Source organism: Carassius auratus, unplaced genomic scaffold (assembly GCF_003368295.1).
Source record: "Carassius auratus strain Wakin unplaced genomic scaffold, ASM336829v1 scaf_tig00008356, whole genome shotgun sequence".
NCBI classification, from domain to species: Eukaryota; Metazoa; Chordata; class Actinopteri; order Cypriniformes; family Cyprinidae; genus Carassius; species Carassius auratus.
The window spans coordinates 439-72527 of record NW_020523936.1 but is presented as its reverse complement, the minus strand read 5'-3'; the positions used below and the strand labels follow the sequence as shown (position 1 = coordinate 72527).

At 36.9% G+C, this 72089-nt stretch overlaps 1 long non-coding RNA gene and 1 pseudogene across 1 annotated transcript; one reads left to right on the top strand and one right to left on the bottom strand.

Moving 5' to 3' along the window:
• The first annotated feature begins 46160 nt into the window (after nucleotides 1–46160).
• LOC113071867 (uncharacterized) lies at nucleotides 46161–61212 on the top strand. Its single transcript, XR_003280254.1, has 3 exons — nucleotides 46161–46214; nucleotides 58197–58808; nucleotides 61176–61212. It is a non-coding gene; the product is annotated as an uncharacterized LOC113071867 (long non-coding RNA).
• A 3196-nt stretch (nucleotides 61213–64408) lies between these two features.
• Nucleotides 64409–66343, bottom strand: LOC113071871 (alpha-2 adrenergic receptor-like; annotated as a pseudogene).
• Nucleotides 66344–72089: the final 5746 nt, after the last annotated feature.

Sequence of the window (72089 nt, the reverse complement as noted above, 5' to 3'; positions counted from 1 at the left end):
ACGATGCCCAATTGGCACAAAGGGGCCTAAAGTGTGCCAAGAAATCATCCCCAACACCATTACACCACCAGCAGCCTGCACAGTGGTAACAAGGCTGGATCCATGTTCTCATTCTGTTTACGCCAAATTCTGACTCTACCATCTGAATGTCTCAACAGAAATCGAGGCTCGATATTTTTTCAGACTTCAACTGTCCAATTTTGGTGATCTTGTACAAATTGTAGCCTCTTTTTCCTCTTTGTAGTGGAGATGAGTGGTACCCGGTGGGGTCTTCTGGTGTTGAAGCCCATCCGCCTCAAGGTTGTGCGTGTTGTGGCTTCACAAATCCTTTGCTGCATACCTCGGTTGTAACAAGTGCTTATTTCAAAGTTGCTCTTCTATCAGCTTGAATCAGTCGGCCCATTCTCCTCTGACATCTAGCATTAACAAGGCATTTTCGCCCACAGGACTGCCGCATACTGGATGTTTTTCCCTTTTCATACTATTCTTTGTAAACCCTAGAAATGGATGTGCGTGAAAATCCCAGTAACTGAGCCGATTGTGAAATACTCAGACCGGCCAGTCTGGCACCAACAACCATGCCGCGCTCAAAATTGCTTAAATCACCTTTCTTTCCCATTCTGACATTCAGTTTGGAGTTCAGGAGATTGTCTTGCCCAGGACCACACCCCTAAATGCATTGAAGCAACGTTACAATGTTATTGGTTGATTAGATAATTGCATTAATGAGAAATTGAACAGGTGTACCTAATAATCCTTTAGGTGAGTGTACATACAGTTGAAGTGGTAAAAAAAAAATATATATTCCACATTTGATTTAATGTTACTTGTTTTTTCTTTGTATTTACTTCTTAAGATTTTTTTTCTAAATGAAAACTCTTTCTAAATCCTAGAAAGAAAAATACAGAAATATTTTTTTTTTCTGCTCATTCTTTTGAAAATTACTACATTAATTACATAATTTAATGTGATCTCGTCAGCACAGCATCATCTAGCAAAACATAAATGTAATGTTAAATTAACATTATGTGGCTTTTTAATTCTGTACCAGCTGGTTCACATTAAACAATGATATTTCCTAAACCTACAGGTGAAACTCATCTGGTTTCTCTCAGGGTCATAAAAACAATGAATTCCTGAATAAACATACTTTAAATTCCAAACTGCAGCACCAACTTTAAGTTCTTTTCTAAAAACATGCCGGGGTCAGGTTAAAGGTTAATGCTCATATGGATGTGTGCAAAATTCCAGGAGGGCAGATGGTATAAATTAAAAAAAGACATTTCATGGAGGATTTCCTTGAAAATGTAAATTCTGTGAGGGAAAACATAAAGGTCAGTGAATGTCTTTAACTATGAGCATGTGTGAATGTGTGCCAAGCTGTTTGCTGCATTCAAGATTTGGGGAAATTTAGCATTACATCACTTTTCATCAATGGATCCTCTGCAGTGAATGGGTGCCGTCAGAATGAGAGTCCAAACAGCTGATATAAACATCATAATAATCCACATGACTTCAGTCCATCCATGGATTTGTTTTAATGAAACAAATCCATCATTAAAATGTTTCAACTTTAAACCATTGCTACAGTTCAAAGTACACAATCCATAACAAGGACTCCTCCAGTGAAAATCTAAATCCATCAAATGTGTTGGACTGTTTTCACTTTTCATTTCGCAAGCCATATTCATTATGAATTTGTCATGTAGATCACTTGTCGACTACTGCCATGTTTTTATCAGCTGATTGGACTCTCATTCTGATGGCACCCATTCACTGCAGAAGATCCATTGGTGAGCAAGTGATGTAATGCTCAATTTCTCCAAATCCGTTCAGAAGAAGGAACATTTTGGATTGTCTGATTTTTCAATAACAACAACAACTTTTGAGTGAACCATTCTTTTTAAGTATTACAGTTCTCCTGTCTTCTGTTTGTTCTAAATAATTTACATTAGCACCTGGAGAAACAGACACGGAGAGAGAATGAGAGAGAGACAGACAGAGACAGAGCATGGATGATGATGTTTAAAGGTATAACTCACTGTTACGTCCCTCGTTATTTAGATGTTATTTGTCTAGGAATATTATTAGACGTAACAAAAGTTTTGCATGTGTGTCAATATAGTGACGAGAATCTGTTATTGGAAAGGAACAGACAACCAGCCATAACTGAGTTGAAAGGTTTTAATTCTTCAACTACAATAAAGTGAAGTAGTAACAAAGGAGAAAATAATAATGAAGAATAATAAAGTAATAACTATTTATAATTTATACAACGTAACAAGAATAACCAGAGCAACAGACAATCTGAGGAAGAGGAAGGAGCAAACGAGTGGTGCTTAAATCAAAAAACTGAATATAACAAAAAAAAACCTTTAACTAAAGTTAAAGAACTAAACTAACTATCAAAAAAAAAAGGTAGAAAGAAACATCTTCAGCGTACAAGACGCTATAACTAAACTATACTAACTAAAACAAAAACATACATAATTAGCACCACTCCTAACACTAGTGCATCTAATACATCTCCGTAACTATGTGTGCAAATGTAAGTCGCGACCTGCTTACCTGGCTCACAACCTCTCCCATCAGTCTACACAATGTTAAACGATGAACTGAGATGAAGATTTCATGACAGCAACAAACATTTAGCAGGCACTGCAAACACGTAAGCTACCAAGGGCAACACAGTGTGCCTTCAAGAGCAAACAAAGAGAACTGATATAACTGCAAGATCACAAAAGCAGCGAGCCCCAAACAATAGTCAGTCGCTCAGACTGGTCTCTCAAACAAGAGAACCGTCTTCACAGCGTGTGCCAACTCTTTTCCCAACCCAGAGTCTGTTTTCATTCCCCCCGCCATTGAAGTTAGAGCCATTCATAAACCACCCGGCGACAGGCGATTGGCGGCGCGATCCCAGACGTCAGCATCCTACGTCAGCTGATTGACAGGCGGACGCTCCAATCGAGCTTCACACCTGAAACAAACAAAATACACAAACACACACGCCAAGCATATGCAACAACATACGCACAAACAAAAATTACGAAGCGCGGCGTACGTAACACTCACCCCCTTAAAACTCAACCAATACTGAAGCAGTATTTAAGCTCTAGAAAAGGTGTCAGCAATGATATTCTCTGAACCCTTTTTATGCTTTATGATCAAGTTATAATTTTGCACAATCAACGACCAACGCATAAGACGTTGATTGTGATTGTACATTCTGGACAAGAACACTAACGGATTGTGATCCGTGTACACAGTAACAGGCAGAACAGATGAACCCACATAAACCTCAAAGAATTGCAAAGCCAGAATTAGACCCAAAGCTTCCTTCTCAATGGTAGAATAATTTTGCTGATGTCGGTTGAATTTTCGAGAAAAGTAACAAATTGGATGCTCAAAACCGACATCATCCTCTTGAATAAGAACAGCTCCCATGCCTAAAGCACTAGCATCAACTTCCAATTTAAAACAACGTGTACAATCCGGAGCAGCAAGAACAGGTGCACTAGTCAACAACAACTTTGCACCTTCAAAAGCTTGTTGACACGCATCAGTCCAAATAAAAGCATTCGCTGGACTTAACAAACTGTTTAAAGGATGTACTACAGTGGAGAAATTTCGGCAGAAACTTCTGTAGTAACCAGCCATGCCTAAAAAACGACGTAACTCTCGTCTTGTCGTTGGAATAGGAAAGTCAGCAATAGCAGATATTTTGGCACTAACAGGGCGAACTTGACCTTGACCTACTTCTTTGCCCAAATAGGTGATCGTTGCTTTACCAAATTCGCACTTAGCCAGATTAATTGTCAGGGAAGCATCAGCCAATCTTTCAAAAACTGTCCGAAGAACAGTCAAATGCTCAGACCAATCAACAGAATAGATTACTAAATCATCAAGGTAGGCATTACAATTTCTCACTCCTGACAACACAATGTTTACAAGGCGCTGAAAAGTTGCTGGGGCGTTTCGCAGCCCAAATGCCATAACCCGGTACTGTAGGAAGTTATCCGGAGTAACGAAAGCTGAAATATCCGCAGCTCGAGCGGTCAATGGCACTTGCCAGTACCCTTTCAGCAAATCTAATTTCGTCACAAACCTAGCAGAACCCAAGTTATCGATGCAGTCTTCCATCCTGGGAAGAGGATAGCTATCCGGTACAGTCACAGAATTTACTTTTCGATAATCTGTGCAAAACCTGAATGTACCGTCAGATTTTGGAACAAGAAGACAAGGAGAACTCCACGGACTATAGCTAGGTTCAGCTAGGTCATTCCTCAACAAATAATCAACCTCAGTCCTCATCACAGAACGTTTCAAACTATTCACACGATAAGCATGTTGCTTGATGGGAGAATTACACGTCACTTGAATATCATGCTGCAATACATGCGTTTGAGTCGGCACATCACTAAACAGCATGGGAAATTCTTGAATTAGCCTCATAACGTCCCGTTTCTGTGACTCAAGCAAATTCTCAAGGTTTTCAGACAATTTTTTTAAAATCTCAGAATTCGAAAGTCTACCACACATTGATAAATCATTACGAAGTGTAACACCATCATCAGGATCACACTCACCAAGAGAAAGCCGCGACACCTCGTCCTTCACCATCGTAGGATCAGACACCGCAACAACAGCAGCAGCTAGAACATCAATAGGAACAGCAACAAGCTTTTTTTTCTCTTCCACAGATTTCTCAGACACCTTTCGAGAACAATATAATTTCAACATGTTAATGTGGCATGTACGAAACTTCCGTTTGCGGTCAGGCGTGTGGATTACAAAATCAGTCTCACTCAATCTCTTTGATACCTTGTACGGACCAGAGAAACGAGCAGTCAAAACTGAACCTGGTACTGGTAACAGTACCAAAACTTCGTCACCAGGTTGAATTTCACGCACAACAGCTTTCCTGTCATACCATTTCTTCATGCCCTCCTGAGCAGTGGATAACGATTTTCGTGCAAATGAGCACGCATTATGTAGTCGTTCTCGGAACCGACTGACGTAATCTAGCACATTTTGTTGAGATGACTTAGTGTCATTCAACATTCCGTCTTTCAACACCTTCAGCGGCCCTCGTACGGTGTGACCAAAGACTAAATCTGCAGGACTAAACCCCAGAGATTCTTGAGTTGCTTCACGAACTGCAAACAACACTAATGGTACTCCATCGTCCCATTCTTTACCAGAGCTTAGACAGTACTTTTTCAACATTGACTTCAGCGTCTGGTGAAATCGTTCAATAGCACCCTGGCTTTCAGGATGATACGGGCTCGAGATCCGATGTGAGATACCCAAAGTTTTCAACACTTGTCTAAAAACATTAGAAAGAAAATTCGTACCCTGGTCTGTCTGCACGATTTTTGGCAATCCGAACGTGGAAAAAAACTTTATCAAAGCTTTAATAATGACAGGCGCAATTATTCTTCTCAAGGGAACAGCCTCCGGAAATCGTGTCGCAGAACACATAATAGTTAACAAAAATTGATTTCCTGCTTTTGATTTCGGCAAGGGACCAACGCAATCCAAAATTATATGCTCAAACGGTTCGCAAATGACAGGGATCGGAATTAATGGAGCTGGTGGAATCTTTTGGTTGGGCTTGCCCATCACTTGACACTCATGACATGTGCGGCAATACTTAGACACGTCGCTCTTCAAGCCAGGCCAAAAAAAATGTTTGAGAATGCGGTTGTAAGTTTTTGTCACCCCCAAATGACCTGCTAAATCATGATCATGTGCCAAGCTCAACACTTGTTTTCGATAGACAGTAGGTACAACAATTTGACATACAACATCCCACTCATTCTCCCCATCTCTGTGAGGATGCCATTTCCTTAACATCAACCCATTTTCGATCACGTATTCAGCCGCGTTGACTTTATTAGGTTGAGGACTTTCCACAGCAGAAAAACATTTAGTTAACGACAGATCTTCTCTTTGTGCAGTCTTAATTCCTTCATGAGAAATAGGTTCAGCTAACAATTCAGACTCAGCTATTGCCGTATCAGAATGTCTGTCATGTCTAACATTTTCAGATTCTTTTTGACCTGACCCAAAATGTTCCTCGGTGAACACAGGTGACAAAAACGTGTCAGCCAAAACAATGTCATCTCCAATTCTGCGTTTTTGAGCACGCGTAACTACATTAGCAGCAAATACCTCCGGAAAATTATCAGATATATCACCAACAGGAATAAAACAGTCAGGTTTATCAACGACTTCGAGCACAGGTGACACTTTACCTCCCGCCAAATCGTTCCCGAGAATGAATGCAACCCCTTTCACAGGAAAGGAAGAACGTATCCCCACCTTAACAAAACCTGAGACCAGGTCACATTGCAAGTGTATCCGGTGCAGCGGTACCTTTACAACACCCATCTCAATCCCTTGAACTAACACACTTGACCCACAAAACGTTTGCTCCGACAAAGGAAGTGCATCAGAGACTACAAAAGATTGAATCGATCCTGTATCCCTCAAGATTTGTACCTCTTTCTGCTCTCCAGGTTTACCATTTACGGAGATTAACCCCTTCAACAAAAATGGTTTAAACCCTGAGTCAATCGCATCTTTCTCTAAAACCGCTTTAGGACGCACAGTCTTCACAAAAGTAACAGGCTTTAACTGTCCTTGCTGAGCCTGAGTCTTACGTCTCAGCATTAAACAATCAGAAATAAGGTGTCCCGTCTTGTGGCAATAAAAACATTCTCGTGTTTCTTTATTCTGTGGTGAACTGTTTTTAGCACGGGTACTTGAATTTTGAGTTGAAAACGAACTCACCATTCTCTCTGGTCGGGGTAAAGTGAACACACTCTTATGCGTTAACACATACTCATCTGCAAGAATCGCAGCTTGTGATAACATGGTGACCTTTTGCTCATTCAGGTACGTAACTACTCTTTCCGATAGACAATTCTTAAAATCTTCTAAAAGCATTAACTCTCTCAACAAACTCAAATCTTGCACGTTGTTAGAAGACAACCATTTATCAAATAGAATTCCCTTCTCACGGGCAAACTCCACAAATGTCTGAGCTGACTTCTTATGGTTCCTGAAACGTTGCCGATATGCCTCAGGCACCAATTCATATGCACGAAGAACAGCGTTCTTTACGGTATCGTATTGCATGCTTTCTTCTAAAGTTAGTGCAGAACAGACTTCCTGTGCTTTTCCAACTAATCGACATTGTAGTAACAGACACCAAACCTCTTTTGGCCAACGAAGTGCAGCAGCCACACGCTCAAAAGCAGCGAAATACGCATCCACTTCGGATTCTCTAAAGTGAGGCACTAAAGCGATCTGTTTACTAACATCAAATGTAGTGGTCGAAACATCACTCACAGAATTTTCCCGGACGAGCCCCCAAATATGTTACGTCCCTCGTTATTTAGATGTTATTTGTCTAGGAATATTATTAGACGTAACAAAAGTTTTGCATGTGTGTCAATATAGTGACGAGAATCTGTTATTGGAAAGGAACAGACAACCAGCCATAACTGAGTTGAAAGGTTTTAATTCTTCAACTACAATAAAGTGAAGTAGTAACAAAGGAGAAAATAATAATGAAGAATAATAAAGTAATAACTATTTATAATTTATACAACGTAACAAGAATAACCAGAGCAACAGACAATCTGAGGAAGAGGAAGGAGCAAAAGAGTGGTGCTTAAATCAAAAAACTGAATATAACAAAAAAAAACCCTTTAACTAAAGTTAAAGAACTAAACTAACTATCAAAAAAAAAAGGTAGAAAGAAACATCTTCAGCGTACAAGACGCTATAACTAAACTATACTAACTAAAACAAAAACATACATAATTAGCACCACTCCTAACACTAGTGCATCTAATACATCTCCGTAACTACGTGTGCAAATGTAAGTCGCGACCTGCTTACCTGGCTCACAACCTCTCCCATCAGTCTACACAATGTTAAACGATGAACTGAGATGAAGATTTCATGACAGCAACAAACATTTAGCAGGCACTGCAAACACGTAAGCTACCAAGGGCAACACAGTGCGCCTTCAAGCGCAAACAAAGAGAACTGATATAACTGCAAGATCACAAAAGCAGCGAGCCCCAAACAATAGTCAGTCGCTCAGACTGGTCTCTCAAACAAGAGAACCGTCTTCACAGTGTGTGCCAACTCTTTTCCCAACCCAGAGTCTGTTTTCATTCCCCCCGCCATTGAAGTTAGAGCCATTCATAAACTACCCGGCGACAGGCGATTGGCGGCGCGATCCCAGACGTCAGCATCCTACGTCAGCTGATTGACAGGCGGACGCTCCAATCGAGCTTCACACCTGAAACAAACAAAATACACAAACACACACGCCAAGCATATGCAACAACATACGCACAAACAAAAATTACGAAGCGCGGCGTACGTAACACTCACCCTAAAATATATATATTTTTTCATGAGACAATATTTTATATAACACTTATTGCAGTGAATTGTAGTTTACTATTAATTTAGTCTCCTTAAGTCTCATTTCTGCTTCAGCATATTCAGATTATTGTGCCTTATTTTGTTACAACATGCCAGAATCAATAGCATTTTCCATCAGTAACATTACATTTGAATGCAAATTAGATTTAGGTGCTTCAGTGGAGAGGAAGATTTACATTTCATTCCGTTCCTTACATAAAGGTATCACATGACTTCATAAAAGAGTCATGTAGGAGATTATGGGGTTTTGACCTTGTTGGAGTTTGATAGGTTACAACAAATGGTCCTTCTATACAATGTAAAAAATAAATAAATAAAAAATTCACTGTCAAAAAGCTACAGTAAAAACCTGTTTATTGTTTAACAGTAAGTTATATACATATTATATACAGTAAATAACTGTAATTAAATTTAATTTAATTTTGCATTAAATTACGGGTTTTGGAACAAGTCATTGTATAATTTACAGTGAAAAAAAAATGTTGTAAACTGAAATTGCAAGAATTCCCTGCATGACACTTTACATTTTATGTTTTTTTTTTTCATTTTTTCTTCTTACCAGTTGTGTAGATTAGGGTTTTATCTTACATCTAATTCATGTTCAGTTCATCTTTATTGCAATATACAGTGTATCAGTATCATGTGGATTGATGGTGTTTGTGTGAATAACACTGTGCAACTTCTATATATTAGTATTTCCCTTCCCAGCTTGTGTTGTGATGAGATTTGATTTATCATGTGACTTATTCACACCTGCTTTTGGTGGTCATCAGTGCATTACAATGGTACAATGCATATAGTAGTACTTTAGTATGTCGTGATTGAATAATTCTTAAAAGTCTGTAAAAACGTCTTATATAAAATACATTTCAATGTTTTGATTTGCTGGGGGCCAATTCTGTGATTGAGATATTGAAATGAATGGGCTAATGGAGATGAGGGTGTCTCTAAACATCCCATTTCTGGGACACAGCTGCCCTTTAGGAATGCAGCAATTCTCTGACCTCTGACATATAGTGTGATATGTGATGGCCATTTCCCTGGTGGACAGTCTGACCCGCAGTAGCAATGTGCTATAACGTGCTGATGAAGCCTACAGAGAGAGGAGTTTTGGAATCAAGACCATTAAAGATATGCATAATTTAGGCTCATTGTGTTTACAATTGGTATATATATATATATATATATATATATATATATATATATATATATATATATATATATATATATATATATATATATATATATATACCAACTTCATCTGTGTGCATAAAGCATATGCACATAATACATTATATTATATATAGCAAATCTCAATTGCTGATTTATTTTGTTGTGAAATGTAACTACAGTCATGTCCAGCTTTATAAAGTTAGATATACCTGCACAAGTATGTCAAAGTTAATTTGCATACATACAGGACACTCACAAAAGGAGATATCAGAGTCGACCCAAAGCATAGGCCTTGGCAGTTGCCAAGGGTGCAAAACGACTGGGGGGTGCCACAGGAAAGTTTTATTTTTTTTATTTTTTTGGAAGTGAACCTTGTGACCATGGTGCACTCCTACACCCATATATTATGAATTAATCATAAGATGTGACAACATGTCATGTTGAACTAGTTTAAACACTTTCTGCCTCATGACATAATACATCATCATAACGCAATAATTATGCATGGCGCATGCAGTTAAAATAGTTTTGCCATGTATTTGCCATGTTTGTTCAAGTAAATATTACACTGAAAGGTATGGGTATGCTAATTAAATTAACTAGCTAGCTGGCTAACATGTACAAATAAATTATAAAATGTAGCCTTTATTTTGTTGCCTTTGTTGACTGTTAGACTATCTTAGGAATTTCATATTTCCCTTTGTTGTAATAAGTACTTGTCACTGTAGACAATTGGCTAGTTTGACAGATTCACTCCAAAAAAAAAAAAAATATATATATATATAATAATTCACTACAAGACGCTCAAACATATCCATTTATGTATCACAATTTACTTATTACTTATTTATGTTAATACTTATCGGTACTATGTAATGTTATAATATAGTAAAATCTGTATTTTCAGAATTTTTTAGTTGGGGAATCTAAAATCTTGCCTGGGCACCAACAGAGCCTAGGCCAGCCCTGGTTGACATATACTACTGTCTATATAGCACATCTCACCTCAGTGATGATATAGCAAATATTATTGTATATGCATATTATTGTTTCAGGTTTAATCTGCTGAATGGGACTATAAGGCATGAATCGATTAAAAATAAGTAGCACTAGGCAAGTTAACGCATTATTATCGCATTAAAGCATGAATTGATACTCATTTTATCATGTGTTAACACAGTTATTATGAAAGTCTGTTGCTCACTGTATCTGAATACACATACAGACAAATCAAATTATTTAGGCTAAGCATCAGCCTTCAGAAACCACTGTCCAATGTTATTTTTAACAGATAAGAATGCAACAAGCTCTTAATCATGACTTTATAAGTTGGAAATAGGAAGTCTCCGATAGCACGTGAAGAAAGTAGAGAAATGCTCGCTCAACACAGAGTAGTGCATTCTTTTGTAACTTTGTGGTTAATTATTTTGAGTTGTATGGGACGTGGTAACACGGCCCTCTCACAATATATTGCTTTGCACATCTATCGCTTTTGCCGCTCAGAAATATTCACGCAATCATGTAGCACATATTAGAAGATCTGCACTCCATCGCGGTCAGTGCTCACTCACTGATCTATATATAACTGAATCGCACTCTGGCCCACATCTTCCAATTGAGCCAGGGACTGCTAAACGGAGTGATCACAATAGTCAAACGAACCAGGCTTTGGGGGTTAATATTGCCTAGTGTGATCACACCTTAAAGGGGGGGTGAAATGCTATTTCATGCATACTGAGTTTTTTACACTGTTAAAGAGTTGGATTCCCATGCTAAACATGGACAAAGTTTACAAAAATTAAGTTGTACGTTTGAAGGAGTATTTTTGTTCCAAAAATACCTCTTCCGGTTGTCACAAGTTTCGGAAAGTTTTTTTCGAGTATGGGTCTGTGTGACGTTAGATGGAGCGGAATTTCCTTATATGGGTCCTACGGCACGTCTGCCGGAAGAGCGCGTGCTCCCATGGAGCAGAGACGAGACATTCACTGATCAGAGCGAGAGACCGAATTGTCACAAAAGAAGTGTGTTTTTGGTTGCCAGGGCAAGACAACCCTGCACAGATTACAAAAAAAAAAAAAACAGCATTAAGGGACCAGTGGATGGAGTTTATTTTTACAGAGCATCGACGGAGTTGTGCAAGTGTTTGTGTTTGTTCCCTGCATTTTGAAGATGCCTGTTTTACAAACAAGGCCCAGTTTGACGCCGGATTTGCACATCGTTTATTTCTTAATGATAATGCAGTCCCAACGAAAAAGGGTCACGATCGTGTGTTGGAACCGCAGTCAGTGAGTAAAACTGTTTCAAATATCTCTGTGTTGTTAACTTAGCTATCAGCGTGTAAGCACATCAAGTAAAGAACATGCGATGTTGTCATCAAACTGCACTTTCCACATGTACAGCTTAAAAAAAAAAAAAAAAAAAAAAAAAAAAAAAAAAAAAGACGACATAAAGTGGAACTTAGTCATTTTCCAAAACCGCTTAGCAAATATATACAGTACCAGTACAATACATGCCAAATAGAGACGTCGTTGCTGATGCTGCTCTTGTTAAATTTCAGCCTTTGGATCTGATTCTGGATCATAAATATACGCTGAATCTGACTGTTAGCCATGTTTTGTTTTGTATTTTTATTTTTTTTTCACGGTAATGTCACAGACGCTCTCAACGCACAAGCCTACTGGCGCTCGTGATTCTTTAGCTCCGCCCACATGTCACGCCTCCAGCCGGTCGTGTTTTTCCGGGAAAAATCGGTACAGACTATCTTTCTCTTATAAATATAATAAAACTAAAGACTTTTTGGAGTTATGAAGGATGCATTACTACTCTATACTCAAGATTAACAGGATACTGAGTGAAAACGAGCATTTCACCCCCCTCCCTTTAATAATTCTCCCACATCCTGCACACACAAAGTGTTGTCCCATGCCTCACTCTGCTGCAATGGGTCCAAGTGCAAGTCTCTAAACCCTATTCGCATGGGATTAGTATTACCTGGTGACCTCCAGTCATTTGTAATAATTGCGGAGGTTGTCTGTGATCTTAATCCTGTGCAAATCGGCGTAATTTGTAAAGTAAAAATTCCCTCGCAAATGACCTACCATATTTAGCCGAACACAGAGGTCCTGTGATAATATTAGTCCCGTGCGAATCAACGTCTAGGTTTTTTGGTCAGCATTTGGCTGGTTGTATATATTTTTTTAAGGTTTTTGTTTCCTGTGTGCCTTTTTATTCATTTTTCTTGAAGAATGGAGTTGTGTTGGAGTGTTTGATAGTAGGCCATTTTGGGTGCTGCCATATCACTACTAGCCTGGTAATACCAGACTCTGCTACTTCACTAAGCGAAATGAAATTGAGCGGAAGTAGGAAGTCTGACGTAGTCAGGCTATATCGCTACACCATACAATTTCAAAATCACACAAGGTCCCAAGATAATACTTGTCCTATGCGAGAAGGGTTTAATAGGAAGATGGCTGTTATAATGTTATGATTGAGGCTCTGGACTCATAATTTGTTTTTCTATAACAAACTATAAAATATTTTCTATGAAACATTAATGTCCTGGCAGTGACAAATGGCTTGTTTTATATTTAATTTAATTACATTAATGTTATAAGTTAAGATTTACCAGAAATATTTTAACTGCTAATATGAAAAAGGAATACTGCTGTAAAAAAGCACCTTATTTGTTTAGTGTTTGCAAACAAAATATTATTGCACTTTTGTTCATATAGCAGTACTTTTAAATGGAAAAGTGCACAATAAACAAATTTTTAATGCATTATAGTTTCGTGCATAACAATGCAATTAATTGCAATTAATCACAGATGATCATGTCATTAATCGCAAAAAAAAAAAAATGTAATAGATTCCCAGCACTAAAAATAAGATATTATAAACATTAACATTGAAACTTATCACTTATTTCACTTATTGTGAAAATTGCTATACAAATAAATTGGACTTGACCACCAAGTTGCTAGGGTGTTGTGGGTGGTTGCCAGGTGTTTGCTATGTGGTTGCTAAGGTCAGTCAAAAGTCTCAAGTTATGCACCGAATCTTTTAAAATGTAAAGGGGTATGTTTGGATCATTAACCCAGCATCTGAGCAACAGTAATAATGATGCTTGCCTCTGCTAACTATTAATAAGATCTGGCATATGGAGGAATAGAGCATGAGTTATTGAAGTGACTCGTTCTCTTTCAAAAAAATAAATAAAAAAAAAGGTGCAAAACTATCACTGTACCTTTTCGAAACGTTCAATATGAATTTCAAAATTATTTTATCAAGTGTTTGAATACAGACATGTACAGACTTTGTGTTCTAAAACCTATTCTCCATTTATGTGAAAAAATCGAAAAGGGCTGATCTTGATCTGAGGTTGAATACAGCTTCAGGCCAATGAAAAGCCTTTCTGACGATTATTTAGTTTGTCTAAAACTCAGTGTTCTTTGCAGTTCTCTTATATTTTTTTTTCAGGCTTAATTTGTTGTCTTGATCTTGCTTGATCTAAACTAAGCTGTAGATGCAAAACCGCAATATTTAACACAATTAGTTTAGCATTGTTTGAGGCAAGCTTCACTATCACTACTGCATACTCGGCAATAAAAACAGTTTTATTACCAGAATTTAGATTAACCAGATTACCAGATACCACAATATCAAGGGCAATTCAGGAATTTGGGGGAAAATATGTAAACACCTAGAAACCACATAGCAACCTGCATAAAAAAAAATATTTGTCAATATCTTTTTAACTGCATAGTAATGCTTGGCACCACATATTGTACCACCTTCGTAACTGCATATCAACACAGTGGCAACTAACACCTTCTTAACTGCATAGAAATGCTGTGCCAACTGCATACAACCTACACAAATGCATAGAAACTCCGTGGCAACTATATACCACCTACACAAATCTGTAGCAATGCTGTGGGAACCACATACTACCTTCTCAAATGAATAGCAGCGCAGTGGCAACCACATTTGTAACTTTATTGTAATGGTGTGGCAACCACTCTAGCATGCTGGAGGTGCTGTAAGCATGACTTTCATTTTCCGGAGACATAATTGATTGAAATGCATGCAGTATAAGAGCACATGAATATCAGCAGCTGGGGCTCTAGATGAGGCTCTAGGCAAGGCAAGGCAAGTTTATTTATATAGCACATTTTGTACACAATGGAAATTCAAAGTGCTTTACATAAAATAAAGTAAAATAATCATGAAGAAAAATAATAACAAAAATAAAACAAGCAATTTTAAAACTTTTAAAATGATTTTAAAACGTTTTAAATTTAATTTAAAAACAGTTCGAAAATGATTTTACATTAAAAAAAACAACAACAACAACAAAAACAATAAAAATACAATGAAAATGCACAGCTAAACAGATGAGTTTTAAGTCTAGATCACTAGTGTTTTGGCACATCTGATCTCTTCTGGAAACTGGTTCCTACTGCGGGCAGCATACTGGGGAAGTCGTGGCCTAATGGTTAGAGAGTTGGACTCCCAATCGAAAGGTAGTGAGTTCGAGTCCCAGGCCGGCAGGAATTGTGGGTGGGGGGAGTGCATGTACAGTTCTCTCTCCACCTTCAATACCACGACTTAGGTGACCTTGAGCAAGGCATCAAACCCCCAACTGCTCCACGGGTGCCGCAGCATAAAAATGGCTGCCCACTGTGTGTGTTCACAGTGTGTGTGTGTTCACAGTGTGTGTGTGTTCACTGCTCTGTGTGTGTGCACTTCGGATGGGTTAAATGCAGAGCACAAATTCTGAGTATGGGTCACCATACTTGGCTGAATGTCAAGTCACTTTCACTTAATAACTAAAGGCGGACTCCCCTTGTTTTGTGTGAACTCTGGGTATTTCTAACTCCCATTTCTAACTCGATCCTAGTGATCTGAGTGCTCTGTTAGGTTTATATTCAGTGATCATATCAGTAATATATTTCGGTCTTAGGTCATTTAGTGACTTCAAAGTGAGTAAAAGTACTTTAAAATCAATCCTAAATGTAACTGGAAGCCAGTGTAAGGATCTGAGGACTGGTGTGATATGCTCAGATTTTCTGGTTCTAGTCAGAATCCTGGCAGCAGCGTTCTGGATGAGCTGCAGCTGTCTAATGGTCTTTTTGGGAACTGTACGTCATTAATCAGCAGGATTTTAAAGCCATTAGAGGCTATGGAACATTTGGTGCATTCAGTTGTAACCGCCACACTTGCTTGATTTAAACATTTTAAAAAGGGAAAACAAGAGGCTGATTTGCAATTCATCAGAGATGTTAATGGACACTGCACTGTTCAATTATGTTTATTTGACATCAGTAGCCTTGTAGACCAGGATCAGGGGACGATGAAGTATTTGAAAGGTCTCTGTAAGGTTCACACACTGAACGATGTACTGTTTGTAGATTAGTTAATGGAAAACTTTGGTAATATCATTATACTGCTTATTTGAGCACAGAGAGAGAGAGAGAGAGAGAGAGAGAGAGAGAGGATACAGATATGAGTATGGACAGTGCTTTTATTCAGCAAAGATGCTGAATTGATAAAAAGTGACAGTAAAGACTTATAATATCTCTAGTGAGGAGCTACCTGAATTATTAGGGCTAGTAAGGTATCGTAGTGAACCAGGTGTGTCGGTCAGAACACGCCCCACTGCGCAATGTGACGTGTTCTGACCGACACACCTGGTTCACTACGATACCTTACTAGCCCTAATAATTCAGGTAGCTCCTCGCTAGAGATATTATAAATCTTTACTGTCACTTTTTATCAATTCAGCATCTCGGAGTGAGGTCTTTTTCATGTCATTTTGGACATCCAAATTCGGTCCACTGAAGGGGTTGTTTTGTAACGCCAGGCGACGTCTTTTTTCAACGTCTTCTGCACGTCTAATGTTGACATCCGTGGGACCTCTGTATAAGGGCTAATTATAGTCCAAATGTGGTCGTTTGTGGACGTCTTTTCAACATCAAATTTAGACTTATTTTGGACGTAATTTTTATAACTTCTATGACTGTGGTCCCATGTTTTCAGAGGGAGAAGGACATGTTTTCTGTGCCAGTTAATTTTCCTGTAGCTTTGATTGGCTAACAGATAGTTTAAACAGGAAATGCATTACACCTTTGTATGCATCTCCAGTTATCACCTGTTGCTCAGACAATCAAATGGAATTTTTGCAAAATGATGTGGAACAGGATGCCAGCTTCTGAAATGGGACTAGATAATTTTCCAAAAACTCCATTTGATTGAGGAGGAAACGTTCACCAGTGATGCAGGCTGAAAGGCTGTGCCAGTATTTTGCAATGGTTGAACACTCGCGCAAAATGTCGTGTTGCCTCGGCCAATCAGAGTGGGGTTTACTGTTTGGGTTATGATGGTGTGCTGCCTCAACCAATCAGAGTGTTTTTGACTGGTTTGGTTGAAATACAAAGCTCTTGATAGAGAGTTGTCCTCGACTGTCCTTTAGCTGCTGTTGGTTCTTTTTAAATTAGAAATAAGGAGGATAGGCCTAATATATGCTACCATGAAATTATTTTCTGAGCTATAATTTCACACAAATTGCATTTCCAAATAAATAAACAGATACATGCAAATATGCATGTATGCATAAATAAATAACTTGATTAGGTTACTTTAAATAAAACAATTAAAGAAAAACAGGAAAATGTAAAAAAAAATATATATATATATAGGCTTTTGCATCTGAACTCTTCATGTATTAATCACGTTGATAGGCCCTATAAAACAAATATTACATATTAATCATGTAAATTTCCTGCACCTGTTATAGACGTCCAAATGACGTCCAAAAAATGTACCCAGTTCAAAGTTCAAATGTTGAACGTCAAGATGACGTCCAAGTTTGGTCATGGTTGGACGTCCAAATAGTGGACCTAGTTTAGACGTTGAATAGATGTTCAGAAATGGTCATGGACTGACCGACCTAATATAGACATGATCTGCACGTCTATCAGACGTCCAATGTGTAGTGGGGCAGAGGGGAGTATCAGTTTCAACAGCTTTAATAATCATAATGTATGATAATCAACAGTAGTGAGAGAAGACAGCATTTGCATACACTTCAGTTAGTGGTTGGATGTCAAGATACTGAAAGATGAGCTTGGTTATAACGAGTGAGGTTTATGTATTGTGATTAGTCAATGGGCTGGTTTAAAGTACTCAGATGAGATGAAATATGCTTAGCTCTGTTCAGTCTCTGTAATGACAACATTTGAGCACAAAGAGATGGAGAGGCTGAATCAAGAGTGAATTATATTCTTCCAGAGGGAATCAAATGTACAGGCTTTCTGCTGTGCAATTTTGTGTAAATGTCAACATGCATTAATTCATCTCATTCACACACACACACACACACGATGTAGTTTTCTTCAAAATTAATAAATACAGTTAAAAAAGCAGAATATGACTCAAAGTTGCAATAATTAAGTATGATAAATAATACAAATATCATTTTCTGTATGTAAGCCCATTTATTAACCAATTTGCTGCCGACCTTCAATGATCCATTTCAACCATACTATAAGAAAGAATTACACAAGATAAACTAACATTTTTTCTTTTTTATTGATAAAGCAGTAGTGTAGCCAGAAAATAGACTCTGGGTGTTTATATGAAAATCTGGGTGTGCCACATTTATTGTCAGATTACTGTGCAAAATTATGGGATAGTATTTTTGTCGCACTGCTTCCGTCCAACCATAGTCCTAGTGGTAATTTGGAGGACGTCTCAAAATTTAGTTAATTGTTAAATGTAATAATTTTCTTGCAAATATGATAATTTTGAACTTCTGGTATGGAACTTGGACATTTCCAATCTGGCAACACTGTCTGTTGATGTTGGGCCCGGGGAGGGAGAAACATCCTCATCAGGTGTAAGGTTAGGCCTTGTGTCCGACTGTCCATCAAGCTGATGTTTTTTGCTAAAAAAAAATTAATAAAAAAAGGAGCTCTGCGACATATTGCTTGCTAGCAATGTGCAATCAAAAATGATCTGTTTATATCATAGACTGCTGGGGTCACAGTCAGCTGCTGTTTGCTGATTGGTTGGCAGTCCGAATTACATTTTAACATTTTTAGCATTACTTCACCATATATTGGATTCTTGTTACTGTGCTCCTGATAATATAATTCAGTGGCGTTGCAGAACTGCCAGATTCACACAGTATCAAACATAATCACAGTAAAACAATACATTGGTAGTTTGTAAAATACAGACTGATGTCTATGGAAGCAGTAAAAACTATCTAATCAAATGTAATTTTCTGATGTGTTTTATTCATATATCAGACACGCATAGCAGAACAATAAAGTTTACTCTATTCTTCGTCCAGTTCAAGAGCCACTTACTTTCATGTATTTCAGGAGAAACTGGGGAATTCAAGTGCTGCACGTTTAATCCAGCTGACAGGACTGAACTGCAGCGCTCATCTCGTTATAGATCAAGATCATTTATAAAGGTTCTTAAACGAAGAATTGGAATATCAGATAGTTGACATGGTAAGCGAGTTTGTGAATATATTTTAATAAAAAATGAAAAACTATATAAAACGAATAGCGATACATCTGTTAGTGGCTGCGGTGTGTCACGCGACAATCATGATGCGTCGCCATGGAAACAAGGGGTCAGTTAAAATATTTGAACTTATGCATGAAAGGGTTGATTTAAAAAATATATATATATATATATATTCTAAGTAAACAACAATAGCCCAAGTTTAGTAAACATTTTTTATTGAGACTATTTTTAGGTGTGCCAGCTGCCACTGTGGGTGGCACAGGCACACCCTGGCACACCTGTGGCTATGCCACTGTGATAAAGTGGGTTGAGCTTCTTCTACATTCTACTGTACAGATGTCAATTTACATTTTCTTCAGTCTGAGGCTTTTGGTGCAAATTAACTTTTACATTTGACAAAAATAGTATTGACTTTTTATATTAAAAGCAAACAAGCAAGCCCAGGCTAGATTGAAAAAGTAATGCAAAAGTAACGAAACACATTGCTTTCAATCAAAAGTAACTAAGTAACATAATTAGTTACTTTTTTACAATATTCTAATGCATTACTCTAAAAGTAACTTTCCCCAACGCTGTTGATGGATTTGTTGTATTGAGCAAGTTGCTCGTGAAGAATCAGTGTAGACACATTTAAGTGTAAGCGAAGTTGAATAGTGAAGATGTGTGAATGGCAAACATTTCTACTATAGTCAGCACTGAGACATTAGTGTGGGGTCAACTAACTGTAGGTTACATCCGTCCCACATGCATGTTCTCTAAAGGAGTCAATACTGGAATGTGTAAGCTACATTTATAAAAAAAAAGGGAGCGCAGTGAACTGGAGTCCCACTGGTGTATTTACATTGCAGGGGTAAAATCCACTACACTTTGTAGCATTGTATGTCTTATGAGCCACTTATAATGTTAGTCAAGGTTTCTTGCACTAAAAACTTGATTTACTTTCACATGATCTCTGTTCACCCTTTCTCTGAACCAAAGCATTGAACAGGCTCCTGTTTCCATATTTTTAGGACTTCTACAGTAAATGACCTCCACTATGACTTGCTAAAATCTCTGTATGTGAAATAATGTTTACAGATTGTAGGTTTTGCAGGTTTTATCTGCTCCATCTTCCAGTAAAATCTTCTTTGCAAAGCTGCATTATATTATGATAGATTCATAAACTAATAGATTCATAACACAGCTGCTTACGATTTGCTTGAAATGTTCAGGGATCTTAAAGTTAAGAAAACATACTTCCATAACATTTTACAGTTATATTTTGCTAGTTTGTATACCAACTGTGTTAGTATTTATTTTCTTCTTTTTTTAAATGTGTTTTCACATAAAGAAACAATTTCTTTCTTTCTTTTGTTCTTTCTTTCTTTCTTTGCTTTTGATTTATTTACATCTTTGTAAAAATGTATTTTTATTATGATAATTTTTTTATGTTAATGTGTAATGTGAAAATGTAAAGCTGGTCATAAAGCCACACAGTATATGTCTCTGTGCATGTTTTTATTTAATCAATTTATTTTTGCTTTTATTTTATTTATTTATTATTATTATTTTATTATTATTTTGTTATTTATTCTATTTTTTTATTAAAATGTATTTATTTGCATTAAAATAAATGAATGTATTAAAATATTTGATGTTTTTACATTTTTATTGAAATTGATTTGTTACATATTTAATTTAGTTGTTTACATTTTTTATTTAGAAAAAATATGTTTAATAGCATGATGAAGTAAAGTCGGATCAAAGCCAATTCAGTTTGATACAATAGCTCTTTTGGGAAGAATAGTGAGTGTTTTTGGGCTGATCCTCTTCTCTCTTAGTGTGAGGCATTTGTTTGATTTTAGAGAGAGAGAGAGAGAGAGAGAGAGAGTCACTGGCAGCCTCAGCTAAAATCCAAGTCTGTAATCCAGTGCTGCTCTAAACCTCATTCAAAGAACAATCGACTCTTTTTAATTAAAGCTCAGGCCTTAAGAGGGAGTCAGAGGCCGATGAAGTGTTGTCTTCTCTCAACGCAGCACTTAAAACTCACTGTGTGGCTGCACTAAGCCGCTCCCTAGTACTAATGTATCTGGCTACCTGACCTTCCCAGCAGTACCCATTATGGAGATGAATGCTAATTTAAAAAGGGAACAGTAGTATTAGACCTTATTTAGCAGAGCATGTTTAGTGTTGCCAGCTGACTCAATGTGTAGTCTATATCAAATAAGGCTGCTTTATGGGTGATTTCAGATGAAGTTTTACTGGCACAAAGTAACACCTCTGATCTTTTTTTGACCCTTTTCTGATCCAGATCAATCTTCAAACAATTCCAGAGGAAAATTTTACTGCTCAAAATTGCTTTCACAGTTTATGACACTTAATGGGTATTTCATCTAATGGGCTGTGCAAAGATGACCATCTAAGGAGACAAATGTTTTGAATATATAATCATATTTTTTTTAAATTTGGACATAAATAAAACACAAATTTCAGGACATACTGCATTGGTTTCCTTAGCATATTTTAAAAATGCATGTGTTTAATTTGATTTATATAGTATTCAAATTTGTTTATTTATTAGTTTTAATTGATTTCATGTTTAATTAATTAATTTAATTTTTATTTACTTATTTGCACTGTGTTTGAATTTATTTATTAATTTAGTTTTTTTTTTTAAATTAGTGAATTTATATTTTTATTTAGATATTTATTTTCTTTCCTGTATTTATATTTTATGTATATGTGTTTATTAATTCATTTATTTGTATTAATTTATTTACATGATTTATTTATTTATTAAATGGCCTGTCTAGTATAAAGAGTTGATCTAATACACTCAAATACTGTACAGTATTTATTTCCTACAAAACGGATTAGAATACTGATGACAGTTAGCATTAGCTGCTCCAGCCTCTCCTTGCACAGATCATATCACTTCAACTATGTTTGCAATGTTACTTTGGAAATGTAATAAGTTACTGATTAGTTACCCTATTTAAAATATAATAACTAGTGTAAATATTTCAATTACGTTAATGTAACATTTGATTACTTTTTGAATAATTTTCTAAATTTCTAATAAGTCTTTTTAACTGTTAATCATTTAAAGCAGGCAGGAGGTAAACCTTACAGTAGTGCTCGACACTGAATACTGTCAGACTTTCAAAATCCTCAAAAAAAAAAAAAAAAACTTTAACAAGATATAGTTTAATAGCTATAACACTGCTTTTGATATCAAATTTTTGCATAGCAAATGTCATGAAACACTGTTTTAAAACAATTTTTTGTAAAAACAGTTAATCTTAATTTTTCCTTTCTCTATCCAGGGTTAAAAGCTCTTGGTGCATAAAGAAGATCTGTTAAGTTGCAAAGACTAAAGTCTCAAATTCAAAGAGATAAAGAGTCAACCACACCCTCCTAAAAGAATTCATTCTAACACACCCCCACACGTCTACGTCACGGTGTGGGAAGATTTGCATAATGCCACTTAAATGTTCACGCAAAGAAAGAAGGTTTCACTTTTATTCTTGCTGTTGCCGCCGGCTCCATTTTGTGGAGATGCTGTTTTTCTGTGTGAAAGTGAAGCCATTTTGTTTGATCTTTCAAAAGAGGACACAACTAGAAATCAGTGGTTAAGTTGAATTAACAATACAGTTCAACCCAAATATTCAGATGTGTGCAATGCATTTTAGAGCAGTGTAGAGTAGCACTTGTTGTTTGTCGTTTCTCCAATCACAAATGCAGACATGGGTTTATGTTTACCAGCATGATACGCAACGCATAAGAAGACAGTATAAGTCATTATAATCATTGATTATGTCCCCACTGATGCAACAAATGCTTCATTTGTTATGGGTTTTATTGTTTTGTCTACTTTCACCGGGACACACAACATCACAATATGTTGAGGGGCGTAACATTTCCATCACATGCTTGAGGCATTCGGCCAATTACAACACACTGCATAGCTGGCCAATCAGAGCACACCTCACTTTTGATGAGGTTTGTAAAAATCGACGCACTCCAGAAAGGCGGGCATAGTGAAGAAACAATAATGTACAGTATGTGGAAAATAATGTGTCTGAACCTTAAACCGCATAAACATTGCATTACATCAAATATGTTCTTTTAAGCAACTTCATATGACCCCATAAAAAATAAAGCATAAATCCAAATATAAAATTAATCAGTTATCAAATAAGCTTGTGTCCAATTCTTTATCTTAATCTCATGAAGCATTGGAGTCTCTTATTTAAGAGCAGCCATTGCAATTTTGAAAATAAATCAATTAAATCTATTTATGTGTGTATATGTACTGGTTTAACCAAATGTCCTCACTTATAAAGTGAAAGATCATGACAACCCACTAGTGAATATATATTACTTTTTTTTTTCTAGTGTTTTGTACATGTTTCTGTGAAGGACTGATTTAGTGTAGGGGTTTGATTAGTGGAAGTCTATGCAATGTCCTCACTATGATAGCAAATATATATATATATATATGTATTGTGTGTGTGTGTGTGTGTGTGCATGTGTATGTGTAGGCTATGTGAAAATATTCAGATTTAACCCCCTTTGTAATTGCAACTAATTTAATTGTATCAGATTACATTTACATTTACTTTGTACTTAAATTGCATACTGTAACTCTATTACACGTAACTAGTTACTTCCCAACGCTGCACTTCACCAGATCCTGCTTAACTCCACCATCTGTTGAGCGTCAACGTCATCTCTGCTGCACCGATCGGGCTGGATTAGGTATGCCCGCGCACATCCTGTCAATTAAAATGCGATTAGGAATAATGAGAAAAGGTGTCCCTGATTTGACTCGAAATGACAAGCAGGTGAAAAATGTATTGTTTGGGGAAAAAAATGTATGCATTCATTTTGGCAGCTGTTCTCGCGATCCTGGGTTTGCATTATACACATACCACATGGGATAAATCAAGTTCAGTCATTATTCTGTGTTCCAGATCACTTAAATAAGCTATTGAACCATCTCTCATGATGTTCCCTAATGAAAAACAACATCACACAAACTGGCTTTCAGAGAGTCTGGAGCCATTAGCTACTGTAAAACAAGAATGTCTAAAAATGAAATGTTCTGAGTGCAAGGCTTACTTGATTCTTCCAGGGAATTTAGGCTATTAAAATAGCCCTATATATTTCTGTAGAACACACAATCATCTGATTATTATTATAAATATATATATATATATATATATATATATATATATATATATATATATATATATATATATATATATATATATATATATATATTTTTTTTTGGTAATTAAAGGGATTTCTATATTTTAGTCATTCAACAGCCTAAGAACAATATATGTACACATTATATAATAACAAAAAACGTAGCAGGATATTTTTGTCGATGCTACGTTGCGTAATGTTAACTTTTGTGATTGGCCACAACAATGACAGACTGCAGCCAATGGAAATTGCTTCTCTGTTGGTGTGCATCCTAGAACAGATCGTAAAAGCAGACTGTGTCAGCTAAGCCTAAACCATTTGGGATGATCTGTGATATTGCTGGAAATTCTGAACATCATAGTTACAGATACAGATACGATAACAGAAAATTTTATATGGATAAAGTTGTGTTAACGTACCTGTCTTAATGTTTAAGTTAGTCAAAGCAACTCAATGCTCAAAACACTGGAAACTGGAACACAATTGTTTCTTTTTGCTCTATTTAGTACAAAAGTTCCAAACAAACTGCTGAGCCACTGTACATCTTATGCAAAGTGTTTTATTTATATGCGTTTTTGAACATATCTAGTGAGTCAATGAAGAACTTTCCATAAAAAACATTCACTTGCTGTGTTCCCAATTGAATCATCTATTTGATTGAATCGAATTAATGAATGATTCAGTAACAAAGAGACTGACTTGCTATGGGGCTCGACGTAGGATTTAAATCAAACTTCGCTTATCAATATGTACATGAAACACATGCATAAACAGCTATAAATTACTCACATATACATGTACTGTATACTATTGGATGTTAAAAAATATATGTATGAAATAGGCAACACATGCACACTAGTTTGAAATCCATACCAATACATCTTATGTTAGTAATGCATATACACTTGTGAAAAACTTGCATATACATATATACTTGACGCATGCACCTATAGACACTGGTTTATACATATAAACTCAATCCATGCATATACACGCACATACTGTAGGCTTACATATAAACTTGCTGCATGTGCACACACCTAAACTTACTCGCATATACATATGAACTTGATCCATGCATATACAATTTGGAAATTCAAGGAAAGATCAGTTGCTACAAAACTGAGCGAACACTGAAGTAAAGAGTTATCTACGTTGGCCGAGATAGCTCAACGCGCTGCAATTTTAGAAAACATATGCAAATTTAAAAAAAAAACATCTTCATCAGTTTGACAACACAAGTGCTGCAAATCACATGCATATATCAAAACGCGCTGCGAATCATCACAACACATGCATATAACGAATCGCGCTGCAAATCATCACAACACATGCATATAACGAAATGCGCTGCAAATCTTCCCAACACATGCATATTAAGAAATGCTGCAAATCCTCACAACACATGCATATAACGAAATGCGCTGCAAATTTTCACAACACATGCAATTAACAAAAGCGCTGCAAATAGCACTTACCGCAATGGAAATGTTTCAAGGAGACCTCAAAAAGTGGTCTTTTTTTTCATGGTGTTTTTTTTTGCTTCATTAATTGATTCAATATTTGCATATGTTGTGATGATTTGAAGCGCGTTGCGCTATATGCATGTGTTGTGATGATTTGCAGCGCGTTTTGTTATTTGCATGTGTTGTGATGATTTGCAACACTTGTGTTAACAAACTGATGAAGATGTTTTCTTCATTTGCTGATGTTTTTAAATTTGCATGTGTTTTCTTAAGTGGCAGTGTGTTGAGCTCTCTCGGCCACCGTAGTTATCTACGTAGTTACTATGTAAATGGAACAACATTTAGTCTAGCAGAACTCATGTAAACTGGCAGGTCATACTACACTGGTTACGAATGATGTGACACATTGCGTCAAAGCACACAGAACCCATTGTAATCAATGATTGTATCACTGAAAGTGCTAACTAAGCGGCAACCTCCCGCTCTCTCTCGTGAAGCCCATACGGAAGTGACTAAAACTGCAATTCATTGACTGGCTGCTTGAGGCTGGCTGCAAAAGGGAGTCAATCCCATAGACTCCCAATGTTAAAATACCTTACTTTACAGGAGAAAAAAAAAAAGGTTTACAGCCTGGTGCAAAAAAAATATTTTGGTCTATATAGCTAATTTCACCCTTCATGACAACTGTGAGGGGGGTGATTTTTTTTATAACTCATCCGTTTAAATTATAATAAGCCTTAAAGTTCTGCATAATTACCTTTACCTTTACCCTGTCCATCCCTGTCCATCAATGCAAAAACAGCAAATATGCAGGCTATCCATTTACGCGCAAACGATTCCTTTTACGCTGAGATGCCTTCCGTTTGCACTGAGAAGTTCATGCACAACCTCATTTGAAACCACTTGCACATATGTTGGCCTATATACACAACTAAAGCATGCATCTTTCTATCAGAATTGAGTACATTTGTGAATTTGATTTTGTATGTGCACGTGTTTTATGTATGTGTATGCGTGAATCCAGTTTATATTTATGTGCGATTGTGTATAGGTGTAAACGCATGGACCAAGTTTATATGTATATGCAAATATGTAGACCTATGTGTGTGTGTGTGTGTGTGTGTTGTTGTAGGTGTATATGCATGGATCAAGTTTATACTGTACATATAAGCGAGTGTTTAGGTGTATACATGCATCAAGTATATTTGTATATACAAGTTATTCAGAGGTGTACATTCATTACTAACATAAGATGTAATGGCATAGATTAAATATAAGTGTGCACATGTATTTCATATATATATATATATATATATATATATATATATATATATATATATATATATATATATATATATATATATATATATATATATATATATATATAAATTAATGAGCTATGAGCAGTTTAAATATGTCTACTTAATCCATGACCATGAAAACATAAAGCTGAAATTATTGTTTACTTATTATTGAAGGTTTGATTTTAACACTATTGCAGTAAAATATGCACACATAAAGCAGTTTTTCATTTCTTTAAAATTTAGAAACCATATACAATTTTCTTCCTAATAGGAAAAACTAAATATATTTTCAAAACAATGCTGTATTGGACTGATCGACATAAAAAAGACATTATTATTCCCCACTCCTCCCATCAAGCTTGCAGGGAAATACAATTTTGCTCCTTTCTGCAGTTCTCGGAACTTTGCATGGCTGTAGTAACTTTTTAATGCATAAGTCTTTTTGATATATATATATATATATATATATATATATATATATATATATATATATATATATATATATATATATATATATATATATATATATATATTTTTTTTTTATATACATTTGTCCCTGAATTCAAGTTTTACAACTTTTGCTATAGATGCAAGTTTTTAGCATAAACCTTTATGGATTATAGGGTCACTGACAGCTTTCCTCCCATATACATTAATAAACTTAGACATACAGTTACTGTAATCTGTTTCTGCCGCAGCCAGTATTTCACCTTTAGGGGTTTGCTGAACTCCCTAAAACCAAGAATGAACATTAGTAATGCTAATGATGCTCGCTTTAGCACTGCAATGCAGAAAGCACTTTTATCTTCTGCGATTCTTCTTCTGCCAGATCAGTGCTGTGTATGGTCACAAAACACAGCATGTACCTTTTTCAAAAGAATACAGGCAATACCTGAACATCGTCCATCATTTAACTTCAAGTGTAACTTACAGTATGAGTCAAAAATGCTGTTTTATCATGTTATTTGAAAACAGCAGAACTTGCTGATAGGATGCAGGTGCCATCAAACTGTTTTTCAGGATGTAAGATATTTGGATCAGACTCCACTTGCTGGGGCGGCCAAAAAATCTGAACTATCATGAGCATTCAAAGTGAAATGTCAGTCAACAAGAAGAGCCTGATGGTTCGCTGGTTTATCACAGAACTGGAGGAATAAGGGAGTTTTGTGCTTTGGCTTGTATTGAAGTAACTAATTTAAAAAAACAGCTTAGTTTATTAGGCCTTGAGGAACAATAGGGATCAGACAGTGCTGTGATACCACTCGATTTCAGCCATATTTAGAATTTGAGCAGCACTACATCTGGAGCTCATTTGGTTCTTTTAAAAGTTCACAATAGATTGTCGTTTATCTGATTGCTTTAGACTGAAGACAGCTTGGAGAAAGCCAATACATAGTGATCTCTTTTGATCATTTTAGCTAGTTTTATGCACCTTTGGTCTAATTTGTTGTCATAAATGCTTAAATAGGGATAATGAAATTGCTAAAGGCGCAGCATTCTTCACTTGTCTGTAGCTCGTCGTTGGGTAGTTTTGAAACACATTTTTATAATTATTGATCAATGGCTATTATTAAGCAAGATCAGAAAGGTTAAATGTGCCCATATGTGCAATCCGGATTGCGTGTTTGGATATGTCAAGCAGGTTATTTTTGAACAAAGTAAGACACACAAGCTGTAAGAATTGCATATGATCAGTTTACTGGTTAATCAAAAAGCCCTAACCGGCTGACCAGCAAAACTTTGATCTCAAAACTGACATCATAAGTAGATTTTTTTGTAAATATCGGAGAGAAAATTGTTCAAAACTTTGGGGTCAGTAACACACACACACACACACACAAACACACACAAACACACACACACACACACACACACACACACACACACACACACACATATATATATATATATATATATATATATATATATTGACAAACACACACCAAAGATGCATTAATTTGATCAGAAGTGATGGTTAAAACCATGCATGAAGTTTATAATGGAAATAAATAATGTTTGAACATTATTCAAATAATCCTGAGACAAACGTGTCATTTTCCACTAAAATATAAAGTAGCACAATAGTTTACACATTGATAATCAGATATGTTTTTTTGAGTAGCAAATCAGCCTATAGAATGATTTCAAAAGGATCATGTGACAATGAAGACTAGAGTAATGATGCTAAGAAATGCAGCTTTACCATAACAGAAATATATTACATTTTATAATATTTCAAAATAAAAAGCAGTTATACTGAAATGGTATCTTGCAATAGTACTGTTTTTGCTGTTTTATCAAATAAATGCAGACTTGGTGAGCGGAAGAGACTCAAAAAAAATTAAATAAATAAATAAATAAATTACTGAACCAAAACCTTTGATTGATAATTTATGTAAGCATTTTTAGATGTTTGGCTATTGGTTTACAAACCAGTTTATTTGAGAAAAACAGATTTAAAGTGCACATTTTTCTTTAAATGTGTTTTATGTGTGCTAATACAGACAGCATGATGATGTCAAAAGGACACATTTAGGCCACTGGACACTGTTTACACCTGGTAAAAGTTGTGTTTTTGTTAATCTAATCAGAAGTGATGCTAAATTCAGCCGTATTGCTTTCATAGTTTAGATGCTCATATGGTCGAGTGCGTTCGAACAGCCACTAAATACTGCCTCTTCTCTGCAATTTGACCTCATTCTTAAACATAACGTGTTGCTGAAGTGCCCTAGCCAGAAGGTATTTAAACTCTGCTGGCTGAAATCTAAAGTTTAGTGGCCCAGCTCCAAAATGTCAAAAGCACAAGCCCAATCCTGATTCACAAACCCACTGTGTTGGGCATATTTCTGAGGCTACCATAGCAGAAACAAGAGCTGCTGCTCTCTGCACTGCTTGAAAAAAACAACCACAACAAAAAACAGCTACGTAAAACCAGCTTAAGCTGTTTGATTGGTTTTAGTTGGTTGTCCAACCTAGTCATAGCTGGTCAGCAGGCTGGTTTTAAAGGGATTTTGGCCATTATTAGGCTGGTTAGGGTGATCTTAGCTGGTTAGACTGGGAGACCAGCTGACCAACCAGCTAAAATCACCTTAACCAGGCTAGGAGACCAGTTAAAACCAGCTTTATTTTTTCAGCAGGGTAGTTGTTTCCTTTCACAATCTGTAATATGTATCAATATGTAAATTGCACAAGCTTATTTTGCAATATTTGATTGAAAGATCAGAAAAGGCCCATACAATTACACAACCATATACCGCCCCCCTCAAAAAAATCAGGAAAGTTGTCAAAAGAGATGAGTATGTGTTTCCGTCATCTACTTGCAATCCGATTGACCAGAAAACATCTTCATATCAGGTGTAAACAGAGCTTTCGAATTTAACCTTCAATTCCTTTTCAGGAATAAAATAAAAAAGAAGGAAGAAATTATGGTTCCTGTAATGAACAAGTGAAGGAAGGTTAAATTTATATTCACTTTGCAAAAACCACAAAAACCCGCAGACAGATGTAGTGCAAAATGTGAAGGTAAATTCCAGCTGTATGTCTCTTAAACTGTCAGCGGCAGCTGGTACTAGAGCAATATATAATTCATATTTCTGCCAGGCTAACGGCTTTAATGTATTCTGATTCTAAAACCCGAAATCTTCCACACAGCAAGTGCAGGGTACATGACACTGGGGCAAACCGTTCTGACAGTTATTCCAAGTTTTTATCACGAGCAAGGATTGCTGCTTAAATGTTGCATAATTCATGTCCGCTGGGTCTGGCGTCAGAATGTATTCTGCCTTTAAACATCACTTCTGAAAATCCTGAGAGTAAAAGGTAATTTTACAACAGCTGCCTGGCACTCTGGAGGATATGGCCTCATGATGGGATGAATGTGCTGAAGTCTGATGTGGAATGATGTCGTCTGTTTGAAAGTCAATGCGGTTGTTTATGACTTCCCTTGATAGTTGTCAACACACAGACTTTGGGAAGGTCATTTGAGTCTTATTAATAGTAAATAGAACTTGTCAATGTCAATGAGCATCATATTATTTATTTATGTTTTTTACTTATTTATTTGTTTTTAGAAAAACATTGTTTTCCTATAACCTGATGCTTCTTGTGGGGAATTCTCAGTGAATTCATACTTTAGTCAAGTCAAGTCTCAAGTCAAGTCTGCTTTATTTTCCACATGTACAGTACATACACACAGAGAATTGAAATTGCGTTACTCTCAGACCCCGGGTGCATACAGATAACATTAACATTAAAGCCTATAAATCTAGATCAAATATAAAATGTACATACAACTATACAATAAGGGAATGTAAGAAAATACATATAATAAAATAAAAAATAAAGTCATAGTTCAGTGGTGTCTGTGGCAGAAGAGGGGAGGGGGGTCAAGTTTGGGAGGGAGTTCAGCTTCCTGACAGCCTGGTGGATGAAGCTGTCCTTCAGTCTTCTGGTCCTGGTCTGGAAACTCCGCAGTCTCCTCCCTGATGGTGGCAGACTGAGGAAGCTGTGTAATGGGTGAGTGGGATCACCTGTGATGCAGAGGGCTTTGCGGGTGAGACGGGTTTCTGTAAATATCCTGGAGGGAGGGGAGAGAGACACCAATGATCTTTTCAGCTGCTGTCACTATGCGTTGCAGAGTCTTTCGGCAGGATGCGTTGCAAGCGCCATACCACACAGTGATGCAGCTCGACAGGATGCTCTCAATGGTCCCTCTGTAGAAAGGTGTACATGATGGGGGGTGGGGCTCTGGCTCTCCTCAGTTTGCGGAGGAAGTAGAGACGCTGTTGTGATTTCTTGGCCAGTGCTGCGGTGTTTTCAGTCCAGGAGAGGTCCTCTGTGATGTGCACACCCAAGAACTTGGTACTGCTCACTCTCTCCACAGTCGCACCATTGATGGTCAGAGGAATGTGCTGAGTGTGTCCTGTACTGAAGTCTACAACAATCTCCTTCGTATTCTCCACGTTCAGAGAGAGATTGTTGTCACTGCACCACTTGGCCAGGCGGCTCACCACACTCCTGTAGTTTCTCATCTTTGTTGCTAATGAGACCCACCACAGTCGTGTCATCTGCAAACTTAATAAAGAGGTTGGAGTTGTGTGACGGTGTGCAGTCATGGGTTAGCAGAGTGAAGAGGAGGGGCTCAGCACACATCCTTGGGGGGCCCCAGTGTTCAGTGTGATGGTGCTGGATGTGTTGCTGCTGACCCGTACTGCCTGAGGTCTTCCAGTCAGAAAGTCCAACAGCCAGTTGCACAGCGAAGTGTTGAGCCCCAGCTGGATCAATTTGAAAATGAGCTGTTGAGGGATGATTGTGTTGAATGCTGAACTGAAGTCTATGAACAGCATTCTGACATATGAGTCCTTTTTGTCCAGATGTGTGAGTGCTGACTGGAGGGTAGTGGAGATGGCATCATCGGTCGACCGGTTGGACTGATATGCAAACTGGAAGGGGTCCAGGGAGGGGGGGAGGGCAGACTTGATGTGGTGCATGACTGGCCCATTCAAAGCACTTCATGAGTATGGGGGTAAGTGCAACAGGATGGTAGTCGTTGAAGCAGGATGGAGATGGCTTCTTTGGAACTGGGATGATGGTGGTAGTTTTGAAACATGTGGGAACAATAGCCTGACTCAGTGAGATGTTGAAAATGTCTGTGAAGACATTAGTGAGTTCTGCTGCACAGTCTCTCAGTACACGCCCAGGGATGTTGTCAGGACCCAGAGCTTTGCATGCATTGATCCTGCTGAAGGATCTCCCAACACTGTCTGAGGTCAGTGTCATCACATGGTCGCCGGAAGGAGGTGGAGTCTTCCGTGCAGTGGTGCTGTTTTGTTGCTCAAAGCGAGCAAAGAAGGTGTTCGCCTCATACAGCAGAGAGATGTTGTTGTCACAGTTATGTGGTGGGGGCTTGTAGTCTTTAATGGTCTGTATCCCCTGCCACAGGTTCCTAGTGTCTCTGCTGTCGCTGAATTGATGAGCTAGCCTCCCGGAGTGCTGTCTCTTAGCCTCTCTGATGCCGCGGGAAAGGTTGGCCCTGGCTGTTCTCAGGCCCACCTCATCTCCAGCTCTGAAAGCAGCGTTCCGTGTCTTCTGGAGTCTGTAGACCTCCCCTGTCATCCATGGCTTCTGGTTGGCCCAGACAGTGATGGTTTTAGTGACAGTTACATCATCAATACACTTGTTGATGTAGGCAGTGACAGTCTCTGAGTACTCCTGGAGGTCAGTGTTGTTATTGCATGTGGCAGCCTGCTTGAACATGTCCCAGTCAGTTGTGTTGAAGCAGTCTTGAAGAACCTCTGATGTCCCTTCTGGCCACACTTGAATCTGTTTTTGAAATGGTTTGGTGACTTTAATGAGCGGTGGGTATGCAGGCATTAGCGTGACAGTGATGTGATCTGAGACTCTAAGATGGGGGAGGGGGAGGGCTTTGTAAGCTCCTCTCTGTGTGGTGTAAACGAAGTCCAAAATGTTATTACCTTGTGTTGGAAAGTTAATGTGTTGGTGTATTTTTGGAAACACACTCTTTAGGTCAGCATGGTAGAAATCCCCAGCTATGATGAGAAAAGCATCGGGGGTGCTTTCTGCTGCTCACTGACAGTTGCCATTGCCTTTCATAGAAAGGGGTGTATAAATTTTGTAGGTCATTGGTTGCAACTGTTTACTAGCAGTGAATGATGAGGTATCATATCGATCACAAGTACAGTATGGAGTGCCACAAGGCTCAGTACTAGGACTGCTGCTTTTCACACTTTACATAATACCCTTGGGAGATATCATCAGGAAACATGGTGTTAGCTTTCGCTGTTATGCTGATGATACTCAGCTCTATGTTTCTTCATGGCCTGACAATACATACCAATTCACAAAACTAATGGAATGCATAGCTGATATAAAAAACCAGATGACTAGCAATTTTACTGCTAAATTATGGAAAAAAACCCAGAGGTGTTAATTAGTGGTACACAAACCTCTGCATGTAATAACCTACATATAGAACACTTTCTAACACATGATGGCTGCCCTATCAATTCTTGGTCATCAGTTAGGAACCTGTGTGCTAACTGATAGCAATCTTTCCTTTGTAAACCATGATTCTAGCATTTGTAAAACAGCATTTTTCCATTTTAAAAATATATCTAAATTATGACCTATGCTCTCAATTTCAAATGCAGAGACATTAATTCATGTGGTCATGACCTCAAGGTTAGATTATTTGAAATGCTTTATTTGGTGGTTGCTCTGTGTGTTTAATGAACAAACTAAAGCTGGTCCAAAATGCAGCATCTAGAGTTCTTATTAAAACAGGAAATATGACTATACTATCCCAGTTCAGTGAGCTCTGCACTGGCTTGGACATCTTATACATTTTAAAATCTTGCTAATTACTTATAAAGCCCTGAATTATTTAGCTCCTCAGTACTCGAGTGAGCTCATATCATATTGTTATCCTTCATGTCCGCTGTGATCTCAAATCTCTGGCCATTTGATTATACCTAAAATATCAAAATCAACTGCGGGTGGCATATCCTTTTCCTATTTAGTACCCAAAGTCTGGAACAATCTACCGAGCGTTGTTCGGGAGGCAGACACACTCTGTCAATTTAAATCTAGATTAAAGACCCATCTTTTTAGCCTGGCATACAAATAAAACACAATCACTTTTCTACATTGAATTCAGATCTGTTAACGGCTTGTTGGGCTGCATTTATTAGGTCAAACGGAAACGGGAACACTTTCCATAACACCAAATGTTCTTGTTACATTGTAAGAAGAATGATATCTGTGCTAATATTAGTCAGTTTCATTATTATTCTGTGGTCACTGTAGTCACCTGGATCCTGTCCATATCCAGACCAGGTGGTGCTTCAGCACCTTGAGACAAGCTCTACAGCCCTAAATGTTAGCAGAGACCATGTCAACTAAATGAGCCCCATAGAGAGAGAGATCTCCTGCGAAGACCTTATCAAGTAGACGGTCATTGACCTGTGCTGCATCCTGGAATTAAACCACACCATGCTGGGTTTGTCTGGCCAGAGGAGAAATGAGCCTGGTGTCTCTCAAAGTTTTTTTCTTTTCCTGTGGAGTTTCGGTTCCTTTCAAATATCGCTTTTGGCTTGCTTAGTTAGGGACACTCAATAGCTGGCAATATTGTTGGTTTGATTGCACAGACACTATTGAAAGAGACCTGAACTGGATGATGACATCACTGATTCATCAATGAACTAACCTCAGCTGAAAAATGTTCTGTTTGTTATTGTTCTCTTGCATTATCGACAAATTATTTTCCTGTTTGACACTATAAAGCTGCTTTGGCACAATCTGTATTGTATAAAGAGCTATATAAATAAAGGATGACTTGACTTGGCTAATGAATGCACCCTTGCTGACTGAAATTTTCACTCTTGTGATTTCTCTCATAATAAACAATGAGGTGCAGATGTATGTTCATTTCATTTCACAGTGTAGACAGCTTCACTGATAATATTCTTTGAAAATGTCGCTTTCTGTAAACAGTATAATTTATTCACTGCTTAATTAGTAACTTACAAAGTTTTTATTAAATTGTGATTAAATTAAATACAAATTAATTTGTATGAAAACATTTTATGACATGACACCCATATCTGGTACTAAAAAGATGAGACTATGTTGCGCATTAGTTAATAGATTACACTAACATATAGGACACCTTTAGCCTTACCCTGGAATTGGCTTCTAGAGACTAAATGTGATACAGTCAAAAATGACTTTAAAAATCCTGAAAGTATGTTAAGATAAATGTTAAAGTGTGACCCCTTAAAACACAAGTGGCCCCTGTCTGGCCCCCCAGTTAGTGTTCTAGAACCGCCACTGACATAAGCCGTCAGTGAGGTACCTTTTCAAAAGGTACACGTTTGTACGTTTAGGTACTAATTAGGGTTGTCAAATGATTAAAATTTTTAATCAAATTAATCTATTAATTAATCAAATTTTCAGTGGATTACTCACTATTTGCAATTACACCTGAATCCTAACCATTTTTTTTTTCTGAAATGCGTACCAAAATATAAATAACAGGACACAGATACATACTTTTCATGTATTGATTCATCAATACATATATAAATTAATTTTTAAGTTAAGTTATGTTTAATTTTTTACATTTCATTGTTCATTTTAATTTTGATTTAAGTTTTAGTCAGTTTGCACTTTTGTCACTAGTTTTTTTATGTTTCTGTTTAGCTTTAATTGATAGTACTTCAACTTGTATTATTATTATTATTAGTAGTAGTAGTAGGCTAGTAGTAATAAACTATTGGTTTATATTTATTCCAGTTTTATTTAGCATCTTGCCGATTTAAAATACAAAAATGAAAATATCAAAATAAAAGTTAATTCAAAATAAACTTAACTTTTACTTTAAGTTTTAGTCATTTAGTGCTTTTATTATTTAATATTAATATTAATAAATATTAATATTTATTATTTTATTATTTGCATAAAATTTATATTTAGATTTATTTTATTTATTTATTCATGGAAATTTTAGGACTTCAACTTAAAATTGTGTAATGTATTTAATATTTCTATTTAACTTTAATTTATTTTTATTCCAGTTCTCGCTTTTTATTTTACTATTTCTTAAACTTTTTTAAGTTTAAGAAATATATATATATATATATATATATATATATAAATATTTATTTATAAATTGATTTAACTTATTTTCTTTTTTATATATATATATTTTTTTGATTGGTGTAAGATAAAAAAAAGGTAAAATCCCATATATTTATGACTTCTTTTTCCCATAAAAGTGGGAAATGCCATTTGTAATTTTAATGTGTCTGGTTTCTGGTGTCATCTGCTTCCAGCTATTTTTAGCTGTACAAAACAGCTTGTTTTGCTGCTTGATATTGCAAACTGGTGTACTTTCAATAATATTTGATATATTGTCTTAATCATGAACACACTGGGTTGTAGCACAAACAGTTTTATGGCTTATTGCACTTTGTTATTCTTCTCATTATTTCCCTACCACAGTTAATGAAGTGGATGTCTTGCACATTCACAGAAAACATCTTATGTCTGTGCTGAAAAATAAAGTAAATAAACTAACAACTTAATCAGCAGCTACCTGCCAACACCTGTAATATGCTCATGATTGCGTGTACTTGTCAGCAGTCTAGCGGCCATATTCTGGACTGCCTGCAAACGCAGCAGTGCTGTTTGGCTGACTCCTATATAAAGAGAGTTACAATAGTCAAGCCATGAACAACTTAAAGCATGAATGACTTTGTTTAAGATCATTAATAGAAAGAAAACTCTCTACATTAGCCAAAAGTTTCAAAATAATAAAACTGGATTTGACAACAGCGTTTACTTGTTTATCAAATTTAAAATCTTTGTAAAATAGCACCCAGATTCCTCACAACTGTTTTTTTTTTATGGGGCCAGGTGACCAAGATCGGATGGCGCGATAATTTTAAAATTAAGTTTTAAAAAATTTAGGGACATCCAGCTTTTTAATTCATTTAGACAGGCCAAGAGGGGAGTTAAAGTACTTTTATTATTTTGTTGCAGTGGCAGATAAATCTGTGTATCATCATTAGAGCAATTAATAGAGTTGAAAAAAATACAAAAATGAAAGTGACATGACATAGGGCCAAGTATGGTGACCCATACTCAGAATTTTTGCTCTGCATTTAACCCATCCAAAGTGCACACACACAGCAATAAACACACATCCAGAGCAGTGGGCAGCCATTTATGCTGCGACACCTGCGGAGCAGTTGGGGGTTTGGTGCCTTGCTCAAGGGCACCTCAGTTGTGGTATTGCCAGCCTGAGACTCGAACCTACAACCTTAGGGTTAGGAATCAATCTCTCGAACCATTAGCCGTCAAACTCTCTGACCAGTACGCCACAACTTCCCCCTATAGATACCATACTTCTTACAAATAGATCCCAAAGGAAGCACATATAATGAAAACAAAAGAGGTGCAAGAATGGACCCTTGAGGAACCCCACAATTTAATGGAGCTGGAGTTGAGAATAATTCATCCAGATTAACTGCAAAGCTTCTGTTAGATAAATAAGATTTAACCAACTGAAGGGAAACACCTCGAAAATCAACAGACGAGAAATCAAGATACTATGACATGCTGCTATCATGCTAATATCTAATAATACCAAGATTGCTGAAGCTCCAGAATCAATGCTTAATAAATTATCATTAAAATTTTTAACAGTGCTGATTCAGTACTGTCTTGTGCTCTAAAACCTGACTTAAAAACTTCAAACACTAAATTTGTTGTCACCACCTTTCACCCCACTCGCTAGCTAGTTGGCAGCTCCTGTAACTAAATAAGTTTAAGCAGTAAAATTCCTGAAAAATTGAAATAAATCAAACCTACTTAAAAAATAGAACTTTTTAAAAGATACTTGTGATAAAAACATGTAACACATTTATAAAGGCTTACAAATGTGTTAAAAAATGTAAGCCTTTATTTTTATATAGTCAGTTTTTAATAAAAACAATTTTTGTCATTTATTTGTTAAGTAGTTTATTTATTCTATATTTCTGTTTAGCTTTTATTTTTTTATATTTATAATTTAAGTTTTTCAAGTTTTTGTCAAATGCTTTGTCCAAGACTATGTGGAAGAAATTTCTCAGTCTCAGACTTTTTAACCTATCATATATTCCCACTCCTCCACTAGTCATTATTCACTGTTGGACACAACATTTAATAATCAAACAGTGAAAGTCAACCTCGAGTTTACCCTCCATCACAAAAGCAAGAGCTGCATAACCTGGTATAGTGGTATCTGAAGCTGTGGTTTCTCTCTTCTCGTGCCTCCGCAGTGTGAAATTATCCTGCATTACATATGTAAGTTCTCAGTCTCATGAGAAACATCCATCACCTTATGCCGAGAAACTCTTTCACTGAAGATGAAGCACTTAATTTTCTTCTAGGCAAATGTGAATTTACTTGATCCTGTTAACAAATTAAACTGACTTACATTTATGGCAATATATTATAAATTGGTATATGTGGACTAACAGGAGATTAATAGCTATTCGATAAAGATATGTGATAGTTTTTGGATGAATTAATTAAGCTCCTTGGTAAGAGTTCATCCTTAATTTTAGCAAAACAACTCTTCCAGCTCATAATGAAGTGTCAGGCCTATTAAATAATTAAGTTGTTGTGAACTAGTTGAAAAGTAAGTATTTAATGGCTTTTTTGTGTCTCTCTAACATTAAATGTGGTCGGGCAACAATATAAAAAGCATTTAGCATTACTGAAGTCTGTTTCCTGAAACAATTAAATAAAATCAAAAGAAATCAAATGGAAGACAAATACTTGCATTAAGGACAAAATGACTGCAGTTTTGGAATTGCTTCAAGCCTAGTGAGCTGCTTACATGGGCAGCATTTTAAGGCGTTATGGGCATGTGTTCCTGATGAGAGGCCTGTTCCAAATGGTAGGCAGCATGATTATGCTTCCTTGTAAGATAACACCTTTTGACTACATTATAAGGCTGCATCACATGTATACTTAGTAGAGAAGAAAATCTGTAAATGCACTAAAACAGCCATAAAAGATGCTGAATTTATGGTATACCTTAGTTTTTGACCAGGAACACAACAAGTGAAAAAAAAAAAAACAAACAAAAAAAAAAACACACAATGTAACAATCAAATACTGTTTACTTAAGGATCTTTGGCAAACCAAAAACTTGTGTGTGCTTACATATTTCTATGGCTGTTGTGCCATTAGCTTAGAGACATGATAACTTATTGTGTGAATTGTTAATTGTGTGAATCTTTTGTTATTTGTAATTTCCTTTAAATAATAATTATAAAATAAAAATAAAATATTTTTAAGCTACCTAAGAAGGCAGGTCACTTTGTTTTGAAGCAGAGCTAGCATCTCTCCCAAAGTCATAATAAACTGCTAAGCTTAATGAATAAAAATTGTCTTTTTAACTGGTATAAAGTATGTGAAGTGACTTTTGCAGCTTTTACCTGTTCATTTAAAGTCACCATGAACCTCCAGTTGTCACAAGTTAGCCAAACCATCACAGTTGGGATGAATAGGCTCTCTTTAGGTGTTGTTTGCTTCAGTTGGAAATACATCACATTACTGAAGTAAAGGGGTTTGCAAATGGGTTTTCATGTTGACTTTAATGATTTTCTTATGCTTACTGCTAGGTCCTTCCTTGATGTAGCTTGACAACAAAATCTGGATTGCATTTAGCATTATTAAAGTCTGCCACGTGAAACACTATAATAACAAACAAGGCATAAATGGAAGACAAATACCAGCATTAACCACAAAATACCTGCATTTATGTGTGTTCTGTTAAATGTGTTTTGTTTGGTTACTTGATGAATTTGCCCACTCAGATTGTGAACCATTACAATTAATCCTTCATCCTGGCCTGTTACGCACATAGCTGGAGATTTGGCCTCCTAGGTGATTAATTTGCACTCGGGTTACAGCCAGACTTCCCATCTAGATGCAAGTGAGGTGAATTAAGGCTAAAATACCAATGTGATCAATCAGGCCTCAGTGCAAAGCAAATAAACCGGCGGCTTTAAGTGATGGGGTCAGCGTGGAGATGATGCTAATAAAGACGAAGAAAGCGAGATGGAGAGAGAGAGAGAGGAAGGATGTAAGAGATTTCCTATCAAGAGCAGCGTGGGTAAGATTTATCTCTCTTTGGACTTAATAAGCTGATTGTGGCAACGAGGCCGTGGTTCAGCGAATTCTGCAGCGGGAGAAAAGGTTGGGAGACAAGTGGTGAGTCAGTAGGTCAGGTGCAAAATGATGAACACCTGCGTCTGATTGCAGTATTTGACTGGAGAATGTGGAGGCAAAGAGAGACAAGATGGAGACTCATGAATGTTGCCCTGTCAGAGAGAGAAACCTAAGAAACTGGTTTGTGCAATTGAAATTGTGTGAACAAGATTGTCTGATTCAGAGGCCTTTGTCGACCTCTTCAAGAGGACCGTGATGCATGTGGGTGTTTCGCTTCCTGCCACTAGATTGGCGGGGAAGTCTGGGCCAGCCTGTTGGGCAGGGCACATTATTGATCAGTGTCCAGTGATGGAAGTGGCGGAGCATTAAGGGGGGTACTTATTGGTACTGGTGGATTCGGGACCAAACCTCGATCCGTCAAAGGCACAGAAGCATAAAGTGGAGGTTGCAGTTAACCCTCACCTCAGGCATCTGCTTTTAGTCACTTTATTCACGGGACTATTCCTCACGGAGCATGATGATTTTCCCTGGAGCAGTCCTGCGATGAAATGCTGAAAAATGCATTTGAACAGTTCTGCTCCATTAACGAGCATCCCTATTTTGCAATTTTAAAAAATAGGTTGTTTCTAGTGGCCCTAGACGCTTAGACAAAACAAGATACAACTCAGTTGTTAGTTCCTGAAAGCCATTGGGAAATGGCATTTATGTCACATACAATTTTTGAGCTTTACAAATTATTGGGCACTAAATCGGTCTGCACCAGCTTCTATCATCCACAAACAGACTGGTGGAACGATTTAATCACACTTTAAAGGGTGGGTGAAATGCTCGTTTTCACTCAATATCCTGTTAATCTTGAGTACCTATAGAGTAGTACTACAATCCTTCATAACTCCAAAAAGTCTTTCGATTTATTATATTAACAAGAGAAAGATAGTCTGTACCGTTTTTTCCCGGAAAAACACGACTGGCTGGAGGCGTGACGTGTGGGCGGAGCTAAAGAATCACGAGCGCCAGTAGGCTTTTGCGTTGAGAGCATGTGGAAACTGTGACATTACCGTGAGGGAAAAACCATCATCCAAAACAAACCATGGCTTACAGTCAGATTCAGCCGTTTATTTATGATCCAGAATCAGATCCAGAGGCTGAAACTGAATGAGAGCAGCAGCAGCAACGACTCACTCCGAGCGGGGCTCGAACCCGAGTCTCCGGCATGGGAGGGGACGCACTAACATAGAGGCAGAGATAGTTTAAGCAGTTTTACTCACCGTCTGTGGTTCCAACAGACGATCGTGACCCTTTTTCGTTGGGATTGCATCATCCTTAAGAAATAAACGATACGCAAATCTGTCGTCAAACTGGGCCTTGTTTGTAAAACAAGCATCTTCGAAATCCAGGGAACAAACAAAAACACTTGCACAACTCCGTTGATGCTCTGTAAAAATAAACTCCATCCACTGCTCCCTTAATGCTGTTTTTTTTTTTTTTTTTTTGGTAATCTGTGCAGGGTTGTCTTGCCCTGGCAACCAAAAACACACTTCTTTTGTGACTTTTCGCGACGCTCTCGCTCTGATCAGTGTATCGCTCTGATCAGTGAAATGTCTGTGCTGCTCAGCCTCGCTATACCGGAGCGCGCGCTCTTCCGGCAGAAGTGCGTCAGGACCCATATAAGGAAATTCCGCTCCATCTAATGTCACACAGAGCCATACTCGAAAAAAAACTTTCCGAAACTTGTGACAAACCGGAAGGAGTATTTTGGGAACAAAAATACTCCTTCAAATGTACAACTTAATTTTTGAAACTTTGTCCATGTTTAGCATGGGAATCCAACTCTTTAACAGTGTAAAAAACTCAGTATGCATGAAATAGCATTTCACCCCCCCCCCCCCCCTTTAAAAACCATGATTCTGATGTTTATTCATGAAGACGCCAAAAAATGCATGCAAGTTACTTTTGCATTCAAGCAAAACACAACAGGCACTGGTGAGTTGTAAGATTTTAAACTATTTTGCTTCCATAACAACATGATTCTTTCAAAGAAAACACTCAAAATAAGAGGGAGGAGGGCAAGGAACAGAAGAGGGGCTAAACAAAACAAATTCAAAAGTAAAAGTCCATGGGGGAGTGGAAGGTAGGAACAACCATGGGGAAGCCAGGAGCAGAAGAAGCCAAATGTTTTTTTGGAGAGGAGGCAGGAGAGGGAGGCTGGGTGGGTAACACTGGAGAGCAGGAGTTAGAAGGAACTGTAGGAGACACATTTTTTGCAGACCCACGCACCTGGTCAGACATTAAATTGGTCCCAGGCTCCAGGGCTCAACACGGCTGAGCAGGGCTTGCTGGCTCTTTCTCCACGGCAGGCACAGGCTACGTGTCTGTGATGGAATCAGGCTGTTCCGTGTGTGACTCAATGCTGTGTTAGGTGAAGTGAGTGCTGGTAGGCTCTGTGTAGTCTCAGCCTCAGATGTCACACAAAATTGAAAACACTTTGGTAGTTTTGAAATCGTCATTGGATTGGTTGAATTACACAAGCTTTTTGCATTCTTTAAGGTTCCACCTAAAAACAAATATGCCGTGACACCAAACTCGCTCAAGCTGTTGTGTTTATGTCTGTGACAATGAACACTTATCAGGATAAACTAAACACTGGATTTTTAAAAGTATGTGAAATATTTAAAGTTTGCAGCATAGAATCTTTCAAATGCGTCCACGAGTTTTGCTCACAGTCTGTTGTTGTGGGAACATTTCGACACCCCTAAGCATGGCACAAACGTGGCACGAACCAAATTGTGATTGGTAGCTTCATCTGTCATTCATATGGCCTCTTGGGTAGGCCTTGCCATTAAAAGTGGTCAAGGTTCACAGACCTTCTACCATCAGTCTGAAAGTCTGGCAACACGAGATTAGGCTCTGTGAGGCCGAAGGTGAATGCCAAGTTGTTGTTTACCAGCACCCACTCAACCCATGTGGCAAAATCATTCTAAGGAGCGCACCCTGGCAGGTTTGACCACTTGTTCTGTGTGTGTTGCATCTCAAGCCATAGCAAGCATTCCGGGTAGTACGTCTAATATGCAAATTCTAGGAAATCACAAGTGTGAATTTCCCGGGAGCGGTCCTTCTGTGTTGCATTGGCTATCTTTAATAATGAGCCAGACACCCACATAATGCTTACGTTCAAAACTTTACTCTTTAAACTGACATCATACCACAGTTTAACCCTCTTAGGTCCATACAGCATCAACATTACATGGAAGGGTCCCATTATACAACACCTCCTTCTTTTAAGTAAGATAAAAAAAATTATCTCAACGTGAAGTACCAATACATCTTTGCAAAACTTTAAATAAAACTTTAAACATTCTACAACAGGTTACATTATCTGGAACACATCCTGGAACACACCCTCATTAACACTCTGAAAAAAACTTTCCCAAAATTAAAACATGGAAAACACAACTTTTTGTAGTATTTTTTTTCCATTCAATGTTTTCACCCACTACAAATCCAGTCTCTCAGGAGGCCGTGTTTTGGGATGACTTTGTATCTGTGGTAGAGTGAGTGTCAGTGTCACACTGTTCTGGATTTGTTTTGGTTGTTTTGCTGTGTTTTTGATATTGTGATGGGTGAACTGCCCACATATGAATGTGGTTTCTCCTGATTAGTCCTTCATCAGTGCATACAATGCAAGTCCTTGGTGTTTGAGGTTGACGAATGACAGTCCCTTCTGATTTCTCTCTTGGCAGCCACACACTGTCCCAGCTGCAGTGTGGGTAAGGGACGTGCCTTATAATGCATGTCACACTGGTGCTGCTGCCTTTCTTTTGCCCACTTATCTGTTTTTCTGAACCCCTTAATATTTGGCCACCAAGGATTTAGAAAATTTGGGAGCTATGGTACTGTAGTATGCAGTTGTCTCCCCATGAGGAGTTGAGCTAGGGAATAACCGTTCTCCAGCAGCGTAGACCTGTCTGTCAGCAAAGCTTTTTTTCTTCTTCTCAACACCGCCTTTTCAAAGTCCTTCCGCAGTAGCTACTGCATGCTCTGCCTCCCCATTTGCTTGCGGGTATCCTGGGCTGCTGGTAATGTGTGTGAATCCGTTCTAAATTGGCAAAGTTCTTAAAAAGCGTGAAGCTGTACTGTGGTCCTTTATCGGATATAACATTCTCTGGTATTTCATGAGAAACACATACTTTAAAGCTGCAATAATAGTGTTGGCTGTAGCAACATTTAGGCACACTACTTCAATGTACCGTGAAAATAATCTACAATCAGAAGGTATGTACTCTTCTTCCAGAAAAATAGATCTGTGCCCACCTACTCTCATGGTCTTCACCCCAGCACTCTGTCTCACTCGCGTAATCACTTTCTCCAATGTCAAATCTGCACGTAGCTGTAAAACTCTCTGACAATTTTGCATTGCAGATCCCAACTACGATCCGTTCCCTTATCAAATCTTACTCGGCAAAGTGAATGAGCTGCTGTAATGACTCAATGGTCTCTCCCGGCTCTTGATTCCGCTTGTTGAATCTAGCACTTTAGAAGATAACTTCCGTTCTTCTGTAATGGTACATTGTATCAATAGCTCACAGAGACGAATGATCAGGCAACAAGAATCTTTAATCTAAACTTCTAAAAAAAAGTCCTTTAGGATTGTACTGGTCACACTGTACAAACATGATGATCATGTCACACTATGGAATCTCAGTTGTCATTAATGCCAGACTGTATGACAGTCAAGATGCGTTAAAAACAAATGCAATAAAAACTTTTCCGCAGTTTTACCTTATCAACCCATACACATTCAGTGACTGTGAGCTACATTGCACGCGGGGCTGTAATGTTGGCTATCATTAAAAATAAATGAATGGAGGCTATACCGGCATATTTATGCAGAATAGTGCAAGCAGAACTACACACCCACATGAAAACAGTCATAACAAAGGCAACGAATAATATGAGTTCCTTGAGCTTGGAGGACGAGAGCGCCAGAGATTATGCTGTCAGAAGAAATCTCTAGCATTAATTTTCCATTAGTTGGACCTTCAACCTGTTTTGAACAACATTTTTATAACCCAGAGGAAACATTAGCAAAACGGTATTTTGTTAGCTGGGTGCCTAATAAGTAATTTAATCATTGTGCAAGTCTTTCCAAACATTATAAGTTAAATAAATGCAAAAATAAATTTTAGTATTGGAGTTTTTAAACTGACACACGTGAGATTAGAGTTTTTTTATTTTTTTTTTTTTTTTTTTACTTTTCTGTTCTAGATGTCCACTTTGATTGAGTATGTCTTCACAAATCTCTGACCCAGACTGGATCCCTCTCAAGGTTTGGATAAATACCCTTTACATAAGCCTGGCCTTCTACTGAGTCAAACTTTCAGATCTCCAGTGATTGGTCACAGAGTTTCTTTTTTTTTTTTCTTTCTTTTGGAGCTAGCCTCAGTCAGGTTATAATTATTTAAACCACAAGCTTTCTTCACACAGATTAATAATAGTTGCTAACAGTTGTGACAGAGTGTTTTATTAATTCAAGTAATGGAAGTTGGTTTCTTGCTTTTCAGGTTTTGAACATTCTATAAAGAGCATCCTTAAAAATTAGTTTTTTTTGTTTTTTTTTGCTGCAGTGTGTATGTGGCATAAATGTCACTGCATCTCATTGCATAATACCAAACGTTGTGTCTTAGATTTAATAGAGAGGATCTCTACGTTTGACCATAGAGTTTGTTCATAGCAATATGCTGCAAACCAATCAGAACACCTTAGCAACCACATGGCGACACCCTGGATACCACCACTAATTGTACTATAACAACTATACTATAACTTCTTAACTAAAGCAAATGAAATGTAGTTACAGTTAGTAAAAGGTAGTTTGACTTGTGAATGTCTCACAGGTAAATATGATGCTCTGCAGGTGTGCTGGTTTGGGCAACAGTCCAAACAAACCAGACATGTCACATAAGAGTCTGACATCTCACGCTAGGCAATTATTTGTACTATACATAAGCTTCTGTTGTTTCTCAGTAGGGAGTGCCGTGTTTGCAGTAATAAGTCTTTGTCTTTAAAGTAACCACTAATTAGTGAATTTGAAACAAAACTGACATGGCGGAGCAGGGCGGTTCTTTTCACATCTGTCTGCATGAAATTAAATCTAAACCCCAATGAGAAACCACATCGTATTTTTTAAATATCGATGTTAGCGCTTCACTTGAGCTCTTGTACCTGAACAGCTGTATAGCGCCACAGGCCGACTAACAGCAATAAACCTTGATAAAGTACTGATCCCTAGAGTCGGATAGAAAAACATATCAGTCTGTTCCCTTTATCAGTGTAACCCTGAACATATATGTGATCTCAGACTCAGATCTCATAAGTTTGAATGCGTCTATCATGGATGTGATAATAAAGTGGATTATTGTTTTGCCTATGATATGACATTTTTCTAAAATCCTTTGTATGATGGTAATGATGGCTTTGGTTATAGTGATTCATTGATATACAAAAAACTAATTGTAACAAAATGTAAGCATAGAATTTTCCAAAATAGTCCATTATCTCTGGTTGAAATATAAAATTATGTAAGTTTATATATGAAATATAAAATTATGTAAAATTAATAAGTTATTGTTCAGCACTGCCTTTATTATTATAGTTCACTAAAACCATAACATGATTTTTGTTACTTAAACTTACCTGAAATATAATATAAAAACCTAAACTTATTTTTTTTTTCACATTTTCATTTGGTTTGTCTTGATGCATTAAAACAACTAAACTAAAACTGAAAAAAAACACACCTCCAAATTACTAAAATTTTACACTGAAATAAAACGAAAATCATCTGCTAAAACCATCTGTCCTTTAATATCAATAATACCCCCCCCCCCCCCCCCCCTTCTATCTCCCATATTGAATGTGAAGATTTTATTTTGTTTTATTTATTTTTTTTTGTTTTTGCATAACAAGTAGAGAAACTATAATGGGACATAACATTATTTTTGCACTTCTGCTGCTACAAGCACAGAAATAACATGACCTTTAAACATATCAGGTTTTAAAAGTAATAATCTTACACACGGAGAAGACAAATTGCACTTTTACTGACCAGAGTCATTTCAGATGTCTGGCCTACCAATGCATGAACACAGTATTTGTGCCATCACCTATAAACAACAAGCGTTGCCACGGAAGAATCTGCTTCAATTATTTGTTGCTTTGTTTATCCTTGTTTACTGTGAGTGTTACGTTATCTTACATAATTACATGCTGCTAACAGTTAAATTACTGACTCAATAGAACTAATGTGCTTTTTAACTCTTATCCAGCAGATAAAATGATGTGAATTCCTCAACAGTCCAACTTTCCTAAGAAAACACTTAACTTCGGTCAGGGTCAGGTACTTTGAAAAGCGAAAACATAATATCTAATTTCCTCCCTCAAGCCTCTCTCATAATGATCTTTTGAGCCTTTTCTGCTGAATAATTTAAAAGTCCACATCTGCCACGATGATCTGGTATACCGTATTGCAGTAAATGCCTGGAGAATATGCAGAATACAGCAGTTATGTTATAACATTACTTATAAGACAATGTTTTTAGACTACAGACTTTAGCCGAGGATTATAGAAATCTCTTAAGGTTTTCAAATTTTGTCTCAGACAACCAAATTGTGGCCAAAATCGCACAGAGTGAGCCAGGCTTTAGAGAAAAAAAAAATCTAAACAACACACTGAGACAGGACAAATGAGCTCAGAAAACACAGGAGTATAAATACTAAACCAAACAAGGACAAATAGGATAATTAATCGACAACAGGAGAACTGAGTAAGACTATGTCAAACAAGGCACTGAACATGAAATAACCTAACATTACATAGAACATACGTGTAATAATATCATTCACCTAATTTATATAAATCTTGATCTATAAAATAGTGCAAGACAAGCATTTGTTGTTCAAAAGTATATATATTTTTTTTAAATGACAGATCATTTTGCTAGATAAGACCCCTATTCTTTTGTTGGGATCGTGTAGACTGTAGAAGCTGCACTGAAACTGCTATTTGGGCCTTCAACCTGTTAGCCACCATTGAAGTCCATTGAATGGAGAAAAATCCTGGAGTGCTTTCCTCAAAAACCTTTATTTCTTTGCGACTGACGATAGAAAGGCGTGAACATCTTGGATGATATGGGGTGAGTAAATTATGTGGTTTCGTTCAAGGTTTTTGAAAATGAGGGTGGTATTTGTCTCGTTTTTTTCATGGCAGTTATTAGGGCAGAAAAAAATGCATAGTTTCTTCTACATACATTTGTGAATGAAAGCGTCTTTGCAATATGAGCAAGAGATTAACTTTATCAGGTAAACTTCTGGTCAGGGTTAAGAAAATGCTTCTGTTTCCTATCCTGGGTGAAAATTGGCTTCCATAATGGTCCTTTAAATCTGCTGCTGAATTATTTAGAAAATCCATAGCAGCCTCATTTAGTATATAGCCTATATTCTGATGATTTGCAAAATTGTACCATAAAGAATGCATGGGACATTCCTCTGCCCCAGCACTTAGACAATATAATCTAATATTATAGAAAATGTTCACAGAAAGTTCTCTGGTCATCTCCAAATGCTTAATTTTGGTTTTATTTCTATTAAAAAGAAAATGAGAATATATTTACAAACATGCGTGTGTTAAAATGATAAAGTGCCACATTTTTCAATCTACGTAAAATGCATGTTAAGGGTAATGTACAGTTATCATAAAAACCATCACAATGATTTAATTAATTCCTTGATTTAAGTATAAGTTCACTTGATTTTGAAATGGGACTTAATACTTTAGTTTTGCTTCTCATGTTTATGTATGTTGATTTAGGAATGTTTAGATGGTTTTGGCCCTTTTTTTTCTCTCTAAGTGTACAGTCAAAAATTCTAAGAAAATTATTGTGAGTGTGAGGGGATTTATTTTGTGAAATCAATGTGCCATCTGTTCATTATCCCACTTATTGCTGTGCTGCTTTCCAAAATAAATGGCATGAAATATTGATTTAAGCTGAAATTATTTGACATGATCCTGCAGGAAGTGTCTCTTTTTCACACAAACTTTCTGCATGTTCATGTTGTGAGCGTGCCGTGCATGTTTGTGTGTGTGTTTATTTTTTCATCCTAACGCCCCTCTGTTCTCTGTGGGCACCGCCATGATACCCACTCACAAAACTCACAGCGCTGCCAGATTGATGAATCACAGCCCCTCCAGAGACTCTTCACACAGATTGAAATGTTCATACACATAAACAAACACATGCAAGAATTACGAAGGCACACAGAAACAAAGAATGTGGTCAGGTTCCAGATGTAAAAAAAAAAAAATAATAATATATATTTATTATCTGTTGTGATCAGGTCTGATTCTGTTGTGGATTGATGTAAGTATCTATAGAAGCCCAAGTGAGTTTATATACATAATATTGGATACACTTTAGAATGCTGTTCTGTCGTTAATTAATAACTACACAGGAATAAATAACTAATGCACTAATAACATTCTAGTAACTACTATTAAATAACAAGAAACTCTGATTAAGTAGTGCTCAGTTGACAGTGGTAGCTCACTATCAGCTAATCAGTAACTACTATATATATATATATATATATATATATATATATATATATATATATATATATATATATATATATATATATATACACTAAGAGCTACTATACAGGTTCATAATTAATGTGGATTATGCATAATGTATAATTCTAAAATAGCCATTCAAAATAAACCCACTAGCAATGACTCAAGTATTACTAAATCATTTTAAGGGAACTACAAATTATTTGGATCAGTATTCTAAAGTGAAAAGCATTATAACTCTCTAATATTGACTGACATCATTGTCTCAAGCTTTTGAGATATATGTAAGGTCTTTGATAGTAATGACTCCAGTGTTACTACATTGTTCTAAAGGAATTACAGTAACACTTTAGTATAGGGTCCAATTCACACTAATAACGAGTTGGTTATTTGCATGTCTATTATTAACATATTGGCTTTTTATTAGTGCTTATAAAGTACTATTTTGTGTCTCTGACTTTTAGTTCATTGCAAACATTTCTTTTTGAATTTCCTGTAAAGAAATGCCTTGAGGTTTTTTTAAACAGATCCTTTATTCCTTTATTTCTGCAGGAATCTGCTGTAGTCACTGGTTCTTAACTGGAGATCTATGATGGAGATGTGCTTGAGAGATGCCTGTATGTCTGGATGGGCTTAGTTCCATCTGTTAACCATCAAATCACCAAACAAAACCAGTTGACCAAGTCAGAGAAAGAGTTTGACAGCTAGTCATCTTAACAAGCAGTAAGTAAGCTGAGAAACTGTGCTACACTGTGAGTATGGTCATGGTAAAAGGTGCTGCTAAGTCATGGCATCATACTTATTGTTCTTATAAATGACTACACATAATAAAAAAGAGAGTTAAAAATACCAGTACCATCCATGTATAAAATTTTCAAACCTGGATTTTTGACTTGAATGTGGAGGATGAAAAGTGTTATGAATAATTTTTTTGAGAGAAATGTGATGAGAAGTGCAGTCTTTCTTTGTAAAACGAAATGTCTGGATGTTATTTCTTTCCTTGATGGCTAGACTGTGAGTTGATTTGTCTTCAAAAAAAAAAAAAAAAGTATATATTTTAAGTACTTTTTATCCGTATGAAGGGATTTGAAAAGTTGGCCTTGAGGTGGTCAGAAACCGTGTTTTGTGAACCAAAAAATAAATAAAAATAAAAATAAAATCCACTAAATTGATTCTCAATGTTGTAGAGTCTGATAGTTCTGTGTGCAGCAGGCTGTGACTTTTACAAGCACTGGGTTAGACTGAGCTGCATTAGCTGATTATGTCACACTTATGGCTTTTTTATTGAAAGTAATGCATTAGTAGTGGATTAAATCAATGTCTTGAATGTCAGTGCATTAGAAAAACTAATTTCAAAGCAAGTTGCATCTGCAAACAAGCATTTCTTTTCCCTAACCTCTTTTTTTCTATACAATATTTGAAACTTCGTATTGTTTGTGTTTCTCATGTATTGCCTCCTTGTGATAAATCGGCTTATTATTTGTTGAAGCATTGAAAATATCATTATATGCATCATTATATACCGTGCACACAGTTTCAATGGAGAGAGGACTAAATCTAAAATATCTTAAACTGGTTTCCGAAGATAAACGGAGGTCTCACGGGTTTGGAACAACATGAGGGTTATTAATTACATAATTTTTATTATTGGCTGAACTAATATTTAAAGGGGGGGGGGGGTGAAATGCTATTTCATGCATACTGAGTTTTTTATACTGTTAAAGAGTTGGATTCCCAAGCTAAACATGGACAAAGTTTAAAAAATTAAGTTGTACGTTTGTGTGACGGCTGGTGAAAGGACAGTCTGGAAACAATAGCGAGTTAACGTATTTAATGAGATGATGAGATATTGTACAAAGACACACAAAGACGATGATACGGGAACACTCCAGAGGGATGATTAAGGCGGTGAGAAGTCCAGACGTTAATGGAGTGCAGGTGAGGAGTCCGGGTGTTGACGGCGTGAGGCAGCAGGAGAGAGTGGCACAGGAACTTCGGGGAACAGAGCCGAAGGTAAGTGTCCGTGGCTGAGTGATCGTGTGGAGAGTGGATGAGGTTCTGGGGAAACACAGACATCCAAACGCAAACTACACAGAAGCCAGACGGGGGTGAACACAACGACATGAAACAACGATCTCACAAACACAAGACGTGAGACAAGCCATTATATAGTGGATGAGTAATGAGCAGTGTTGCCACAGTTACTTTGAAAAAGTAACTTAGTTACTTTACAGATTACTTGATTTAAAAAGTAACTTAGTTACTTTACAGATTACTTGATTTTAAAAGTAACTAAGTTACTTTACAAGTTACTTTATTAGTTACATTCAGCAGCTGCCGACAACATAAAAATGACAACCGGTTTTGCCAACACTCACTTTATTGGAAGTGTATTTTTAACAGTAACATCCACAATCTATCTCCTGACAAAGTTTAACTTAAAAATTATTTTCTGAAAAAATACATGTTTTTACAAAAAATAAAGGCAGTCTTTCTTGACTTAACATAAATACTATTAAAATATTAAATATTAAAATATTAGATTTCTCTCTATCACTGAATACTCCTCCTTCATGTAAGAAAAAAAAAGCTGTTCTGTGAGGCAGCGCGGCATTGACAGTGGTAGGGATCTTGTTTATTATGGCATGAAATGAGGGCGAGTCAACCGTATTTAATGGCATTTCCTCCACAACAAACTGCCCGACTAACTTCTTCAACTCTCCCCCACTTACTGATTTTGCACAGAAGTCCAGCTTTTGTTGTTTAGGTGGTCGGGTACCTCCTGCTCCCTGCTTCTCATCACCTGGTGTGACTTTGACTGTGCAGTGCTGCGACTCCAAATGTTTTTTTCAAATTCGACATAGTTTTTTTGTAGCTAACGTTAGATAACACTTTATCGCCGCCAGCACAGAGTGTACAACGGACCTTAATGTTGTCATCTTTAGCTGACACAAACTCAAAATAGCGACTATCTCCATCTAGAAAACGCACATCTCTCGCCTCCCTCCATTGTTTACGTTTGTGTCGCTGCGTGGCACGTACACATGACGTGAACTTCATGCATGCTGAAAAAGTGACTTGTCGCATACGTGACTTCACTCCCCGAGATGCAAGAAGAAATAAACATTTTTATTAAGGAAAAATGACAAAAATAGTAACGCACAGTGACTTGGTTAAGTAACTTTAATCTGATTACTGGTTTGGAAATAGTAATGCGTTAGATTACTCGTTACTGAAAAAAGTGGTCAGATTAGAATAACCCGTTACTAAGTAACGCGTTACAGACATCACTGGTAATGAGTGGCCGCTGTTGCTGATACAATTAACGGAGACGCCCACAACTAATCAGTGCAGACGCAGAACACACAGAATTCACCACAAAGTGTAAGCAACCCGTGGTCACGGTTTACCAACCGTGACAGTTTGAAGGAGTTTGTCACAAGTTTCGGAAAGTTTTTTTCGAGTATGGGTCTGTGTGACGTTAGATGGAGCGGAATTTCCTTATATGGGTCCTGAGGGCACTTCTGCCGAAAGAGCGTGCGCTCCCGTATAGCAGAGCACTGAGAGCAGAGGCATTCACTGATCAGAGCGAGAACGTCGCGAAATGTCACAAAAGAAGTGTGTTTTTGGTTGCCAGGGCAAGACAACCCTGCACAGATTAACCCCCGCCCCCACAAAAAAAAACAGCATTAAGGGACCAGTGGATGGAGTTTATTTTTACAGAGCATCAACGGAGTTGTGCAAGTCTTTAGCTCCGCCCACACGCCACGCCTCCAGGCGCTCGTGTTTTTCTGGGAAAAATCGGTACAGACTATCTTTCTCTTATAAATATGATAAAACTAAAGACTTTTTGGAGTTATGAAGGATGCAGTACTACTCTATAGGTACTCAAGATTAACAGGATATTGAGTGAAAACGAGCATTTCACCCCCCCTTTAATAAAGTGTTGATCAAGTTGATCAATTTCAGTAGCTCTACCTGTTTTGGTTCGATCTGTTACTTGCTGTTTCTGTGTAATTGTTTGTGAAATTTACTAGATAAGACTGTGTAAACAATGACAGACTTGTCATTTTTGGGCGCACTATCACTTTAAATCATGTCTGGATTGTAACAGTGACTCATGCTGTATATTTTTGTCATGCTGCCCACACCTACTGCTGCTTCAAGCACTTCCTGTTGTTCTAAAGATCTTCCTGTGTCAACTGAAATACCCATCAATGCCTCCTCTGCATTTCTATCTTGATAGTCTTTTTCTCCATGCAATCATGTGTGTATCCTTCCTTTGTTTATGGTATCCCTTTATTATTGGCATCTGGAATTGTTTTCCTCTTTTTCCTCTTGTGTCTGGATCTCTCATTACTTGTGTCAAAGTGATAGAGAAGGACAGACAGGAAAAGGATGAGCGCAACTGGTCCTAATGCCCTGTCTCATTGTTTACAGCAGATATGAGAGAGACTTTTAAAACCGAGGCTCTTGAGAAAGTGAAATGAATCATGCTGGTGGAGGCCAAAAGCTCAATGGGTTTTGGGGGAGATTGAGAAACAGCCCACGAGACGCGAACAATGTGAACATGCACTGGATGATTGCTCCCCATATAACAGAACAAAGCAAAATCGCAAAACATAATTGAAAGTGTTGTATCTCTTTTCAAGGCAATGAAGCAGCTGATTAGAAAGATAATTGAGCTGGGAGACGAGATGTGGCAGGGGACTTTGCTGCTAGTCATGCATTTGGCAGTATTGAAAACCGGAGTGCTGGCATGATGCAAAAACAGATTGCATGAGAGGACTTCATCAGGGACTTCAGCATAAGACTCTGTGTGTATTTGCATATTCTTCCCAAGCTGGAAGCACGTCCTGCTGTCCTGCGTGTGATTTCGGCGATCCAATACGTGCCCCTTTGTGTCAAAGAATTGTGCTCCATGAAGTATCTTCAAAGATCTGTGTAGTCTTCAATTTTTTTAGCATGATTTGAGAGCTTTGTAAGTCAAAGTCAGTTAATGAGGTGTTTTATGCATCATTCCATCTACATAATATTTTTTTCTGCAGCTTAATTAGTTCTGGAAGCTTATTTTCATCAATGAATATAAAGAATGTAATTCTGTTGTTTTCTTTTGCAATTCTAATTCGCAATTCCAAAGTAAAAAGAAATTGAATGTTAAAAATGTTTGTTGAAAAAGAGATATTAACTTGTAGTTCTGCGAAAAGTCAAATTGTGATATTTAAAATCAATAATAGTATCAGATAAAAATATGCAATTGCCTTATTTTATTTTTCCATTCCATTGTGAAAATAAACAACAGCATTGCAAGGTTTGTGAGATAAACTCTCAGATCTGAAAAAAAAGTTGTAAGATGTAATTGGCTTTTTTATTTTTATTCCGTAGCGAAAAAAAAAGAAAAAAAAAGAATTGCGAGATGTAAATTTAAATTTGAGGAAAGTCATAATTCCTAGAAAAACTAAAGTTAGAATTGCAAGATTTTAATTATGAGTTTGTGTTTAAAACTTGCTATTGCAAGATACAAACTTTCAGTTATGATGGAAAAAAATCTAAATTGTGAGTAATAAGATTACGATTGTGGGATAAGTCACAATTACCTTTAGTTATAATTTTTCACACTAATATTAATAAAAGATTTTTCACTGTTTGAAAAGGAATGGTGTTTTTAATATCAGTGTAGTCACAAAGTCTGCACATTTCATTGAATTTAAATTATAATCAGCACCTCCCCAGTGTTAAATACGGTAGATGCAAATGTATTGTAGAAGGAAATAATGTCAGATTCTGTCAGCATTACAGAGTCAATTAGATCAGAATTATTAGGGTGCGTGAGGAAACCAGAGGCAATCAGAGGTCCTGTTTTTCTCATGCATTGAACTCTGTGTGGTGTGGGATTTCTAGCCCAGCATGGCTGGATCTGGGCCAAACCCATCCACAGAAGAAGGACATTAAACAAATTCCACAACAGATAAAAATAGAGCATTGATTGTAAGTCCAGTGTCAGGTCAGTGTTTCCAGCCCTGTGCTTCACCAGAGGACTTCCAGACACCATGCTGTGGTTTCTATTTGTGATTTGCTGATCATGGGAAATGGGAGAATATTGATATTCTGTGTGATCTTTGCCTGTTTGTTTGTTTACAGGCTAATTAACCCATTAGTGTTTGGGTGAATCTCATGAAAACAGGTTTGACCCAAAATTAAAATACATTATTTGCATAAGTGAAGCCATTTCACTGCTTTAGAACATTTGTTCATTCTCTAATTCATTCATTTATTGCATCTTTCATGTTCGCATTTTGCATGTGCATTTTAGTTATTTTAGTTATTTTTTTTTCATTTTTTGTTCTTTTTTTTATTTTAATAATGCAACATTTAAAAAAATCAGTTTCACTGTTTAGAACCATAACTTACTTACTTACTTACTTTCTTTCTTTCTTTCTTTCTTTCTTTCTTTCTTAAATCTCATGAAAACAGGTTCACCAGAAATTTGAAGTTTTATTTATTTTACTTTATTTATCTGATTTATTTATCTATCCATCCATCCATCAATCTATCCATTAATGGTAAGGTGAATCTCATGAAAATTATTTCACCCTGAAAAAAGAAAAAAGAAAAAGTGAAGCTAGTTTATTTTATTGATTTGATTTTATTGATTTTATTTCATTATATGAATATATGAATTTCCTCAATTTCCTCAATTTGCATTACAATAATATACTCAAATGAATATGATACATCTGGATTTTTTTTTTATTATTGAAAATGTGCCCTTGTATAAATCTTAAATACACAGATAATGTTTTATTTATTAAAAAGGATGTGTGTGTGTGTGTACATAATTTATGAGAATTTGTTGTCATAAAATAATATCTAGATGCAAAAGAATAAGCTTTGTATTATTTATTTATTTATTTTGGGGGTGAAAACAAATTTTGACACTTTTCACAAGATTCACATATTTAGATAAAATCCCACTGGAAAAGCTGCCGTCCACCTGTTTGTGACACTGATGTGACAAAATAGATTCTGACTTTCCCTGTTTCTGAGGCTTGAGTGTGCAGAATATGTGTTTGAGAGCACAAACATGTTGTGTGGATGAAGGCTGGCTGTCTCACCTCACCTGCAAGGAACTGCCATTATGTAGCTGGATATCTGTCACACACAACACACCTGTGCAGAAATGTAGACATTTAGTTAGAATATATATATATATATATATATATATATATATATATATATATATATATATATATATATATATATATACATATATATATATATATATATATATATATATATATATATATATATATATATATATATATATATATATAAAATATTGTTGTTGCCATTTGTACTGTGTTTGAGCTCTGTCACTATATTCTTTTTATTGACTATTTTTTATCTTAAAAATACATTTTATTCACCATAATTTCCCTTTCTATAACGTGTGAATATATCCTCTATCGTATTCTACAGCAAAAACAATCAGAGCACCTTGTTGTCACTAGTTTTATTTTGATCTCCCGGGTCCGCTATTAGCTTGTAGCCCGTTAACATCGGCTACGAGGTTGCGGCTAACCGTACTTGCATTGCTAATATTCTATTCACACACATTACCATTGCTTTACTCACTGTTACTTGCTTTAATGGCAGATGTATGTCTATCTTTGATTGCAGGTGAGGACACAGAGCTGCACTGAATGCAGCTCGAGCTGGAGGCTGTGGATTTGCAGATTTGCGACCTGGAGGTGAGGCATGCCCAGCTGAGAGAGCAGAGAGCCGTGCTGGAAACCTCCCGGGCTGATGCTCACGAGTCCGGAGTAAGTATACAGCATGCTGTTAACAGTCCCACCACGTCTACTCCGTGTGTTTCTCTGCACAGGTCCAGTGCACCCAGGACGCAATCTTCCCAGATGTCCTTCACTTCAACGCCAAGACACCACGGACCCTGGGTGCATCTACAGCGGAGGACGCGAGCCAGGCCCCAGGCGACGACTTCTCCCCCTCCGGTTCTCCCCCTCCGCAAGACGGGACGTAACGCTGTGATCATCGGAGTCTGTGCTACGTTAGCCGAAGGTAAAGTGCACACTCATTGTTTCCCTTGTGTTCGTGTTCTCAGGTTCAGTAGACTTGTTGCTTTAAATTAATGGTTGTGGTCATGGTGTAAAGAACAGAAACTGGTATTTGTTAATAACTGAAATCTTTTCTGGGAGCATCCTAGGCTTTTTCGCACTAATGGCCTGCACCCCAGCTGACGACATCTCCAGAACACTTCGCTCCATATGACTAGTAAGCCAATTCTCAAATAGCTATTATGATGATTTTTGTTTTACACGTTCAAATGATAGAAGTACTTGCTCTGTCCAATCTATTAAGACAGTGTCTGTTCCCCGAATAGTGAGGTCAAAATATAAATTTAATTTAGGATCTAGAGAAAATAGTATCGTGATTAAACCCAAAAATTTTTAAATAAAAGTTTGGGCTCATAAATATTAGACCACTCACACCCAAAGAAGTTATTGTAAATGAAATTATCACAGATAATAGTTTTGATGTACTGTGCTTGACTGAAACCTGGTTAAAACCAAATGATTATATTGGTCTAAATGAGTCTACTCCACCAAACTACTGTTATAAGCATGAGCCCCATCAGACTGGTCATGGCGGAGGTGTTGCAACAATATATAGCGAAATTCTCAGTCTTACCCAGAAAACAGAATACAGGTTTGACTCATTCGAAATACTTCTGCTAAATGTTACAGTATCAGACATGGAAAATAAATCTATTGTATCTCTTGCTCTGGCTACTGTGTATAGACCACCAGGGCCATATACAGAATTCCTAAAAGAATTTGCAGATTTCCTCTCAGACCTTCTAGTTACAGTTGAAAAGGCGCTAATCATGGGAGATTTTAATATTCACATTGATAATACAAATGATGCATTAGGACTTGCGTTTACTGACCTAATAAACCCTTTTGTAGTCAAACAAAATGTCACCGGGCCACTCATTGTTTTAATCATACTAGACTGAAAGAGTTGTTACCTGTAGGCGAAGAACCGCTTCTCAGTATTATCAAATCATTGTTATCTTTAGGTCATGTCCCAAAACAATTTAAGCTGGCGGTTATTAAGCCTCTTATTAAGAAACCAAAACCTGATCTTAGTGAAATGGCAAATTATAGGCCTATTTAAAATTTTCCATTTATGTCAAAAAATTTAGAAAAAGTTGTGTCTGCTCAATTGAGCTCTATCCTACAAAAAAAAAAAAAAAAAAAACAATTGTATGAAGATTTTTCAGGTTTCAGGCCCAACCATAGCACAGAAACTGCACTTGTTAAAATTACAAATGACCTGCTTCTTGCGTCAGATCAAGGCTGCATCTCATTTCTAGTCTTACTTGATCTTAGTGCTGCGTTCAACACCATAGATCATGACATACTCATAGACAGATTACAAAACTATACAGGTATTCAAGGGGAGGCTCTAATGTGGTTTAGATCCTACCTGTCTGATTGCTACCATTTTGTTTACTTAAATGCCATTTATCACCAGTAAAATATGGTGTGCCACAAGGATCCGTCCTAGGTCACCTTCTATTTTCAGTATACATGTTGCCCCTTGGTAATATTATTAGAAAATACGGGATTAGTTTCCACTGTTATGCTGATGATACTCAGCTATATATCTCAACGAGACCAGATAAAACTTCTAAATTATCTAAGCTAACAGAATGTGTTAAAAATTTAAAAGATTGGATGACCAATAATTTTCTCCTATTAAATTAGTAAAAGACAGAGATGTTAATTATTGGACCAAAAAACAGTACACAGAATCTTGTAGATTACAATTTGCAATTGGATGGATGTACTGTTACTTCATCTACAGGCAAAAATCTGGGTTTTATATTAGACATCAACTTTTCTTTTGAAAACCATGTTTCCCATGTTACAAAAACTGCAGTCTTCCATCTTAGAAACATTGCCAAGCTATGAAGCATGTTATCTGTTTCTGATGCAGAAAATCTAGTTCATGCATTCATGACCTCTAGACTGGACTATTGTAATGCACTTCTAGGTGGTTGTCTTGCATCTTCAATAAACAAGCTACAGGTAGTCCAAAATACAGCAGCTAGAGTCCTTACCAGGTCAAGAAAATATGATCATATTACCCCAATTTTACAGTCTCTGCACTGGCTACCTGTTAAGTTCCGTATCAGTTACAAATTATCATTACTTACCTATAAGGCCCTAAATAGTTTAGCTCCTGCGTACCTAACTAGTCTTCTACGAGGTTACAATCCATCACGCACCCTAAGGTCACAAAACGCTGGACTTTTGGTAGTTCCTAGGATAGCAAAGTCCACTAAAGGAGGTAGAGCTTTTTCACATTTGGCTCCCAAACTCTGGAATAGCCTTCCTGATAATGGTCGGGGTTCAGACACACTCTTTCGGTTTAAATCTAGATTAAAAACGCATCTCTTTCGCCAAGCATTCGATTAATGTATCTCTTAAATTGTGACTGCAGTTGCATCTGATCAAATGTGCATTATTATTCTTTAGCTTGGGTTAAACTAATTAATTTTACTTAGTTGGAACCGCAGCTATGCTAATGAGGTCTCTATTTGTTTCTATGTTTTGCCACGATTTACACAAGCTCCAGTCTGGATCCAGAACACCTGAGAAGAGATGATGCTGACCCCTCAGAGGACCCCAGATGATGCTAACCCTGAATCAACAAACAGAACTAACAAATATTGCTACAAGTGTGACTGCATCATATAATAATTGCTGTTAATAATGTTAATCGTCTGGCTTACTACGTCTTGTATTTTTTTTTTTTTTTCTTTCAATTAATAAAATAAATACAAATAAAAATATTTTAAGTCCAAACTGTGGACAAAAACTAGAAAGTGTCAATCGGATTTTCTTTCTTTTTTTTTTTTTTTCTTAGTTAATGCATCTTACAGTGTTGAAATTAACAAAGCATGTGTTCAACTTATTTGACGCTCGCACTGCATTAAAAGATCCTGTTTTAACTCTAATGTAATGATAATCAAACTTTTTTTTGCATCACTTGAGCATTCTTCTTGACATTTCCACATGCAGTGCATTCCAGTGAGGTTGGATTATGGTTTTATGTGGCCCCATGTGTGCTCAAGAAACATTTCCTATGATTATCAAGGTTGAAAACAGTTGTGCTGCTTCATATTTGTGTGGAAAACATGGTATACTATCATTCAAAAGTTTGCAATAATATTTCTAACAAAATATTTCTATTTCAAATAAGTGCTGTTTCTTTGGACTTTGTTTTATCAAAAAATCCTGAAAAAACAACTGTCACATTCCACTCAAATATTAAGCAACAAAAACTGTTTCCAACATTAATAATAATAAATACCATTATTATTAACTGAGCACCAAAAATAAATGATGACAACTGAGCTCCAAATCAGCAAATCAGAATGATCACGTGACACTGAAAACAATAATGGCTACTGAAGATTCAGCTTTGCTTCACAGGAATAAACTATATTTTAAAACACTGTAAGTATGTAATGTCCAAATGACAAGAGAAATAAAGCAACTGAGAAATAAAGTCACAATTAAAAGAATAAACACACAATTTGTTTTATACATTAGATGTGTGACCATGATAACACAATTAAACATGTAACACATGTGTGGGATGAGTTATAATTAATTTACACTCTGCATGCCAGCAGTCATTCAATCACTGTTTGCCAATCAATATCAATTTTACTCTTACAGATTTTTATGTTTTGCTGTCATATGGCCTTGTTCATAATCCATCCATTGCATTCTGCTTGATGGAGCTGTTGTGAGCTATCCATTGCATTAATGCAATTTAAGCATGAACTTTCACATCGATCTACATTTATAGCAGACTGTTATTTGTTTGTTTGTTTTACAATAGGGATATTTTACTTTTCTTTAACCTTTTTTGACAGCATGAACCAAGCTGTTTTGGTTGTGAAGGGTGATAACAGTGGTTTCGGGAAAGTAGTATATTGCATCTCTTTTTTTAACAGCGTTTTTAAGATAAAACCTCTTAAGCAGCCGCTCCTGCTTGAATGCAGGAATATCCTGTCTGGCTTTAGATTAAGATACAAAATATGATGGATTGCAATGTGTATGAATCAGCCTTATTTTAGGTTTATCATTCTTGAATTAGAAACCAGCCTTCTCTGTGTGTATGTGTGTGTGTGTGTGTGTGTGTGTGCGTGTGTTATCAACAAGTCATTTTTGGTTTCTCATAGTCAATAAGAGCTTTTAATAGAGTCATGGCAAAGGTGATTTAGCTTTTTTTTTTTTTTTTTTTTTTTTGCTTATGGAGGATCAGATGCTGAGATCCTTGAGGCATTACACATTTCCCACATACAGAAGAGACCGGGGTTAGTTATATTTCTTTATACTGAAATAAAAGTTTAGGCACACATCTTAAAATGTGGAGTATCAAAGCTATTGAACATTTGCACAATTATTTTCCAGGAAAAAAATAGAAGACCATTAATAACAATGCTGAGGTGTCATGCTATGTGGGGTAAGCCATCACTCCATTAAATAACTTATTAAGGCTTTTCAGCCTAATGTAAACAGTAAACAATTCCTGAAAGCAAAAATGTGCAAGGTAAGATATAAAAATATATTATTTTGGGCAGCAAAGATTGTGACAACTTGCCCTGACCTTCAACTCTTGACTTGAGAACACAATTCACACCTTGTTTTATTGTTACATTTAAATGTATACTAATTTAAGGCAGATGTTTAGGATCAACTATTATGGTTGGCCCTTTGGCACAAAACATCACAGACAGTGAGATATAGCCCTTGGGACGGACAACTAGCCCCGGCCTCTTTAACAACATTCTCTAAATAGGATTTTTAATACTGTCACGACATATTCTGAACACAAACAATTCCTTATATAGTAACAATCTTCCCACCTTGTACTAATGCATCAGACACTTCCATTTTAATAAACACTTTACCAGTATTACTCCCAAAACTAGGATTCATAAATTCTGTCATTTGGCGTTTATAGTCTGGAATGTACAGTATATAGAAGTCTAAGTTGTATTGAAAATATACAGTACAGTATATAATATAATATTTAATCATTTTTGTTTACATTTATACATTTTATATTATTTGAGAGTGTTGACACTGTGGTGACATGGAAGTCAAATATTTCTTATTTAATATATACAAACAATATGTACATCAGAGGCCCTAAGTCACACTAGAGTCACTTTTTAAAATGTTGGAATGTCATTGGATTAGTAAACAGAGAGAGAGAGAGAGAGAGAGCACAAGCATATTTTGTTGGATTTTAAATGATAAAACAATGGAAATGAAAGCTGACTTTGCTACATACAAAATCACCAAAACACAGCACCGTGGTATCTTACAAGAAGATACTAGTCAGTTTTTCATCTCTAAATTTCATGTTCATGTCATGTTTATGTGTGACATGCCATGTCTTTGTATTTGCTAAATTTACTAAAAACGTTTCTGAGTGGAAATTCAAAGTAAATCCTACACCATTTCTTTTCAGTGCAACTGATTTTGTTTCTTCAACTATAAACATGTTTGGCCATGTGGTCCTTTTAACACTTTAGATGACAAACTTCCTTAAAACACACTTTTCACACTCCTTTAACTTCTCCATTAACAAGTAAACAAAGTGCATATGCATCACAGTACAATTCTGTCAATTTCATATAGCATTTTGTGGTGGAATTGACATCTGAAACAGTAAAAATATATCACTAAATACCTGGAAATGGTGTGACGTGATAGCTCATATAATGAAAAACATGCAATGTCTGTTGTTTTATGTAATTTTTTTTCTCTTTCTTTTTTTAGTTTTTTTACATACTTTTAATTTGTATATACATTGAAAGGCATTTGAAAAGTAGAAAAAAAAAATTGGGCATGACAGTTAATGAGAGTGCTATGCAAAAGGACATAATTAGTTTGCAGATTCCTCTTGGTTTAAATTCTGATGACATTCAGGCATTTTAATCTTGACTTAAAGAGTCGAAATACGAGTCTCTTAGGTGCGCTGCGCAGTCAAGCAAACGATTTTCTTAAAAGCCTTTCTGAAGTCCCTGTTGAAAATCGTGTAAATGATGGGATTCACTGAGCTGTTGCAGTAACCAATCCAAAAGAAGAGTTTGAAAAGCGCCTCAGGCGGCTTGCAGCTGTGCCCGCAGATGGCCTGGAGACTGTAGGTGAAGAAAAAAGGAAACCAGCAGAGAACAAACACCCCCATGACCACAGCCAGAACGAAGGTGAAGCGTTTCTCCCGCATCTGTGCCAGTTTGGTTTTCGACGCCACCTCGAGCTGTTTGCTGCTCTGCTCCTGACTGGAAACCCAGGAGATCCGGCAGGTCCTCTGCGCGCAGGTGCGCGCGCCGTCCACCCGCCTGTGCTTGGAGAACCGCGAGCTATTTGGTTTGTTGTCGGACGTCGCGCTCTCCTCCAGGTCGATATCATCCAGCTCCTCCTGTCTCTGGTTGCTTTCCGAGCTGTTGCTGCTCGGAGACACTTTCTCAAACTTATCTTTCCTCACAAAGCACGTCTCGGACTGGGAAGGCTGCCTCTCCAACCCGTTCTTGGCCACGAATACTGTGGACGAACGCTGTTTGGCGACGCGGTAGATTTTGCAGTAGACTGTGATCATGATAAACCCCGGCGCGAAAACGACACCAGGCACGAGGAGAGGATGTACCAGGTCTTGTCGTTTATTAAACACTCCTTCTCGTTGTGCTTGGTCATGATGAGTGGTGGGAACGAGATGATGGCTGAAATGACCCACACCACCGCGATCATAGACTTGATGCGCTTCGGGGTTCTTTTCAAGTTGTAGCTCACCGCTTTGGTGACGGACCAGTACCTATCCAAACTGATGGCGCACAGATGCACGATGGACGACGTGCAGAACAGAACGTCCAGAGCCAGGTAAAACGCGCACCAGGTGCTGCCGAAGTACCAGTGTCCCATGATCTCGTTGGCGAGGGAGAAAGGAATGACTAGCGTGGCCACGAGGATGTCCGCGCACGCAAGCGACACGAGGAAGAGGTTCTGTGGCGCAAGGAGAGCGCGGCTGGTCAGAACCGCCACGATGACCAGAACGTTCCCAACGATGGTGACCAGAATGATTACGGTAACCACGAGGATGATGAACGCGGCGGCCGTCTCCGTGTACGGCCATGAGGTGATGGTGATGTTTGCATCCTCCTTCGTTGCATTGGACTGAGTTACACCCATTCTGAGTTCATCTTTCTGACAGCCAGGTTAGTTTTTCCAGACTTGACGCGTTAGGTGGTGTCAGCCATGCACTGAAACACTTGAGCTGTCAGTGCGCTCTGGGGACGCGACCGTCTCATGCTTGCAGCGTGACAGCTTTTCATCGTGCACGCAGATATTCATAAAATCACAAACTGTTTCGATTCTGACAAGCTGACGCGCAAAAAGAACTCAAGAACAGTTGCGCTGCGCGCGTTCTGTCAGGCGCGCTTCGTAGAGGCGCGCGCAGCTCTCCACACAAGCGCTCCACACCGCCGGACTGAATGTGCAGATGTGTGAGCTCGAGCTGGAGATAATCACATGACGTCATGCACTAGTCCAACCCATCGCTAAACACACACCAACAGGCCTAGGGTATATTGTGAATGTATATATTTTGCATGACAACTATAATCACAAAGAAAGAAATTGCAAAGAATATTCCAAAATGTAACATAAATTTTTGCTAGAAGTTTAATCCCGCATAAATCCTTAATACTCATTAACAAAAAGACGACATTTATGCACATTTAATACTAATAATAAACCTTATACATGGTTTCCGAAGGTTTTATGAAGGTAAATTTAACACTTTTTAAGTCCAAGTTCATGCAGGTTAATATAAAATGTCACAAGAAATTGGATTCATTATTAAAACAAGAACAATCATCTGCCAATGGTCTCAGAAAAATTGTAAACATGTAACTGAAAACAAGATTTAATTCACAAATGGCAACTATTTGGTCTTGTTTAATAATAAAATTCACCTCATTTTGTTCAGTGTCCATATTATTATTATTATTATTTTAATAAATAAAATAAAATTCTTAATTATGCATTTTAAGTAAATGTATCTTGATTTAAGGATGTTGAGATATTTGTGTTGGAAAACAAGACAAATATACAGGGGAAGATATTCATTTTTGCAGTGCATGAAACATTTAATGCCTTGACTTCCTGCTTTGATTTAAGACCAGTTTAAGTCCTTGGTATTAAGATATTTAAGTCCTTTTTTAAGGAAATAACGTCCCCTCCCTAATTATTATGGATTTTTTAATTTGCTTTTGGAAAAAGGAATATATATATATATATATATATATATATATATTATATATATATATATATATTATATATATGTTGTCTTAGATCAGCCCATGTGATTTTTATCTTTGTTTTGATTTCTGGGTCATTTCGTGTAAAAATAACCTGAACAATAAATAGCTGAAGTAGCTTTTAATGTGTCCGTTTAGACAGCAACAAACAAAATCCAGTGACTAATTAATTAATTAATTTTTTTATTTATTTTTTTATAATTTATAAAGATCTATTCATTTAAGATTTCACAATGCAATGTATTAACAAAAAGGCAATATTTATCTGATTGAATGTTTAAAATACAGAAAAGTATTTTAAAACTCACCTGTTCAAACTTAGAGCCCTGTTCTAAATCTAAATACTGACTGGCCTTCAAAACCAGGCCACAGTTCTGCTGAGTTTTAGACATTTTATGTCCTGAATATTAAATAAAATTGCCCTGGTTATGAATACAACAGAGAGTCTCTGATTAAAACTGATTATTCAAACAATACATGAGTGTATTCAAGGTACCTTTCAGTGTTATTCTATCAACTTATGATGTTCATCTGTGCTTTTATTTTATTTTCACAATACTTACATAAATGTGGTAACTCAGTTTTTTTATACTGTTTATATATATGTACACTTTAGAATAGGTAACACTTGTTAACTGTTAACTATGACATTTCCCTGAATAAATTCTTAATTTGCTGCTTAGTTAGTAAGGTAGTTGTTAGGTTTAGGTATTGGGTAGGATTAGGGATGTATAATAAGGTCAAGTAGAATAAGGCATTAATATGTTTTTATATAAGCCACTAATACAAGAATAATAATCTAGTAATATGCATGCTATAGCAACTAATAGGTGTTACCTATTCTAAAGTGTTACCATTAATTCTCTCCTTGACATAAATATGTATAAATGTATATATTTTCAGACATACTCATAAATAACTAAATCCATGGCGTAATAAGACAGAAACAGAGGCTCATAAAACCAGTCATGACTTTACAAGACACATTTCACATAATCAAAAGAAAGCAGAAATAAATGATATTTTGCTTAAAGTTAATGAAGCAGATTCTGACCATAACATTGTTTCACGTAGCCATGTTTTCCATAGTTCCAAGTATATTTTTAGTGTGCAAAACAGTAACAAACGTATGTGATTGATTGATTGACTGATTGATGATCCAGATCATCATTTCAGACTAGTCTAGCTCTATAGTCTCTTCAGACGTGATATTTCTGAGCCTTGTCTTTCATTTTGATATTTTCTGCGTACTTTCCAGAAAAAAAAAAAAAAAAATCTAATTATGAAGAAATCTTATTATGCAGTGCACCAGATGAGCCAATTAGTTTGTGTGGTTTGAAGACTCAAATGAACCGGCGGTTGAGTGTCACGACTGAAATCAAGTGCCACTATTCTCTTCAAATCTGCTCAAAGCTTTCATAGCTGCCAAAGAGTCTTCTAGATCTTTAAGCATTCCTCTGATTCCCCTGCGGTGTCTAGACACTGACTTATAGCCCTAAGATGTAAAAGAAATACCTGCTGCACATCCTCCTGGAACAAATGTGCTTTGGAGGGCTTTCATGTGTGGGTGTTGTGAGGCAGACCACGCCACAGAGGTGGATCTGTTTATGACAGGGAATGACTGCCAACGCTGTCATTATTTGGCAGGGTTCAGCGAAGAGCAGGACTGACTGCTGGGCGCATGTGTGTCTGACCAATTTCAGGGTGAGCGAGAGATGTGCTTCTTTCTTTCATTCAGCCAGGAAAACAGCAGGATTGGTTTCCTGCTTCATGGCTTTGATTTGGTAAAACGCCATAAAGAGATTTAGAGAGAGAACTTTGATGACAAACAGAGACAAAAGCGCACTTATAACATATTTCGTCACTGCCATCTGCAGTCTAGGTTTGCATGAATGAGTTTTTTTGTTTCCATTTTCCTGTCATTAGGAATAAATTATGTACGTCTTTATTCAGACACCGACAGGTGTGTTTATCTGGAACCACAGATTTGATCATCTGATCGGATAAAAAATGCAACTAAATATATAATCATGTATCGTTAGGATTAAAAAAGGGGCTTTTAGGAATAACACCCATATCTTTTATGGCTTACATCAAATGCTGTGCGTCTTCAAACTCGGTGGTGTGGGTTGATGGCATTAAATTACTGCATACATCTTTATGAAGCAAATTTACAATGTGCTTTAGATAACTATTGCAAACATGCAACTCACATTTCTTTAGAAAAAAATGAAAAAAAAAAAAAAACTCATACAATAAAGCTCAATGAAACCTTAATAAATCTCCAATAAGCAATGATTGGTGACAATGCAGATGCATAGTTTTTCTAGCAAGCTGTTAATTGCTGCAATTTACAACACACTCATTGAAAAAGTGTGGAAGCCCATTTCTACCACAGAATAAAATATGCAAAGGATAATTAAACCCTTTTCCTCAATTCTGACCTTTTTCTTGCAATTCTGAAAAAAAAGTATCATTGTAAGATATGAACTCAAAACTCCAATTTGCAAGTCAAAAACTCAAATTGCTGGATATATACTCAAAATTCCGAGATGCAAACTTAAAATTGCAAGATAATAAATATATATATAATAGTGAGACAAACTCACATTTGTAAGATATAAGCTCAAAGTTACAATATAAAAGAATTTCAACATACAAAGTCAGAATTGTGAGACAACCTCAAAAAAGTGAGATACAAACTCAAAAAACAGCAAGAAATATATATATATATAATATATATATATATAATATATATATATATATATATATATATTATATATATATATATATATATATATATAATTTTTTTTTTTTTTTTTTTTTTTTCACGGCAGGGAGAAGCTTCCATAAAAAGTGCTGCAGTATAAGTATTGAGCATTGAAATATGCTCACTTTTTTAAGCTTCAATGCATTGGCAGACTTCCCAATTCTGATAATGTTGTTAATGTTGAGCTCTCTGCGGATCTCTGGTGGCCTGTGGACATGCTGTTCCTGTTGTTTTTGGGTTTGAGAGGGGTTTTGTTGTTGTTGTTTTCCAACCCACTGGCGGATACACATGCACATCTGACAGGAGGTGGGTGTAAAGATTTTCTGCATCCTCATACATCCACAAACTTCCCCTTCCCTCCTCAGCCCTCAGACAGAAATCTCTCTGAAACAGCTTCCCAACTCCAAAACTAAACAATGCATACGTCCTGACTGGCAACACATTACTTCCTTGTAATGCCAAATCAACACCACAGTCTGTCAGTTTGATGTCGGCCAGCAATTTCATATTTGTTTCATTCAGATTTTGTCTTACTTTAAGTAAACTTATGAAAAAGATTTACAAAATTTATTTAGTATATTAATTGCAGTGAAAAATGAATAAAATATCAACTCAGTGTTCTTAATTCTCATTATGCAGAGATTTAAGGAAGCGATCATATGCTCAGATGATCATCCCTTCATCTGCTGTCAGGCTCAGGAATTCGTAAGTCAGTGAGTAAATCAGTGTAAGCGCTAATGTTTGTGTTTTGTGTGATCTGGATTCTCTGGGTCACTAGAATATTTTTTTAATTCATTTTAATAAATCAGAATTGTAGCTGTACATTAATGGATGGATTAGGAGTGGGGAGACATTTGTTTGCATTTGCATTTGCATATGTTATGTTATGTTATGTTGAAATGTTTTATTATTATTTCAGCATATACATACTAATTTCACTACATAACTGTTTTAATTTATTCCTAATTGTTTAATGTTTCCAAATCCTCTGTTTAATTTTAGATCAAACTGCAGCAGTACATATATGGATAGAGTTGGGAGACATTTTATTTTATTTTATTTTATTTTGTTTAGTTCGGTGCAATAACTAATTATACATCACAACTAATAATTAAATAGATAATTATAATCATATTATTATTAATTTATTTAATTTATTTTATTTTATTTTTTGTCTTGCCAAATCTCTTTGGTCTGATTTTCTGATTTAGTGTGGACTTTTTATATTGTATTTTTGCAGGAGTGCATGTCTGATTGTTGAAATTGCATCATATTTTTTTAGCTGGGCTAATTGCTTTTACTGAGCTTCAACCACAGTTTTAAATTAGAAATGACAATAAACCTTTCATTACAGCTGTAGTGATTTGTCTTGTGTGAGAGGATGTTAGAAATCAGTCCTGAGATGAAACAGCCTTTGTTATGACTTCAATCTCAGAGGGAACATACACCTCATAAATGTAGAGGAAAATTTCAGTACAGCTTCACTATTCCTCACTAAAGCTCTCCATTTCTCTCTGTCTATCTTCACTCACTCACTTGTTCTTCTGTCTGGCCAGGCCTGGGGTAGAAAAATGTAGCACGCTTTGACAGATCTCCTGGTGGCATTTTGTTATTTCCAGGAGAAGCACTAAATGTTGTAAGAGAGATAGAGAGAGATATGGACTGTGTGGAGACTGGAATTATATCTATCTATCTATCTATATGTCTGTCTGTCTGTCTGTCTGTCTGTCCCTCCATCTGTCCTATTTTCTGGATTAGTTTTTTTTTTTTTTCAGTTCAGTTTTTGCTTTTATTTGCTATAGAAATGTCTTATGTTTCCTTTAGTTACACAAGTTTGGCACCAACTTTTAATATGTTTCTCATCAACACTGCTGGTGTATTTCAGGTGTAGGAATGATTGAGATGGGCCATTTGTTCAGTTGTGTTGCTTTGTACAGTGTCTCCATGTGTGTGTGTCCTGGAAGACCACCGTGGAGCCGGAGTGACTGAGGATGGAGGTGGAACCAGAGGGAAGGAGGAGCCTGACAGAGCTGGAGGGATGGAGTGACAAGGTGAAGCCAGAGGAATGGAGTCCCGAGGCGGTGGATGGCGACGACTGACCAAGGTGGAGCCGGAGGATGAGGGAGCCCTGGAGCAGGTGGGATGCCAGGCCACGTGGAGATGAGGGAAGCTAAGAGCCAAGGCGGATCCGTTGGGTCAAAGGACGAGGAGAGTCCAGGGCTCGGAGGCTGGAGGCGGAGACAGGGCCTTAACACGCCAAGGCGGAGCTGGAGACTGGCAGTCCAGCGGCGAACCATCACTCCCAGATGGCGCGGACTGAGGATGAGCTGCGGGACACTGGCACCAGCAGAGATGACGTCAGGAACTGACTGTC